General features: G+C 46.0%; 1 protein-coding gene across 1 annotated transcript; it reads left to right on the forward strand.

The window, feature by feature from the left end:
- The first annotated feature begins 21,795 nt into the window (after positions 1-21,795).
- On the forward strand, positions 21,796-59,009 carry LOC110535152 (cysteine-serine-rich nuclear protein 1b). The gene is made up of 5 exons (XM_021620013.3): positions 21,796-22,034; positions 45,224-45,428; positions 56,768-57,033; positions 57,272-57,565; positions 57,765-59,009. The coding sequence occupies exons 2-5, from the start codon at positions 45,233-45,235 to the stop codon at positions 58,842-58,844; spliced, it is 1,836 nt and encodes a 611-aa protein (XP_021475688.3). The 5' UTR covers positions 21,796-22,034; positions 45,224-45,232; the 3' UTR covers positions 58,845-59,009.
- Positions 59,010-71,214: the final 12,205 nt, after the last annotated feature.

The following is a 71,214-nucleotide window of genomic DNA, read 5'->3' on the forward strand; positions in this document are numbered from 1 at the left end:
CCGCCAGTCAGCCAGGAGCCGCCAGTGCCGCCAGTCAGCCAGGAGCCGCCAGTGCCGCCAGTCAGCCAGGAGCCGCCAGTGCCGCCAGTCAGCCAGGAGCCGCCAGTGCCGCCAGTCAGCCAGGAGCCGCCATTGCCGCCAGTCAGCCAGGAGCCGCCAGTCAGCCAGGAGCCGCCAGTGCCGCCAGTCAGCCAGGAGCCGCCAGTCAGCCAGGATCTGCCAGGACAGCCAGTCAGCCAGGATCTGCCAGGACAGCCAGTCAGCCAGGATCTGCCGGAGCCGCCATTCAGCCAGGATCCGCCATTCAGCCAGGATCCGCCATTCAGCCAGGATCCGCCAGAACTGCCAGTGAGCCAGGATCTGCCAGAACCGCCAGTCAGCCAGGATCTGTCGGAACCACCAGTCAGCCAGGATCTGCCAGAACCACCAGCCAGCCAGGATCTGCCAGATCCATCAACCTGCCTGAGCTTCCTCTCAGTCCTGAGCTTCCCCTCAGTCCTGAGCTTCCTCAGTCGTGAGGCACCCCTCAGTCCAGGTGGGCCCTTTGTTGGGGTTAGTTGGCCTGGGTCGGCGGCGAGGGTCGCCAAACAAGGGACGCGAAGGAGGTGGACAGAGACTGTTGGAATAGGTGGGGGGGTACTGTCACGCCCTGGCCTTAGTATTCTGTGTTTTCGTTAGTATTTTGGTGAGGCCAGGGTGTGACATGGGGATTTATGTGGTTTGTTTTGTCTGGGGTTGTTTGTATTTATGGGATTGTGGTTAGAGTAGTACTCTAGGTAAGTCTATGGTTGCCTAGAGTGGTTCTCAATCAGAGGCAGGTGTTTATCGTTGTCTCTGATTGGGAACCATATTTAGGCAGCCATATTCTTTAGGTCTCTTGTGGGTGATTGTTCCTGTCTTTGTGTTTGTGGCACCAGTTAGGACTGTTTCGTTTTTTTTTCACTTTCTTGTTTTGTAGATTGTAGTACTTTCATCTTCATTAAAGATGTACAAAACTAACCACGCTGCATTTTGGTCCGCCTCTCTTTCACCAGAAGAAAACCGTTACACAAGATTTCTGGCTCTCACAGACCTGAGAGGTTTGAGTTTGGAGTTTGACTGTTTGAGGTTGTGGACAGGTGTCTTTTATACTGATAACAAGTTCAAACAGGTGCCATTAATACAGGTAACGAGTGGAGGACAGAGGGGCCTCTTAAAGAAGAAGTTACAGGTCTGTGAGAGCCAGAAATCTTACTTGTTTGTAGGTGACCAAATACAGTCTGATGGCCTTGAGATAGAAACTGTTTTTCAGTCTCTCAGTCCCTGCTTTGATGCACCTGTACTGACCTCGCCTTCTGGATGATAGCAGGGTGAACAGGCAGTGGCTGGGGTTGTTGTTGTCCTTGATGATCTTTATGGCCTTCCTGTGACATCGGGTGGTATAGGTGTCCTGGAGGGCAGGTAGTTTGCCTCCGGTGATGCGTTGTGCATACATGTTTTCAGTGCTGCAGTAGTCAACTACTGATCTGGAGAAAATGATCAACTGCCTCATCTCCCAACTTGATTAATGCAATGCCCTCCTTGGTGGTCTCCTCTCAAAGACTTGATTAATGCAATGCCCTCCTTGGTGGTCTCCTCTCAAATACTTGATTAATGCAATGCCCTCTTTGGTGGTCTCCTCTCAAAGACTTGATTAATGCAATGCCCTCCTTGGTGGTCTCCTCTCAAAGACTTGATTAATGCAATGCCCTCCTTGGTGGTCTCCTCTCAAAGACTTGATTACTGCAATGCCTTCCTTGGTGGTCTCCTCTCAAAGACTTGCCCTCTATCTTTAAGTCTGAATCACTTTTTAAAACTGTCTTTCTCTTAATGTGATCTATGTTGTGTTGTCTGTTTTTGGTCTTTTACTTTAGTTTCCAGTTCTTTGTTCTGTCCTCTCAATGTCTATTATTTACTTTAGTTTCCAGTTATATTTTTGTTCTTCTTATTATTATTATTATCTGATACAGTAAAGGTTGACTGTGGACTGCGGTGGGGTATGACCTAAATACAGTATATAATCTTGCACATTGATGATGAAATGTCATCACATAATATGTTTTGATGACTAGGACAGTACTGTTGTTACTCACCATTCGGAGATGCTGTAGGGACCCCGTGGGGCTCATTTGGTAGAGTGTGGCGCTTGCAGCACCATTCCCACGGGGAACCAGTACTGGAAAAAGTACAAACATGTATCCACTCACTACTTACTGTAAGTCGCTTTGGATAAGAGCGTCTGCTAAATGACTAAAATGTCAAATGTAGATATCATGTCCAGATTCATACCACTAATGGTCTTACTCCTCTCTGAGCATGTCCAGGTGCAGCATGTCCAGGTGTAGAATGTCCAGGTGTTGGTCTAGTTGTAGAATGTCCAGGTGTTGGTCCAGGTGTAGAATGTCCAGGTGCTGGTCCAGGTGCAGCATGTCCAGGTGTTGGTCCAGGTGCAGCAGGTCCAGGTGTTGGTCCAGGTGTAGAATGTCTAGGTGTTGGTCCAGGTGCTGGTCCAGGTGTAGAATGTCCAGGTGTTGGTTTATGTGTAGAATGTCCAGGTGTTGTTCCAGGTGTAGAATATCCAGGTGTAGCATGTCCAGGTGTTGGTCCAGGTGTAGCATGTCCAGGTGTTGGTCCAGGTGCAGCAGGTCCAGGTGTTGGTCCAGGTGTAGAATGTCCAGGTGTTGGTTTAGGTGTAGAATGTCCAGGTGTTGTTCCAGGTGTAGAATATCCAGGTGTAGCATGTCCAGGTGTTGGTCCAGGTGTAGTATGTCCAGGTGTTGGTCCAGGTGTAGCATGTCCAGGTGTTGGTCCAGTTGTAGAATGTCCAGGTGTTGGTCCAGTTGTAGAATGTCCAGGTGTTGGTCCAGGTGTAGAATGTCCAGGTGTTGGTCCAGGTGTAGAATGTCTAGGTGTTGGTCCAGGTGTTGGTCCAGTTGTAGAATGTCTAGGTGTTGGTCCAGGTGCTGGTCCAGGTGCAGCATGTCCAGGTGTTGAATGTCCAGGTGTTGGTCCAGGTGCAGCAGGTCCAGGTGTTGGTCCAGGTGTAGAATGTCCAGGTGTTGGTTTAGGTGTAGAATGTCCAGGTGTTGTTCCAGGTGTAGAATATCCAGGTGTTGAATGTCCAGGTGTTGGTCCAGGTGTAGAATGTCCAGGTGTTGGTCCAGGTGTAGAATGTCCAGGTGTTGGTCCAGTTGTAGAATCTCCAGGTGTTGGTCCAGGTGTAGAATGTCCAGGTGTAGAATGTCCAGGTGTAGCATGTCTAGGTGTAGAATGTCCAGGTGTAGCATGTCAAGGTGTAGCATGTCCAGGTGTAGCATGTCCAGGTGTTGGTCCAGTTGCAGAATGTCCAGGTGTTGGTCCAGGTGCAGAATGTCCAGGTGTTGGTCCAGGTGTAGCATGTGCAGGTGTTGGTCCAGGTGTAGGATGTCCAGGTGTTGTTCCAGGTGTAGCATGCGCAGGTGTTGTTCCAGGTGTAGCATGTCCAGGTGTAGCATGTCCAGGTATAGCATGTCCAGGTGTTGGTCCAGTTGCAGAATGTCCAGGTGTTGGTCCAGGTGTAGCATGTCCAGGTGTTGGTCCAGGTGTAGCATGTGCAGGTGTTGGTCCAGGTGTTGTTCCAGGTGTAGCATGCGCAGGTGTTCCAGGTGCAGCATGTCCAGGTGTTTGTCCAGATGTAGTCTCTCTCTGTCTGTCTGTCTGTCCATCCGTCCTTCCTGAGGACAGTAATAATTAACCTCCAGACACATGTTGGACTCCAGCAGGACACAGTGCAGAACAGTGACCCTACAGAGTAATGATTCATCTGGTGTGACAACAAACACACGTAACATCACAATAGTACTGGTGCCTGTCTGCTGGTGCAGGATATGTGGTTGGTATTTTATTAGAAAACAACAGGCTCTCAGCAGTAATACTTAATGGCTTAATGGCTGTTTATTCTAGATGGACAGCACTGCTTTCAGCAGCAATACTCATTGGCTTAATGGCTACGGGACACAGACGGAAAACAAGTGTCCCCAACATGTTTATGGAAAGGTCTGCCTACCCATGTGAGAGACGTAGACTCGTTCTCAACCTTTAAGTCTTTACTGAAGACTCATCTCTTCAGTGGGTCATATGAGTGTAGACTGGCCCAGGAGTGTGAAGGTGAACGGAAAGGCTCTAGAGCAACGTACCGCCGTTGTCTCTGCCTGGCCGGTTCCCCTCTCTCCACTGGGATTCTCTGCCTCTAACCCTATTACAGGGGCTGAGTTACTGGCTAGTCACTGTAAATACCACTGCTATGTTGTAGACTAGTCTCTGTAAATACCACTGTTATGGTGTAAACTAGTCTCTGTAAATACCACTGCTATGGTGTAAACTAGTCTCTGTGTCACGTTCTTTAAAAATCGAACCCAGAAGCAGACCAGGACAAGGAGAGTAGGAAGAAGGTGAGTATTTATTTACAAGTGAATGTGAATGGGTAGATATATCCAGGTGACGTAGCGGGCAGCGTTGGTGAGTTGATGGGAGTAAATAGGTGGATCCAATGGGGTAGCGGAATCCTCCGACGACCAGGCGGGAATGGGGTAAATGATCCGGGTGAGTAACTGAAGACAGAACAAACGGAGGTAAGTTGAAGGCAAGCAATACGTAAAAAACAACAAAACAAATTCTATCCAACTTGAGGCTGATACTATGGCACAACATACTGTTCAAGGCTAACGATCCGGCAGGGAATGGATGTCAGGTCCGGGCTTATGAAGAGGAGAGATGATGATCAGGACCAGGTGTGCAGATAGCTGATGGGATACAGGTGCGGGTAATCAGAACTCCCAACTGGCTACATTGCCCGGCAACCAGACAGGGTGCGTTCCAGGACACCGGAAAAAAACACTCCAGGACAGAACACAGGCAAAAAACAGACTCAGGAAACGGGATTCGTGACACTCTGTAAATACCACTGCTATGGTGTGAACTAGTCTCTCTGTAAATACCACTGCTATGGTATAAACTAGTCTCTGTAAATACCACTGCTATGGTGTAAACTAGTCTCTCTGTAAATACCACTGCTATGGTATAAACTAGTCTCTGTAAATACCACTGCTATGGTGTAAACTAGTCTCTGTAAATACCACTGCTATGGTGTAGACTAGTCTCTGTAAATACCACTGCTATGGTGTAAACTAGTCTCTGTAAATACCACTGCTATGGTGTAAACTAGTCTCTCTGTAAATACCACTGCTATGGTATAAACTAGTCACTGTAAATACCACTGCTATGGTGTAAACTAGTCTATGTAAATACCACTGCTATGTTGTAGACTAGTCTCTGTAAATACCACTGCTATGGTGTAAACTAGTCTCTCTGTAAATACCACTGCTATGGTATAAACTAGTCACTGTAAATACCACTGCTATGGTGTAAACTAGTCACTGTAAATACCACTGCTATGTTGTAGACTAGTCTCTGTAAATACCACTGCTATGGTGTAAACTAGTCTCTCTGTAAATACCACTGCTATGGTATAAACTAGTCACTGTAAATACCACTGCTATGTTGTAGACTAGTCTCTGTAAATACCACTGCTATGGTGTAAACTAGTCTCTGTAAATACCACTGCTATGTTGTAGACTAGTCTCTGTAAATACCACTGCTATGGTGTAAACTAGTCTCTGTAAATACCACTTATGTTGTAGACCAGTCTCTCTAAATACCACTGTTATGTTGTAGACTAGTCTCTGTAAAAACCCCTGCTATTGTGTAAACTAGTCTCTGTAAATACCAGTCTGGTCTCTAAATACCACTGTTATGTTGTAGACTATTCTCTGCAAATACCACTGCTATGTTGTAGACTATTCTCTGTAAATACCACTGCTATGTTGTAGACTAGTCTCTGTAAATACCACTGCTATGTTGTAAACTAGTCTCTGTAAATACCACTACTATGGTGTAAACTAGTCTCTGTAAATACCACTGTTATGGTGTAAACTAGTCTCTGTAAACACCACTGTTAAGTTGTAGACTGGTCTCTGTAAATATCACTGCAATGTGTAAACTATTCTCTGTAAATACCTCTGCTATTGTGTAAACGAGTCTCTGTAAATACCACTGTTATGTTGTAAACTAGTGTCTGTAAATACCACTGTTATGTTGTAAACTAGTCTCTGTAAATACCACTGCTATGGTGTGAACTAGTCTCTGTAAATACCACTGCTATGTTGTAGACTAGTCTCTGTAATACCACTGTTGTAAACTAGTCTCTGTAAATACCACTGCTATGGTGTAAACTAGTCTCTGTAAATACCACTGCTATGTTGTAGACTAGTCTCTGTAAAACCACTGTTATGTTGTAAACTAGTCTCTATAAATACCACTGTTATGTCTCTCTATAACAGCTCTACATGGTAACGTGTTCTCTCTACATGGTAACGTGTTCTCTCTATAACAGCTCTGTATGGTAACGTGTTCTCTCTATAACAGCTCTCTATGGTAACGTGTTCTCTCTATAACAGCTCTACATGGTAACGTGTTCTCTCTATAACAGCTCTGTATGGTAACGTGTTCTCTCTATAACAGCTCTGTATGGTAACGTGTTCTCTCTCTAACAGCTCTGTATGGTAACGTGTTCTCTCTATAACAGCTCTGTATGGTAACGTGTTCTCTCTATAACAGCTCTGTATGGTAACGTGTTCTCTCTATAACAGCTCTGTATGGTAACGTGTTCTCTCTATGACAGCTCTGTATGGTAACGTGTTCTCTCTATAACAGCTCTGTATGGTAATGTGTCCTCTCTACATGGTAACATGTTCTGTCTATAACAGCTCAGTATGGTAACGTGTTCTCTCTATAACAGCTCTGTATGGTAACGTGTTCTCTCTATAACAGCTCTGTATGGTAACGTGTTCTCTATCTAACAGCTCTGTATGGTAACGTGTTCTCTCTACATGGTAACGTGTTCTCTATATAACAGCTCTGTATGGTAACGTGTTCTCTCTATAACAGCTCTGTATGGTAACGTGTTCTCTCTATAACAGCTTTACATGGTGAAGTGTTCTCTCTCTAACAGCTCTACATGGTGAAGTGTTCTCTCTCTAACAGCTCTACATGGTGAAGTGTTCTCTCTCTAACAGCTCTGTATGGTAACGTGTTCTCTCTACATGGTAACGTGTTCTCTCTATAACAGCTCTACATGGTAACGTGTTCTGTCTATACCAGCTCTACATGGTAACGTGTTCTCTCTATAACAGCTCTGTATGGTAACGTGTTCTCTCTATAACAGCTCTGTATGGTAATGTGTTCTCTCTATAACAGCTCTGTATGTTAACGTGTTCTCTCTATAACAGCTCTGTATGGTAACGTGTTCTCTCTATGACAGCTCTGTATGGTAACGTGTTCTCTCTATAACAGCTCTGTATGGTAACGTGTCCTCTCTACATGGTAACATGTTCTGTCTATAACAGCTCAGTATGGTAACGTGTTCTCTCTATAACAGCTCTGTATGGTAACGTGTTCTCTCTATAACAGCTCTGTATGGTAACGTGTTCTCTATCTAACAGCTCTGTATGGTAACGTGTTCTCTCTACATGGTAACGTGTTCTCTCTATAACAGCTCTGTATGGTAACGTGTTCTCTCTATAACAGCTCTGTATGGTAACGTGTTCTCTCTATAACAGCTCTGTATGGTAACGTGTTCTCTCTCTAACAGCTCTGTATGGTAACGTGTTCTCTCTACATGGTAACGTGTTCTCTCTACATGGTAACGTGTTCTCTCTATAACAGCTCTACATGGTAACGTGTTCTCTCTATACCAGCTCTACATGGTAACGTGTTCTCTCTATAACAGCTCTGTATGGTAACGTGTTCTCTCTACATGGTAACGTGTTCTCTCTACATGGTAACGTGTTCTCTCTATAACAGCTCTACATGGTAACGTGTTCTCTCTATACCAGCTCTACATGGTAACGTGTTCTCTCTATAACAGCTCTGTATGGTAACGTGTTCTCTCTATAACAGCTCTGTATGGTAACGTGTTCTCTCTCTAACAGCTCTACATGGTAACGTGTTCTCTCTACATGGTAACGTGTTCTCTCTACATGGTAACGTGTTCTCTCTATACCAGCTCTATATGGTAAAGTGTTCTCTCTATAACAGCTCTGTATGGTAAAGTGTTCTCTCTCTAACAGCTCTGTATGGTAACGTGTTCTCTCTATAACAGCTCTACATGGTAACGTGTTCTCTCTATACCAGCTCTGTATGGTAAGGGTTTTCATACTCTTCGTCTGAAGAGGCGAGGCGAGAAGGATTGGATGACCAATATGCGGGAGCGCCTGTAGGGAGGAGATAGAGAAACAGCCTGGTGCATGGGGCTGCCACAGGACCCAGCAGGCTGGGGAGACCTTCAGGAGGCTTGGTGTTAGGAAGAGGCACCTGAAGGACCGGGCTGTGGGGGAGCACTGGAGCTCTGGTGCACAGCCTTGGCTGTGTGTTATCATATTCCTAACAGATCCTATGTGTCTGTTAGAGACTGGATATTATGGACAACCTACATTTGGTGTCCCTGTCCTACTGCCATCTACACAGGGATCGTCATTCAACCACACATCAGTAAATTACCATGTTTATTACTCCCACATCACACCACTGAAGTAGAGTTATATCTCAGTCTTCTCCCTCTGAGGCTAAAGTCAATCTATCTACAGTGCACTGTTTCTACAGAGGCTCCAGTAATACACGGGGATATAGGAGTCAGTTCAACCTTGTTATCTGGCAGCACTTGAAGCAGCAGTTTGGTTAGAACAGACATCTACTGCTGACACTGGTTTCAGAGAACACAGAGAGAGGAGGAGCTGCCGGAGAGAAAGAGAGATCACCACAGTCCTTTTATACTGCCTACATATTCAACATCAACGTCCGGCTGTCATTTCTCTACAATGGAAAACTGGGTGGCTGTTTCCTGTCCCTGAGTTTATCTCTGTGGGATTAGAGACGGAGACGGGAGGGACAGGACACAACCATTCAACTGGAGACAACAGTTCTCTTTTGTGTGCGTGTGTAAGACAGAGGCAGGAGAAAGAACATTGGAGGTGTTCCAGTTCCTGTGTTGCCTAGCTGTGACATCACGTGGCTGGAGAAGAGAGGAGTCAGGATCATGAAGGATAAATGATGACTCATGTCTGAGAGAAACAGAACACACAGGAACAGAATACACAGGAACAGAATACACAGAACAGAACACGCAGGAACAGAACACACAGGAACAGAACATGCAGGAACAGAACACGCAGGAACAGAATACACAGAACAGAACACACAGGAACAGAACACACAGGAACAGAATACACAGGAACAGAACACACAGAACACACAGGAACAGAATACACAGAACAGAACACACAGGAACAGAACATACAGAACAGAACACACAGGAACAGAATACACAGAACAGAACACACAGGAACAGAACACACAGGAACAGAACACACAGGAACAGAATACACAGAACAGAACACACAGGAACAGAACACACAGGAACAGAACACACAGGAACAGAATACCCAGGAACAGAACACACAGAACACACAGGAACAGAATACACAGAACAGAACACACAGGAACAGAACATACAGAACAGAACACACAGGAACAGAACACACAGGAACAGAATACACAGAACAGAACACACAGGAACAGAACATACAGAACAGAACACACAGGAACAGAACACGCAGGAACAGAATACACAGAACAGAACACACAGGAACAGAACACACAGGAACAGAATACCCAGGAACAGAACACACAGAACACACAGGAACAGAATACACAGAACAGAACACACAGGAACAGAACATACAGAACAGAACACACAGGAACAGAATACACAGAACAGAACACACAGGAACAGAACACACAGGAACAGAATACACAGAACAGAACACACAGGAACAGAATACACAGAACAGAACACACAGGAACAGAACATACAGAACAGAACACACAGGAACAGAAAACACACAGAACACACAGGAACATAATACACAGAACAGAACACACAGGAACAGAACACACAGGAACAGAACACACAGGAACAGAATACACAGAACAGAACACACAGGAACAGAACACACAGGAACAGAACACACAGGAACAGAATACCCAGGAACAGAACACACAGAACACACAGGAACAGAATACACAGAACAGAACACACAGGAACAGAACATACAGAACAGAACACACAGGAACAGAACACACAGGAACAGAATACACAGAACAGAACACACAGGAACAGAACATACAGAACAGAACACACAGGAACAGAACACGCAGGAACAGAATACACAGAACAGAACACACAGGAACAGAACACACAGGAACAGAATACCCAGGAACAGAACACACAGAACACACAGGAACAGAATACACAGAACAGAACACACAGGAACAGAACATACAGAACAGAACACACAGGAACAGAATACACAGAACAGAACACACAGGAACAGAACACACAGGAACAGAATACACAGAACAGAACACACAGGAACAGAATACACAGAACAGAACACACAGGAACAGAACATACAGAACAGAACACACAGGAACAGAAAACACACAGAACACACAGGAACAGAAGACACAGAACAGAAGACACAGGAACAGAACACACAGGAACAGAAGACACAGAACAGAAGACACAAGAACAGAACACACAGGAACAGAAGACACAGAACAGAACACACAGGAACAGAACACACAGGAACAGAACACACACGAACAGAACACACAGGAACAGAACACACAAGAACAGAACACACAGGAACAGAAGACACAGTGTTAGTGTTAACTCAAAATGGGTTCTGAACCCTGTTCCTTTACAGTGAGAATTTATGAATAGTCACCTTCCCCCTCTACATATCTACCTCCATCACTCCAGTATCCCTGTCCCCTTCCCCCTATACATATCTACCTCCATCACTCCAGTATCCCTGTCTCCTTCCCCCTATACATATCTACCTCCATCACTCCAGTATCCCTGTACATTGTTAATATGGTACTGACCTTGTATGTAGTCACCTTCCCCCTATACATATCTACCTCCATCACTCCAGTATCCCTGTACATTGTTAATATGGTACTGACCTTGTATGTAGTCACCTTCCCCCTATACATATCTACCTCCATCACTCCAGTATCCCTGTACATTGTTAATATGGTACTGACCCTGTATAAACTGTACAGTAGCTTCTTCCTTTCTCGTCTTCTTCTTCTTATATCTTGTGTGTGTTTGTTCTACCTTGTTATCTGTAGGTCTCCATTGATATTGATTACTGCATTGTTGGGTTTGGTTCTTCAAGGAAGGCATTTCACTGTACTTATGCAGGTGACATTAAAACTCGTTGTATTTTTATCCCCCCTCAGAGTATTTCTGGTGGAAGTGTTTAATATCTCTTATTGATGTGTTGATATGATTATAAAGTGTTTATGGTTGTTCTGCAAGGGGAATCATTCATTAAAGATGTTTTAGACAAGTGTTGTCATGGTGCTGTTTTCTGTGAAAGCAGATACTGGCTGTTTCCAATGGTTCCTTTCACATCCTAACTAAGTCGTAATGTACGGGCTGCCGCTCTATGTCTGGGGATTTCCTCTAACAGACTCTCTGTGTGTGTGTGTGTGTGTGTCTGTATCCCTACCAAAAACATTTCAGTGGATCCTTCTAGATGGCAGAGAGACAAATGTGCAGCTTTAAAGTTAATGCCCTGCAATTCTTACCATTTTGCCATGACTTATGCCATATTCCTATGATATCAGAGTGAGATTATCTAACAAAATCAATGGCGGCCCCTGGAGGTCAGGTCCCCTGGACCCAGATAGTAGTTTGTCCGTGATTACTACAGGGTTTAGATAGCTGGCTAGACTAATTGATAGCTGGCTAGACGAATTGATAGCTGGCTAGACTAATTGATAGCTGGCTAAACTAATTGATAGCTGGCATGGACTAATTGATAGCTGGCATGGACTAATTGATAGCTGGCATGGACTAATTGATAGCTGGCATGGACTAATTGATAGCTGGCATGGACTAATTGATAGCTGGCTGGACTAATTAATATCTGGCTAGACTAATTGATATCTGGCTAGACTAATTGATAGCTGACAAGACTAATTGATATCTGGCTAGACTAATTGGTGTGGTTTGGCTTGGTCCGGTCTGGTCTGTTGTAGTAAAGTGTGGTCTGTTATGGTAAAGTGTGGTCTGATGTAGTAAAGTGTGCTCTCTCTCTCTTGGGGCCATTGATGACATGTTTCCTCCCCTGATGTTGGGCCATTGATGACATGTTTCCTCCAGGTCTTTTTGCTGATGTTGGGCCATTGATGACATGTTTCCTCCCCTGATGTTGGGCCATTGATGACATGTTTCCTCCCCTGATGTTGGGGCCATTGATGACATGTTTCCTCCCCTGATGTTGGGGCCATTGATGACATGTTTCCTCCCCTGATGTTGGGCCGTTGATGACATGTTTCCTCCCCTGATGTTGGGCCATTGATGACATGTTTCCTCCCCTGATGTTGGGCCATTGATGACATGTTTCCTCCCCTGATGTTGGACCATTGATGACATGTTTCCTCCCCTGATGTTGGGCCATTGATGGCATGTTTCCTCCCCTGATGTTAGGGCCATTGATGACATGTTTCCTCCCCTGATGTTGGGCCATTGATGACATGTTTCCTCCCCTGATGTTGGGCCATTGATGACATGTTTCCTCCCCTGATGTTGGGGCCATTGATGACATGTTTCCTCCCCTGATGTTGGGCCATTGATGACATGTTTCCTCCCCAGATGTTGGGGCCATTGATGACATGTTTCCTCCCCTGATGTTGGGCCATTGATGACATGTTTCCTCCCCTGATGTTGGGGCCATTGATGACATGTTTCCTCCCCTGATGTTGGGCCATTGATGACATGTTTCCTCCCCTGATGTTGGGGCCATTGGTGACATGTTTCCTCCAGGTCTTTTTGCTGATGTTGGGGCAATTGATACTAGTCAATAGGCCCTGTCATTTTCGGTAGGAGACGTTTTATGATGACCATACATTTATATGGGGCCGTGGCCACAGCCCTTTCTTGCTGCGCAGATGGAAAGCATTGAGGGACATTATTGTGCTCTTGGCCAACGGTTTGGCACACTTTTAAAGAGAATGTCTCTAATGAATTCAGGCCTGATTCAGTGGCCGTGGCACCAGAGGCTCCCCTCCCCCTGCTCCTCCTCCTCCTCCCACTGTTCCTCACCCCTCCTCCCCTCTCCAACACAGCTCCCTTTCTTGGAAGGCGAAAGAAAACATTTGTGTGCACGGCTGTTCCCCACCCCCCCTCCTCCCTCTGCTCCTCCTCCTCCGCTGTTCCCTGGATCTTTTTCTTGTTTATCTAAAGGAGGGATTCTGTGGGACTGGAGACCTAAAGGAAATAGAGTAGAGACCAGTCAGAGCTTCCGCTCTCAGCCCTCTGCCCGGCCTGTGTACTCTTTATTAGAACAACCAGTCAGAGCCTCAGCTCTCAGCTGTATATTATAATAGATATGTTATATACAATACTGTATATTAAAATATTATATATAATGTTATATATAATTCTGTATATACTATATATAATGTTATATATAATGCTATATATAATGCTGTATATAATACAGTATATTATAATGCATATAATACTATATATCATGTTATATATAATGTTATATTTAATGCTGTATATTATAATATATATATAATGTTATATATAATGCTGTATATAATACTGTATGATACTGTATATAATACTGTATATATGTTATATATAATTCTGTATATAATGTTACATATAATACTGTATATTATAATATATATAATGTTATATATAATGTTATATATAATACTGTATATTATAATATAAGAACTGTTATATAAAATGTTATATATAATGCTGTATATAATGCTGTATATCATGTTATATATAATGCTGTATATTATAATGCATATAATACTACACTGCTCAAAAAAATAATGGGAACACTTAAACAACACAATGTAACTCCAAGTCAATCACACTTCTGTGAAATCAAACTGTCCACTTAGGAAGCAACACTGATTGACAATAAATTTCACATGCTGTTGTGCAAATGGAATAGACAGCAGGTGGAAATTATAGGTAATTAGCAAGACACCCCCAATAAAGGAGTGGTTCTGCAGGTGGTGACCACAGACCACTTCTCATTTCCTATGCTTCCTGGCTGATGTTTTGGTCACTTTTGAATGCTGGCGGTGCTTTCACTCTAGTGGTAGCATGAGACGGCGAGTACAACCCACACAAGTGGCTCAGGTAGTGCAGCTATTCCAGGATGGCACATCAATGCGAGCTGTGGCAAGAAGGTTTGCTGTGTCTGTCAGCGTAGTGTCCAGAGCTGATGTACTGGCGCTACCAGGAGACAGGCCAGTACATCAGGAGACGTGGAGGAGGCCGTAAGAGGGCAACAAACCAGCAGCAGGACCGCTACCTCCGCCTTTGTGCAAGGAGGAGCAGGAGGAGCACTGCCAGAGCCTTGCAAAATTACCTCCAGCAGGCCACAAATGTGCATGTGTCTGCTCAAACGGTCAGAAACAGACTCCATGAGGGTGGTATGAGGGCCCGACGTCCACAGGTTGGGGTTGTGCTTACAGCCCAACACCGTGCAGGACGTTTGGCATTTGCTAGAGAACACCAAGATTGGCAAATTCGCCACTGGCGCTCTGTGCTCTTCACAGATTAAAGCAGGTTCACACTGAGTACATGTGACAGACGTGACAAGAGTCTGGAGATGCCGTGGAGAACGTTCTGCTGCCTGCAGTATCCTCCAGCATGACCGGTTTGGCGGTGGGTCAGTCATGGTGTGGGGGGGCATTTCTTTGGGGGGCCACACAGCCCTCCATGTGCTTGCCAGAGGTAGCCTGACTGCCATTAGGTACCGAGATGAGATCCTCAGACCCCTTGTGAGACCATATGCTGGTGAGGTTGGCCCTGGGTTCCTCCTAATGCAAGACAATGCTAGACCTCATGTGGCTGGAGTGTGTCAGCAGTTCCTGCAAGAGGAAGGCATTGATGCAATGGACTGGCCCGCCCGTTCCCCAGATCTGAATCCAATTGAGCACATCTGGGACATCATGTCTCGCTCCACCACAGACTGTCCAGGAGTTGGCGGATGCTTTAGTCCAGGTCTGGAGGAGATCTCTCAGGAGACCATCCGCCACCTCATCAGGAGCATGTCCAGGCATTGTAGGGAGGTCATACAGGCACGTGGAGGCCACACACACTACTGAGCCTCATTTTGACTTGTTTTAAGGACATTACATCAAAGTTGGATCAGCCTGTAGTGTGGTTTTCCACTTTAATCTTGAGTGTGACTCCAAATCCAGACCTCCATGGGTTGATAAATTTGATTTCCATTGATAATTTTTGTGTGATTTTGTTGTCAGCACATTCAACTATGTAAAGAAAAAAGTATTTCATAAGAATATTTCATTCATTCAGATCTAGGATGTGTTATTTTAGTGTTCCCTTTGTTTTTTTGAGCAGTGTACAGTGCCTTGCGAAAGTATTCGGCCCCCTTGAACTTTGCGACCTTTTGCCACATTTCAGGCTTCAAACATAAAGATATAAAACTGTATTTTTTTGTGAAGAATCAACAACAAGTGGGACACAATCATGAAGTGGAACAACATTTGTTGGATATTTCAAACTTTTTTAACAAATCAAAAACTGAAAAATTGGGCGTGCAAAATTATTCAGCCCCCTTAAGTTAATACTTTGTAGCGCCACCTTTTGCTGCGATTACAGCTGTAAGTCGCTTGGGGTATGTCTCTATCAGTTTTGCACATCGAGAGACTGACATTTTTCCGCATTCCTCCTTGCAAAACAGCTCGAGCTCAGTGAGGTTGGATGGAGAGCGTTTGTGAACAGCAGTTTTCAGTTCTTTCCACGGATTCTCGATTGGATTCAGGTCTGGACTTTGACTTGGCCATTCTAACACCTGGATATGTTTATTTTTGAACCATTCCATTGTAGATTTTGCTTTATGTTTTGGATCATTGTCTTGTTGGAAGACAAATCTCCGTCCCAGTCTCAGGTCTTTTGCAGACTCCATCAGGTTTTCTTCCAGAATGGTCCTGTATTTGGCTCCATCCATCTTCCCATCAATTTTAACCATCTTCCCTGTCCCTGCTGAAGAAAAGCAGGCCCAAACCATGATGCTGCCACCACCATGTTTGACAGTGGGGATGGTGTGTTCAGGGTGATGAGCTGTGTTGCTTTTACGCCAAACATAACGTTTTGCATTGTTGCCAAAAAGTTCAATTTTGGTTTCATCTGACCAGAGCACCTTCTTCCACATGTTTGGTGTGTCTCCCAGGTGGCTTGTGGCAAACTTTAAACAACACTTTTTATGGATATCTTTAAGAAATGGCTTTCTTCTTGCCACTCTTCCATAAAGGCCAGATTTGTGCAATATATGACTGATTGTTGTCCTATGGACAGAGTCTCCCACCTCAGCTGTAGATCTCTGCAGTTCATCCAGAGTGATCATGGGCCTAATGGCTGCATCTCTGATCAGTCTTCTCCTTGTATGAGCTGAAAGTTTAGAGGGACGGCCAGGTCTTGGTAGATTTGCAGTGGTCTGATACTCCTTCCATTTCAATATTATCGCTTGCACAGTGCTCCTTGGGATGTTTAAAGCTTGGGAAATCTTTTTGTATCCAAATCCGGCTTTAAACTTCTTCACAACAGTATCTCGGACCTGCCTGGTGTGTTCCTTGTTCTTCATGATGCTCGCTGCGCTTTTAACGGACCTCTGAGACTATCACAGTGCAGGTGCATTTATACGGAGACTTGATTACACACAGGTGCATTGTATTTATCATCATTAGTCATTTAGGTCAACATTGGATCATTCAGAGATCCTCACTGAACTTCTGGAGAGAGTTTGCTGCACTGAAAGTAAAGGGGCTGAATAATTTTGCACGCCCAATTTTTTTATTTTTGATTTGTTAAAAAAGTTTGAAATATCCAATAAATGTCGTTCCACTTCATGATTGTGTCCCACTTGTTGTTGATTCTTCACAAAAAAATACAGTTTTATATCTTTATGTTTGAAGCCTGAAATTTGGCAAAAGGTCGCAAAGTTCAAGGGGGCCGAATACTTTCGCAATGCACTGTATTTATTTAACTAGTCAGTTAAGAACAAATTCTTATTTTCAATGACACCCGAGGAACAGTGCCTTGTTCAGGGGCAGAACGACAGATCTTTACCATGTCAGCTTTGGGATTCGATCGAGCAACGTTTCGGTTACTATTCCAATGCTCTGACCACTAGGCTGTCGTCGTCGTCTACACTTGGAGATTGGATTAATTCTGTGGAATTGTGAACAGTATTATTACGCCCCTTTAGTGTAAGAGCTGTTTCAACATTTCAGCCTGTTTTGGTGGGATGGAGTATTTGCCTGCCTGGCTTCTACTAAGCTAACATATGGAATTGTTTTAAGAAGGTCATACCATGTATCATTTAGCTATTTGATTCTGAAGTTTAAGACCTCTTAAGGTATCCCCCAAAAATATATAAAAATTATTTGATACAAATCACCACTACCACCCTGCTTAAACCTGACAAAACAGTCATTGAGCCTCTCTGTTTAGCCTCGCATGTAAGACACTGAGTCACACGCCTCAATATATCGAAGGGTCTACTCAAAGTTTACCTAGTTACTTAAGTTAGCTTACTCACTTTGTTTACAATGGAGATTGATCTCGCTGCCTCTAATTCCAAAATGTTTTCAGACCAAGTTCCAGACTCTCCCTTCTCCATTGTCAGGGACACGCCACCTCTAACCAAATGGCTGCGGTCCGTTGTCTCGGTGCCCCGCCACCGTTGCAGGCCTCACAAAGAACCAGAATGCCGTGGCCAGGCCGATTTCTTACCTCCCTGCCCACCCGAACTCACCAGCCTCCCCTCTCCGCATACGGGGACGGCTCGTGCTCCTGTCAACCTACAGAACCTTCCCCTCTGCTCCCGCTTCCATCTTAATAACAAGGCAGAGCTGTTCCACACACGGCTTCTGCCCAGACATAGCCCGTAAACATCCTGGATGCCATGGCTCCAACCGTTACCAAGGGCCTTCCATGTCTCTGTCCTCACACCCCCCTCAACCCCTTACCTGCCTTATCGTCAGCTTTTCCCACTCTTCTTCCCTTCCTCCTTGCCCTTGTCTCCCACCTCTCATGTGCTCATCTCATCTCATCTCCACCGGAGCCTGCTCTGGCGTCCTGTATAATCTTCACAGCCTCCCCCCAGGTCTCGCTAGCCCCGTGACCACTTCTTCAGCTTAACCTCTCTATCTGCCAGTGTCAACCTTTCGCTTTCTCTCAGGTCCCGCCACCACCGCTTCTCATCTTCTCTCTCTGCCAGCAACAACCTCACACATCTCCACCTACTCAGCCAGTTACGGGCCTGCCGCCCTCCAAGCTGCGACCCTGTCCCGACTGCCTCTCAGTTCCAGTCTTCACTGCCGGCCGCAGCCCAGCCCCGCCATCCGGGCCCACCACCCTCTCTCTACGGCCACCCCAGCTCATCCTCCACCCAACGCCCCGATCTTCAATCCACCTCCAGTCTCTTCTGCTCTCTGCCAGCAGATCCTACAAGGTGCAGATGTTAAACCTACCGCTCTCCTCACTCCTTCTCCCACCCAGGCCTTACCTCATCATAGACTGTGGCCTCAACCAGGTTCCCCTGCACTCCACTAACCCTCACCACTCCAGGGTTCTCACTGTACCATAATTCTGCATGGCTTTCTCCCACTACAGAGAGGTCATCTGCATCCTTCTCACCGCCAGGAGTTGGACGACTACCGTCATGGATCTGGTTAACCGTTTTGGTGACGTGCCCTTCTACCCTCGCCGGTTCCTGCAGGGGTGCCCTCGACGTGGAGCTCTACTGTTGCATCTTCCCCGGAAAGGTGTCCCTCGCCTGCGACCTCTGTAACTGTCCATCACCACCTGCAGCCTGACTGCCCTGCCTCTGCTCGCTGTTCCGCCCTATCCTCTTCCTTCTTCTAGACAACGTTTCTTTCTTCACCTCCTCTAAAAGGAGGGACCGCCGTGGTCCTCATGCAAGCTCCTGCACATTTTGTAGTGGTGCCCATGCCCCCCACCTTCTGCCCTCAGAAACCCACTCCTTGTGCTGGCCAACCTCGCCACCCCATCGACGTCACCTCCAGGGCTGTGGACTTGGACCTTAACACTGACCACTACTTTGTCCGATATTTGCTTGACTTCATCTCTACTTCTGCGCCAACCTCTGATCTGCACTTGATGAGCCATGTGTCGTCTTCCCCCTCCTGGCCAAGGAGGTGAAGCAGGGGTTTATGATTGGCCCCCTCCATTCTCCAACTACTACATCATGGTGCGTTCAAGACAACTGGGATGTTGGAAAAAAATTAGTTCAGACTGGAAAAAATGTATTTCAACAGTCGCCCGAGTTCCTGAGTTGGATCTCTTTTTCTAGAGCTCCAACTTCTCCAACCTGAAGATCAGTGACGTCACATCAACAGAAAATATGGCAGACTTTTTCCATTATGGTATTATTATAAAACTTCATTTTAAACTTTATCACATTATATTGGGTGTTTTTCCTGCGCGACATGCATTTATATTGTTTTGGAGTGATTGTTGTTAGGTGAAGTTGTGAAATATAACAGCTATGACTGAGATCAAAATAGTTTTGCTAGCTACTCTGGCACTAGAATAGAAAGCACTAGCTAATGCTAGCTAGCAAGAGCAGATGCTGTTGAAGATAGCTAATACCTAACATTGTAAAATCTCATGACCCCAAGCTTGGGTTTCAATGTATGCAGACAAGAACATAAATTTGTTAATTTATCAGAAACAAAACGAACCCCTCAAGACGCGCCTGTACCCACCAGCTACTTCTTTGAAGAAAGAGTTCACATTCTTGGTCAGTTTAACAAATTGCTACATAATCAAGTGATTAGTCTGTTACACAGCTATTAATATCTAGCGTCGTACAATGAACTGATGAGATGTCATTTGTAGAGACAGATGCAGTATGTCGATGGAGACTGCGCAAACAAGGGAGACGGCGCAATCTCCCACTAGCAGCCAAGGGAGACGTCCAGCCTCCCACTAGCAGCCAAGAGAGACGGTCCAGCCTCCCACTAGCAGCCAAGGGAGACGGTCCAGCCTCCCACTAGCAGCCAAGGGAGACGGTCCAGCCTCCCACTAGCAGCCAAGGGAGACTTCCAGCCTCCCAACTTCTAACCCTCACCACTCCAGGGAGACGGTCCAGCCTCCCACTAGCAGCCAAGGGAGACGGTCCAGCCTCCCACTAGCAGCCAAGGGAGACGGTCCAGCCTCCCACTAGCAGCCAAGGGAGACGGTCCAGCCTCCCACTAGCAGCCAAGGGAGACGGTCCAGCCTCCCACTAGCAGCCAAGGGAGACGGTCCAGCCTCCCACTAGCAGCCAAGGGTGACGGTCCAGCCTCCCATTAGCAGCCAAGGGAGACGGTCCAGCCTCCCACTAGCAGCCAAGGGAGACGTCCAGCCTCCCACTAGCAGCCAAGGGAGACGGTCCAGCCTCCCACTAGCAGCCAAGGGAGACGGTCCAGCCTCCCACTAGCAGCCAAGGGAGACGGTCCAGCCTCCCACTAGCAGCCAAGGGAGACGGTCCAGCCTCCCACTAGCAGCCAAGGGAGACGGTCCAGCCTCCCACTAGCAGCCAAGGGTGACGGTCCAGCCTCCCACTAGCAGCCAAGGGAGACGGTCCAGCCTCCCACTAGCAGCCAAGGGAGACGGTCCAGCCTCCCACTAGCAGCCAAGGGAGACGGTCCAGCCTCCCACTAGCAGCCAAGGGAGACGGTCCCGCCTCCCACTAGCAGCCAAGGGAGACGTCCAGCCTCCCAGCTAACCAGCTGTGTGTTCAGTAAACCCTCTTTCTTATTGATCTAATGTGGCAGAATGTGGAAGCAGGTGGCTGAGGTTTGCCAAAAAGCCTTGCAGGACTGAATGCCAGGGTGAAAGCAGTCAAGAGTGAAAATAAATTACTCTGTTTGACATGGCTGCCAAGCTAACCCTACTTTGAATCATCTCAAATATAAAATATATTTTGGACACATTTTTTGGTTACATGTGTTATTTCACAGCTTTGATGTCTTCACTATTATTCTACAATGTAGAAAATAGTACAAAATGACCCTGGAATGTGTAGGTGTGTCCAAACTTTTGACTGGTACTAAAATATATACATAGTCCGACATTGCTCGTTTAAATTATTTAAAAAAAACTTTTAGATATGTGTATTGTTAGATATTACTGCACTGTTGGAGCTAGAAACACAAGCTACACCCACAATAACATCAGCTAAACATTGATATGCATCAATAAAAATGGATTTGATACTATTTCCATTGTACACTGTGGGTAGCCTACTGTTTCCATTGTACACTGTGGGTAGCATACTGTTTCCATTGAACACTGTGGGTAGCATACTGTTTCCATTGTACACTGTGGGTAGCATACTGTTTCCATTGTACACTGTGGGTAGCCTACAGTTTCCATTGTACGCATAAACATTTTTATCCTCAACACATTTCCAATATGTACTTTAAATATTGTTCTTCGACTATTTGTTTGTTTTCTACTGGAAGAATAGACAGTGCATGTAAATAGTCCAGTTGAGCCAGGCAGCTTTCTCTCTCGGTCTCTCTGTCTGTCTCTCAGGCAGGAAGCAGCGTGGGCAGCCAGCCTCCCTGTGGCACGGCTGCGTCACGGTTTTTCCAGTGACGAGGAGGCTGCGCTGCGGAGCGGTCTGTCTCAGACAAGGGGAAGGCTGCCACTGACAGTGTGCTCTGCTACAGTCGAGACAAAAGCGAGAGGTCTGTTCGAGGATAAAGTGCAATTGTGTCGCTTGGATTGTGACTATATTTTCACTAATGATGATCTGATATCTGAAGTATTGGTGAGTAGCGGCGCTGTTGGTAATTGAACACTGTTCTGTGTAATTGATGTGTAAAAGCTTCGGGGGTGGAGACGACAAATAGTTAGGATGTTCTCTTTCACCATAGCAGAAACAGCACTGGCGCTAATAATTTTGGTTATGTTCGTTTGGTTACAATGTTGCAGAAGGGAAGGTAGACATTATAGACAAAGCTATGGTATTTAAATAGGATGGTAATCGGGTAGATAATGAAGTGGTTCATTTAGTTGATGCTCGCATTTTTTATACATCTGACGTTTTATCGCAGCTGTTGATAAACTAATTGACTACTTATAAAAAGTTTGGTGTTTGGCCTTTAATAAACCATGTGATTGGACCAGGTTGAGTGCAGGACAGGTGAGGACAGAGCACGCCAGTGTTTGAACCAGGTTGAGTGCAGGACAGGTGAGGACAGAGCACGCCAGTGTTAATAAACCATGTGATTGGAGCAGGTTGAGTGCAGGACAGGTGAGGACAGAGCACGCCAGTGTTAATAAACCATGTGATTGGAGCAGGTTGAGTGCAGGACAGGGGAGGACAGAGCACGCCAGTGTTAATAAACCATGTGATTGGAGCAGGTTGAGTGCAGGACAGGTGAGGACAGAGCACGCCAGTGTTAATTAACCATGTGATTGGAGCAGGTTGAGTGCAGGACAGGTGAGTGTAACAGTACAAATTTAGACCGTCCCCTCGCCCATACCCGGGCGTGAACTAGGGACCTTCTGCACACATCAACAGTCACCCTCGAAGCATCGTTACCCATCGCTCCACAAAAGCCGCGGCCCTTGCAGAGCAAGGGGAACTACTACTTCAAGGTCTCAGAGCAAGTGACGTCACTGATTGAAACGCTATTTAGCGCCCACGCTAACTAAGCTAGCCGTTTCACATCTGTTACACTCACCCCCCTTTTGACCTTCCTCCTTTTTCCGCAGCAACCAGTAATCCGGGTCAACAGCATCAATGTAACAGTTTAACTTTAGACCGTCCCCTCGCCCATACCCGGGCGCGAACTAGGGACCTTCTGCACACATCAACAGTCACCCTCGAAGCATCGTTACCCATCGCTCCACAAAAGCCGCGGCCCTTGCAGAGCAAGGGGAACTACTACTTCAAGGTCTCAGAGCAAGTGACGTCACTGATTGAAACGCTATTTAGCACCCACGCTAACTAAGCTAGCCGTTTCACATCTGTTACATGAGGACAGAGCACGCCAGTGTTAATAAACCATGTGATTGGAGCAGGTTGAGTGCAGGACTGTTGACAGTGTTAGGCTATTATATTTAATAAAAATAACATGTTTTATTTAACTGGGCCAACCTGGACGACGCTGGGCCAATTGTGCGCCGCCCTATGGGACTCCCAATCACAGCCAGATGTGATACAGCCTGGGTTTTTGTAGCCTAGTTGATTTGGTGGTTGTAATGGGTATTTGTAATATGGTGTGTTGTCTACAGTGTATTCAGTAGGCTAAAATGATTCCCTAGTTCGCCTCCTGGCCACTACAGCTCGAGCTCTCACAGCTGATGTGTTGTCATAGCAATTATCATTAATCAGGAGGATTGATCAGGTCAACGTGGGGAGGCCGTCCACAGATAATCAGACGTGATATAATGATTGACAGATATCAGCAATTAGGCTGCACTATTCAAATTAAATGGCCCGTGTGTGTTTCTCGCCTTGTCATTGAAATAGACATTGATTCATCATTGGATTATTCGATTATATGGGAATCGGGGACATTCAAATGACACTTGGCGCAAAGGAATCCCTTTTATTGTTAAATATTTGTCTGTCAAGCTGAATCAATCACAGCTTGTTAGTTTAGAATAATATCTAAAGGATTGGTTATTCTGCATTGGACCACACACGTAATGCTTAGAGGACAAAAAACATGCGTTTTCCTGTTGTCTGGAAGGCTATTTTCCCTGTTCTCAATGTCTTCTCCACAGAACAAAGTAACAGGATGTCATTTATAACCCAACCCTAGCCTGTGGTTGACCAATTAGAATTCCTTGCAGTAAAACTGGGCCAATGGCCAAATACCAAGTATCCTGTTTCAGGGCCAATGTATAGACAATTCAGATCAGTGAGAACTTGCCACATGTAGCTATGAGTCCCGGACTGAAATGCCTCCCATGTTTCAGACCCATTCATTCCCTATTACAGAAAGACAACTATTTCCATTGATCATTAATTCCCTCTTGACGTTTAGTCCTCTGCGTTGTGTATTTTGATTATTCTCACACCAGCCAGCTAACGTTAGCTAGCTAACAGTACACTTTAACTTTAAATTAAATCAACTTTGACAAAATTAGAAACGTGTAATATCTACAAATGTAGTTAGCTAGATTCTTACCCATATACATGGATGGATGCTTCTCCCTCTCTGTCACGGATGCCACGGTTGCCCTTAGATTGTAGACGTAATTTGGAAACAGGTGTTTTATACATCAGCCTTCTGTGTGTTCCCTTTTCGTCTCTGTCTGCATATTTGCAATCAAACGCCAGAATTCCTTATCTATCATACTCTAATTCCACTGATTTCAAAACTCAGTCCTCCAGAAAGTGGAGAGCAACACTTATCCAGTTCTACTACGTGATGTCATTCAGAAAGTGGAGAGCAACACTTATGCAGTTCTACTACGTGATGTCATTCAGAAAGTGGAGAGCAACACTTATGCAGTTCTACTACGTGATGTCATTCAGAAAGTGGAGAGCAACACTTATCCAGTTCTACTACGTGATGTCATTCAGAAAGTGGAGAGCAACACTTATGCAGTTCTACTACGTGATGTCATTCAGAAAGTGGAGAGCAACACTTATGCAGTTCTACTACGTGATGTCATTCAGAAAGTGGAGAGCAACACTTATGCAGTTCTACTACGTGATGTCATTCAGAAAGGCAGCGTTAAGAAAAGATTACCCACACATACTGACCAGCTCATATTATAGACAGAAGCTTGCTACATGGCAGACCAATCCTCTCTCCTCTCTCGGCATGTCCATCCCACTCATTATCTCAGCCTAGCATGGCTAGCGGGAAGGTTGCTGCCTTTATCTGTGGCTAAACCAACTAGGCTCGTAATTTAGAAATTGTTTTTACAGATGTCATACAAGTTTGTTATTAATGCACATGAAAGTTGACATGTTCCAGAAGGCATTACTGATTAATAAAAACAAAGTTTACATTCAAATGGCTCTCCTGTGACGTAGTGACGCATGACATGCACCTTGTTTCCTGAAACGAGTCACATATTTCATATTTTTCCCATTAATTGGTCTTTTAAACCAATCAGATCTTTTCACATCAGATCTTTTTCAGTGCGGAATGTATTCAACTGAAATGTGTCTTCCTCATTTAACCCCCCTCTGAATCAGAGAGGTGTGTCTTCCTCATTTAACCCAAGCCCCCTTTGAATCAGAGAGGTGTGTCTTCCTCATTTAACCCAACCCCCCCCTTTGAATCAGAGAGGTGTGTCTTCCTCATTTAACCCAACTCCCCTCTGAAACAGAGGTGTGTCTTCCTCATTTAACCCAACCCCCCTCTGAATCAATGAGGTGTCTTCCTCATTTAACCCAACCACCCTCTGAATCAGAGAGGTGTGTCTTCCTCATTTAACCCCCCTCTGAATCAGAGAGGTGCGGGTGCTGCCATAATCGACATCCACATCTTTGGTGCCCGGTGAAGTGGGTTAACAGCCTTGCTCAGGGGCAGAACAACAGAGTTTTACCTTGTCCGCTCAGGGATTCGATCCAGCAACCTTTCGGTTACTGGCACAACGCTCTAACCACTTCATGTGCTCTGCCGCGCACGTTTCACAACCACAGGAAAGTGTTTAACTGACACACACAGAGGCTTCTGTCTCCAGGGAGTGAGCGTTTAATAAGTGTTGCTGAACAGAAGCTCAAACACAGCAGATAGCATAACTAAACTGTGAGAACTAACAGTCTTTCTCTTCTGTTTCAGTCTCCCTTAGCTTTCTCATCCCTGGGTTGAGTTTGGCTTCATGCAAATGTTTCAAAGCACAATGAAAATTAAACACTACTGCAGTTGCTATCTCAATCTATAAATATTATCATTGACTTTAAATAGACATGTAGTGAAAAAGCTTAGAGCAGCTGCTAGTATTGTCCGATTTTAGTCATCGTGGACACAGTAACATAAAGGGTTTGACTGGTCACCTCTTGGAAACATTGTTGCTCCATTGTGCTAAACAGATCCAGGTCTGATGGATCCAATGTTCCCAAGTGTTCAGTAGGCTGCACTACCTTGTCCACTACGCTACCTTGTCCACTGCACTACCTTGTCCACTGCGCTACCTTGTCCACTGCGCTACCATGTCCACTGCACTACCTTGTCCACTGCGCTACCTTGTCCACTGCGCTACCTTGTCCACCGCGCTACCTTGTCCACCGCGCTACCTTGTCCACCGCGCTACCTCGTCCACCGCGCTACCTCGTAGATGACACTACCTTGTCCACTGCGCTACCTTGTCCACTACACTACCTTGTCCACTACACTACCTTGTCCACTACACTACCTTGTCCAGTAGACGACACTACCTTGTCCACTGCGCTACCTTGTCCACTACACTACCTTGTCCAGTAGACGACACTACCTTGTCCACTGCGCTACCTTGTAGACGACGCTACCTTGTCCACTACGCTACCTTGTCCAGTACGCTACCTTGTCCACTGCGCTACCTTGTCCACTGCGCTACCTTGTCCACTGCGCTACCTTGTCCACTGCGCTACCTTGTCCACTGTGCTACCTTGTCCACTGTGCTACCTTGTCCCCTGTGCTACCTTGTCCACCGTGCTACCTTGTCCACTGTGCTACCTTGTCCAGTAGACGACACTACCTTGTCCACTGCGCTACCTTGTCCAGTAGACGACACTACCTTGTCCACTGCACTACCTTGTCCAGTAGACGACACTACCTTGTCCACTGTGCTACCTTGTCCAGTAGACGACACTACCTTGTCCACTGCGCTACCTTGTCCACTGCGCTACCTTGTCCACTGCGCTACCTTGTCCACTGCGCTACCTTATAGACAACACTACCTTGTCCAGTACGCTACCTTGTCCAGTATGCTACCTTGTCCACTGCGCTACCTTGTCCACTGCGCTACCTTGTCCAGTACGCTACCTTGTCCAGTATGCTACCTTGTCCACTGCGCTACCTTGACCAGTAGACGACACTACCTTGTCCACTGCGCTACCTTGTCCACTGCGTAACCATGTCCACTGCGCTAGCTTGTCCACTGCGCTACCTTGTCCAGTAAGCTACCTTGTCCAGTAAGCTACCTTGTCCACTGCGCTACCTTGTCCACTGCGCTACCTTGTCAACTGCGCTACCTTGTCCACTGCGCTACCTTGTCCACTGCGCTACCTTGTCCAGTAAGCTACCTTGTCCACTGCGCTACCTTGTCCACTGCGCTACCTTGTCCACTGCGCTACCTTGTCCACTGCGCTACCTTGTCCACTGCGCTACCTTGTCCACTGCGCTACCTTGTCCACTGCGCTACCTTGTCCACCGCGCTACCTTATAGACAACACTACCTTGTCCAGTACGCTACCTTGTCCAGTATGCTACCTTGTCCACTGCACTACCTTGACCAGTAGACAACACTACCTTGTCCACTGCACTACCTTGTCCAGTAGACGATGCTACCTTGTCCAGTAAGCTACCTTGTCCACTGCGCTACCTTGTCCACTGCGCTACCTTGTCCACTACGCTACCTTGTACACTGCGCTACCTTGTCCACCGCGCTACCTTGTCCACTGCGCTACCTCGTAGATGACACTACCTTGTCCACTGCGCTACCTTGTCCACTGCGCTACCTTGTCCACTACACTACCTTGTCCACTACACTACCTTGTCCACTACACTACCTTGTCCACTACACTACCTTGTCCAGTAGACGACACTACCTTGTCCACTGCGCTACCTTGTCCACTACACTACCTTGTCCAGTAGACGACACTACCTTGTCCACTGCGCTACCTTGTAGACGACGCTATCTTGTCCACTACGCTACCTTGTCCAGTACGCTACCTTGTCCACTGCGCTACCTTGTCCACTGTGCTACCTTGTCCCCTGTGCTACCTTGTCCAACGTGCTACCTTGTCCACTGTGCTACCTTGTCCAGTAGACGACACTACCTTGTCCACTGCGCTACCTTGTCCAGTAGACGACACTACCTTGTCCACTGTGCTACCTTGTCCAGTAGACGACACTACCTTGTCCACTGCGCTACCTTGTAGACGACGCTACCTTGTCCACTACGCTACCTTGTCCAGTACGCTACCTTGTCCACTGCGCTACCTTGTCCACTGCGCTACCTTGTCCACTGCGCTACCTTGTCCACTGCGCTACCTTGTCCAGTTTTCTACCTTGTCCACTGCAAGGGTAGCCTAGTGGGGTAGCCTAGTGGTTAGAGCGTTGGACTAGTAACCGGAAGGTTGGACTAGTAACCGGAAGGTTGCGAGTTCAAACCCCCGAGCTGACAAGGTACAAATCTGTCGTTCTGCCCCTGAACAGGCAGTTAACCCACTGTTCCCAGGCCGTCATTGAAAATAAGAATTTGTTCTTAACTGACTTGCCTGGTTAAATAAAGGTAAAATAAAAAAATAAAAAAAAAACTACCTTGACCAGTAGACGACACTACCTTGTCCACTGCACTACCTTGTCCAGTAGACGACACTACCTTGTCCAGTAGACGATGCTACCTTGTCCAGTAAGCTACCTTGTCCACTGCGCTACCTTGTCCACTGCGCTACCTTGTCCAGTAGACGACACTACCTTGTCCACTGCGCTACCTTGTCCAGTAGACGACACTACCTTGTCCACTGCGCTACCTTGTCCACTGCGCTACCTTGTCCAGTAGACGACACTACCTTGTCCACTGCGCTACCTTGTCCAGTAGACGACACTACCTTGTCCACTGCGCTACCTTGTCCACTGCGCTACCTTGTCCACTGCGCTACCTTGTCCAGTAAGCTACCATGTCCACTGCGCTACCTTGTCCACTACGCTACCTTGTCCACTACGCTACCTCTTAGATGACACTACCTTGTCCACTACACTACCTTGTCCACTACACTACCTTGTCCAGTAGACGACACTACCTTGTCCACTGCGCTACCTTGTAGACGACACTACCTTGTCCACCACACTACCTTGTCCAGTAGATGACACAACCTTGTCCACTGCGCTACCTTGTAGACGACGCTACCTTGTCCACTACGCTACCTTGTCCAGTACGCTACCTTGTCCACTGCGCTACCTTGTCCAGTACGCTACCTTGTCCAGTACGCTACCTTGTCCACTGCGCTACCTTGTCCACTGTGCTACCTTGTCCACTGTGCTACCTTGTCCAGTAGACGACACTACCTTGTCCACTGCGCTACCTTGTAGACAACTCTACCTTGTCCACTACGCTACCTTGTCCACTGCGCTACCTTGTTCACTGCGCTACCTTGTCCACTGCGCTACCTTGTCCACTGCGCTACCTTGACCAGTAGACGACACTACCTTGTCCACTGCGCTACCTTGTAGACAACGCTACCTTGTCCACTACGCTACCTTGTAGACAACGCTACCTTGTCCACTACGCTACCTTGTCCACTGCGCTACCTTGTCCACTGCGCTACCTTGTCCAGTAGACGACACTACCTTGTCCACTGCACTACCTTGTCCAGTAGACGACACTACCTTGTCCACCACACTACCTTGTCCAGTAGACGACACTACCTTGTCCTTGGGTTGTTTTTTAGAGCGGGTTGTCCGTTTACAAATGAACGGTGCAGTGGAGATGCCTCCAGTATTTACCTGTCTGTGTTTTAGGCCTCTCCTGACTCAGACTACAAAGTTGTGATAGTATAGACCAGGGATATTCAACTCTTACCCTTTGAGGTCCAGAGCCCAGCTGGTTTTCTGGTCTACCTGATAAATGCACACACCTTGTGTCCCAGGTCTAAATCAGACCCTATTTTGAGAGGAACAATAAAACTGAACCTATTGAAATGTTGGCGCCTCGCCTCCAGCTCCTACAAAACATTCCAGGTTTCTACTTTTTATAGTGTTTTTCAAAACATGTCTTACCCACTTTGTTTAGTGCATTACTTCATACACCTTGGTAGAGCTATTGTAATATGAATCGCTGGGTACTCACCGTCCACCCCAATTCCCGGGGACAGCGGAACAATGGTCTGGCTTCTTTGGGGAGGTGCCGGGTTACCTGGGAGTCCTACCGAAGAGTAGGAAATGAAGACAGAGGCAGACATGGTGGGGATCTTAGTGAGATTCAGACACCGGGTGACCCATCCTCCATTACTGAGCATACTACTCACCAATATTCAATAATTACAAAATAAACTTGACGAACTCAGAGCGAGGATCTGATTCTGATCTGATTCTGCTACATACTGTACATAACGTACAGGAACTTGCAAAATTCTGCTCTCCCGAGTTTGAATAATTGGTCATCAAATGTTACCCTTTTTATCTTCCGAGAGAGTTCTCAGGTATTATCGCCATGGCTGTGTAAAAATACAACCTACGCAGATCGATCAAGATGGCGAGACACAAGTGGAGGAGCAATTCAGCTGGTCGGGTATGAGGGGTATGTGGCAGGGGCTTCTAGCGATCACAGATTACAAATAGAAAGCCAGCCACGTCAGGGACACCAACTCTGCCGGATTAAATACATTTTCTTACGCTTGGAGCAAAACGACTTTGAGCTGCCGAGCCCCTGAGGACAATGAGGGCTATGTGCATATGGAGGACGTATGGAAGTCATTCAAACACGTTGACCCTTGCAAGCCTGATGGCCCAGATAACATCCTTAAGCTGCGCCCTCAGCTGGTCTGCACATGCTCTATCTGTTGTTTTTTTCCATACATTTTCAATATCTCTAGCTCAGGCCATTATCCCCACCTGCTTCAAGATGTCCACTATCATCCCCAAGAAAGGTAACGCAACTGAATCACTACTGACCCTTAGCCCTGCCTTCTGTCATCATGAAGTGCTTCGAGAGGCTAGTCAAAGACCACCTCTCCAATTGGTCTATCGCCCGATGAATCCAGCCACTGTACTGTACACTGCCCTCACCCACCTGGACAAGAGGAATTTTTATGTGCGGATGCTGTTCGACTACAGCTCAACCTTCAATACCAAAGTCCACGGCCATGGGTCTGAACTCCTCCCGGAGTTCCTGACGGGAAGGTAGACAACATGACCTCCTCCACATTGATCCTCAACGCGGGGACCCCACAAGGGTGCGTCCTCTGTTCCCTCCTGTATTCCCTCTATACCCAGGACTGTGTGGCCTCGCACCATTCCAATTCCATCATCAAGTTCGCTGATGACACGACAGTAGTAGGCTTGATTACCAACAACGGTGAGACGGCCTACAGAGAGGATGTAGGCACTCAGACGGTGTGGTGCCAGGTAAACAACCTCTGCCTCAATGTCAGCAAAACAAAGGACTTCAAGAGGAACCAGGCTGGACACGCCGGCATCCTCATCAATGGGGCCACCGTTGAGAGGGTGAAAATACTTAGTTTCTTAGTGTACACGTCTGAGGACCTGAAACGGTCATACCACACTGAAGAAGGCACAACTCTTCAACTTCAGGAGGCTGAAGAAATTTGGCTTGTCCCAGAGGGCCCTCTGTGTTCGACAGGAGCACCATCTAGAGCATACTGTCTTGCTGCATCACAGCCTCCACCACCGCTGACAGCCTAAAGCCTTCTCAGGTGTCATGGCATGGCATGCAGGAATCTGAGATTCCATCCAGCAGCTCGGCCTCATGGGAGTTGTAGTTGTTAGCTGTGAAAGAGGAGACACAGTACTACAGCACACGTGTGTTGTCTTCTGTTAGTGAGTCACCCCGCTGCCAGACGGGCATTCCTGTGGCTTCTATGACAGCACATTATTTATTTGTTTAAAAGACTCCTCTTCCTCCTCCCTATTCTCTCTCCGTTTAGGAGGGGTGTGTGTGTGTGTGTGTGTGTGTGTGTGTGTGTGTGTGCAGGACACAGCTCAAGGGTGGAGGTAGGGAGGTATGTCTTTCTGGCAGCAGGGTCTGGGTTAGGTGTGAAAACAACAGCCAGACTCTGAGAGAACAAGAGTTATCTATACTGCCCTAGCTAGTGGATTTGTTCTGTCGTCATGGTGAGATCATGTTGCTCCTGCTATGAATGAAAAATAATCCTTAGTGGTTGGGACTGTCATTAGGTCACATGTTCCTCTAATCCTTAGTGGTTGGGACTGTCATTAGGTCACGTGTTCCTCTAATCCTTAGTGGTTGGGACTGTCATTAGGTCACGTGTTCCTCTAATCCTTAGTGGTTGGGACTGTCATTAGGTCACGTGTTCCTCTAATCCTTAGTGGTTGGGACTGTCATTGGGTGTTCCTCTAATCCTTAGTGGTTGGGACTGTCATTAGGTCACGTGTTCCTCTAATCCTTAGTGGTTGGGACTGTCATTAGGTGTTCCTCTAATCCTTAGTGGTTGGGACTGTCATTAGGTGTTCCTCTAATGCTTAGTGGTTGGGACTGTCATTAGGTCACGTGTTCCTCTAATCCTTAGTGGTTGGGACTGTCATTAGGTGTTCCTCTAATCCTTAGTGGTTGGGACTGTCATTAGGTCACGTGTTCCTCTAATCCTTAGTGGTTGGGACTGTCATTAGGTCATGTGTTCCTCTCATCCTTAGTGGTTGGGACTGTCATTAGGTTACGCCAGCAGCATATCAGCCTCCATCCCACTGCTGGCTTGCCTCTGAAGCAGAGCAGGGTTGGTCCCTGGATGGGAAACCAGATACTGCTTAAAGTGGTGTTGGAGGCCCTCTGGTCCCCAAAAAATATCCCTATGCCCCAGGGCAGTGACTGGGGATGTTTCCCTGTGTTGTGTTCCGTCTTTTGGATTATTAAAAATCCCATGCCATTTATTGTAATAGTAGGGGTGTTTAACCCTGGTGTCCTGGCTAAATTCCCAATCTGGCTGTCATACCATCACGGTCACCTAATCATCTCCAACGTCAAAATGACTGATTCCTCTCCCCTGTAACTATTTCCCAGTTTGTTGCTGTAAATGAACATTTGTTCTCAGTCAATTTACCTGGTAAAATAATGGTAATAATAATTAATGTCCCCTCTCTCTGCCACTTGATAGAGCCGTGTGTGTGTGTGTGTGTGTGTGTGTGTGCCTTGAGTAGGATAACACACACTCACCATTACTGTGTTTTAGAACCCTTCACTCACTGTGTGCGTGCCGGCCTGTCAGTTTATGACTCTCAGCCCTTATCCATTTTAGTGTAGTTGTGACAGAGACACACTGCCAGCAGCGTGGCACAGCTCCAAGATATCAGCTGGATGGAGCATGTTAGTCTGTATAGACACACTCCCACACAGCCCTGGGTTATCAGTTGCCGAGGACATGCTGGACAGACCAGCAGGCAGGAGAGTGGAGGGGCAAAGTGCACTTTGACTGGGCTCGTACTACTGTTCTGTCTGTCTGACTGGGCTCATACTACTGTTCTGTCTGTCTGACTGGGCTCATACTACTGTTCTGTCTGGATGACTGGGCTCGTACAACTGTTCTGTCTGTCTGACTGGGCTCATACTACTGTTCTGTCTGTCTGACTGGGCTCATACTACTGTTCTGTCTGTGTGACTGGGCTCATACTACTGTTCTGTCTGTGTGACTGGGCTCATACTACTGTTCTGTCTGTGTGACTGGGCTCATACTACTGTTCTGTCTGTGTGACTGGGCTCATACTACTGTTCTGTCTGGATGACTGGGCTCGTACTACTGTTCTGTCTGTCTGACTGGGCTCGTACTACTGTTCTGTCTGGATGACTAGGCTCGTACAACTGTTCTGTCTGTCTGACTGGGCTCGTACAACTGTTCTGTCTGTCTGACTGGGCTCGTACTACTGTTTTGTCTGTCTGTCTCTGACTGGGCTCGTACTGCTGTTCTGTCTGTCTGACTGGGCTCGTACTACTGTTCTGTCTGTCTGACTGGGCTCGTACTACTGTTCTGTCTGTCTGACTGGGCTCGTACTACCATCACGTTCTGTCTGTGTGACCAGTGCCGCTCAGACAGTTTAGCAGACTGATAAACCTCAGATTGACTAGGAAGCAGGGATTAACCTCAGCCATTGTTTCTGCCTATAATCAGTTTGTCAGGTAGACTTACTGTAGTCAGTCAGTCTGGAGAATATGCCACACTTCTGACACCATGGTCCCCCTCCCTCCTCCCTCCTTCCTTCTGTCCCTCACTGCAACCTTTAGTTAAATAGACTTAGCTGGCTCTGCCCCCCTCCCTCCTTCTGTCCCTCACTGCAACCTTTAGTTAAATAGACTTAGCTGGCTCTGCCCCCCTCCCCCCTCCCTCCTCCCTCCTTCTGTCCCTCACTGCAACCTTTAGTTAAATAGACTTAGCTGGCTCTGCCCCCCTCCCTCCCCCCTCCCTCCTTCTGTCCCTCACTGCAACCTTTAGTTAAATAGACTGAGCTGGCTCTGCCCCCCTCCCTCCCCCTCCCTCCTTCTGTCCCTCACTGTAACCTTTAGTTAAATAGACTGAGCTGGCTCTGCCCCCCTCCCTCCCCCTCCCTCCTTCTGTCCCTCACTGTAACCTTTAGTTAAATAGACTTAGCTGGCTCTGCCCCCCTCCCTCCTCCCTCCTTCTGTCCCTCACTGCAACCTTTAGTTAAATAGACTTAGCTGGCTCTGCCCCCTACCTCCTCCCTCCCCAGGGAACGCTCACAGCTATGTTTACATTTTTAGGAATGGGATGGGAGAATGTAAAGTGAGACCATGTGTCCTGACTGGCCCTGTCCCCTGCCTCCTTGCCCTGCCTCCTAGCCCTGTCCCCTGCCTCCTAGCCCTGTCCCCTGCCTGTGATTGAAGATGCCTGGGTCCTTATTTATCAATCATAAATAAGCGGCAGGTAGCCTAGTGGTTAGAGTGTTGGACTAGTAACCGAAAGGTTGCAAGTGTAACAGTATAGACTTTACGCCCGTCCCCTCGCCCCGACCTGGGCACGAACCAGGGACACTCTGCACACGTCAACAGTCACCCTCGAAGCATCGTTACCCATCGCTCCACAAAGCAGCTGGTCTTGCAGAGCAGGGGGAACCACGACGTCAAGGTCTCAGAGCAATTGACGTCACCGATTGAAACGCCACTAGCGCGCACCACCGCTAACTAACTAGCCATTTCACATCGGCTACACAAGGTTGAATCTCCGAGCTGACAAGGTAAAAATAAAATATCTGTCGTTCTGCCCCTGAACAAGGCAGTTAACCGACTGTTCCTAGACCGTCATTGAAAATAAGAATTTGTTCTTAACCGACTTGTCTATTTAAATAAATAAAGGTAAAAAAAAAATGTATTGGCACAATCAAATCAAATGTATTTATATAGCCCTTCGTACATCAGCTGATATCTCAAAGTGCTGTACAGAAACCCAGCCTAAAACCCCAAAACAGCAAGCAATGCAGGTGTAGAAGCACGGTGGCTAGGAAAAACTCCCTAGAAAGGCCAAAACCTAGGAAGAAACCTAGAGAGGAACCAGGCTATGTGGGGTGGCCAGTCCTCTTCTGGCTGTGCCGGGTGGAGATTATAACAGAACATGGCCAAGATGTTCAAATGTTCATAAATGACCAGCATGGTCAAATAATAATAATCACAGGCAGAACAGTTGAAACTGGAGCAGCAGCACGGCCAGGTGGACTGGGGACAGCAAGGAGTCATCATGTCAGGTAGTCCTGAGGCATGATCCTAGGGCTCAGGTCCTCCGAGAGAGAGAGAGAGAGAAAGAAAGAAAGAATTAGAGAGCATACTTAAATTCACACAGGACACCGGATAGGACAGGAGAAGTACTCCAGATATAACAAACTGACCCTAGCCCCCCAACACATAAACTACTGCAGCATAAATACTGGAGGCTGAGACAGGAGGGGTCAGGAGACACTGTGGCCCCATCCGAGGACACCCCCGGACAGGGCCAAACAGGAAGGATATAACCCCACCCACTTTGCTAAACCACAGCCCCCACACCACTAGAGGGATATCTTCAACCACCAACTTCAACCACCAACTTACCATCCTGAGACAAGGCCGAGTATAGCCCACAAAGATCTCCGCCACGGCACAACCCAAAGGGGGGCGTCAACCCAGACAGGAAGATCACATCAGTGACTCAACCCACTCAAGTGACGCACCCCTAAGGGCCTCCCGGGTGGCGCAGTGGTTAAGGGTGCTGTACTGCAGCACCCTGGTTCGCGCCCAGGCTCTGTCGTAACCGGCCGCGACCGGGAGGTCCGTGGGGCGACGCACAATTTGCCTAGCGTCGTCCGGGTTAGGGAGGGCTTGGTAGGTAGGGATGTCCTTGTCTCATCGCGCACCAGCGACTCCTGTGGCGGGCTGGGCGCAGTGCGAGGTTGCCAGGTGCACGGTGTATCCTCCGACGCATTGGTGCGGCTGGCTTCCGGGTTGGAGGCGCGCTGTGTTAAGAAGCAGTGCGGCTGGTTGGGTTATGTATCGGAGGACGCATGACTTTCAACCTTCGTCTCCCCCGAGCCCGTACGGGAGTTGTAGCGATGAGACAAGATAGTAGCTACTACAACAATTGGATACCACGAAATTGGGGAGAAAAAAGGGTAAAAATTCACACAAAAAAAGTGACGCTACCCTCCTAGGGACGGTATGAAAGAGCCCTAGTAAGCCAGTGAGCCCCTGTAATAGGGTTAGAGGCAGAGAATCCCAGTGGAAAGAGGGGAACCGGCCAGGCAGAGACAGCAAGGGCGGTTCGTTGCTCCAGAGCCTTTCCGTTCACCTTCACACTCGTGGGCCAGACTACACTCAATCATATGACCCACTCCATATGACCATTCCATAAAAATGGAGCTCTGTGGGAGAAAGCCCTCCTAGAGAGGAAAGCCCTCCTTAGAAATTCTAGGGACAATTAGGAGGCCTGCGTTTTGTGACCGTAGCGTACGTGTAGGTATGTACGGCAGGACCAAATCAGAGAGCAAGCCCATGTAATGCTTTGTAGGTTAGCAGTAAATCAGCCCTTGCCTTGACAGGAAGCCAGTGTAGGGAGGCTAGCACTGGAGTAATATGATCAAATGTTTTGGTTCTAGTCAGGATTCTAGCAGCCGTATTTAGCACTAACTGAAGTTTATTTAGTGCTTTATCCGGGTAGCCGGAAAGTAGAGCATTGCAGTAGTCTAACCTAGAAGTGACAATATCATGGATTAATTTTTCTGCATTTTTGGACAGAAATTTTCTGATTTTTGCAATGTTACGTAGATGGAAAAAAGCTGTCCTTGAAACAGTCTCGATATGTTCTTCAAAAGAGAGATCAGGGTCCAGAGTAACGCCGAGGTCCTTCACAGTTTTATTTGAGACGACAGTACAACCATTAAGATGAATTGTCAGATTCAACAGAAGATCTCTTTGTTTCTTGGGACCTAGAGCAAGCGTCTATGTTTTGTCTGAGTTTAAAAGTAGAAAGTTTGCAGCCATCCACTTCCTTATGTCTGAAACACATGCTTCTAGCGAGGGCAATGTTGGGGCTTCACCATGTTTCATTGAAATGTACAGCTGTGTGTCATCTGCATAGCAGTGAAAGTTAACATTATGTTTTCGAATGACATCACCAAGAGGTAAAATATATAGTGAAAACAATAGCGGTCCTAAAACGGAACCTTGAGGAACACCGAAATGTACAGTTGATTTGACAGAGGACAAACCATTCACAGAGACAAACTGATATCTTTCTGACAGATAAGATCTAAACCAGGCCAGCACTTGTCCATGTAGACCAATTTGGGTTTCCAATCTCTCCAAAAGAATGTGGTGATCGATGGTATCAAAAGCAGCACTAAGGTCTAGGAGCACGAGGACAGATGCAGAGCCTCGGTCTGATGCCATTAAAAGGTAATTTACCACCTTCACAAGTGCAGTCTCAGTGCTATGATGGGGTCTAAAACCAGACTGAAGCATTTCGTATACATTGTTTGTCTTCAGGAAGGCAGTGAGTTGCTGCGCAACAGCCTTTTCAAAAATTTTTGAGAGGATTGGAAGATTTGATATAGGCCGATAGTTTTTTATATTCTCTGGGTCAAGGTTTGGCTTTTTCAAGAGAGACTTTATTACTGCCACTTTTAGTGAGTTTGGTACACATCCGGTGGATAGAGAGCCGTTTATTATGTTCAACATAGGAGGGCCAAGCACAGGAAACAGCTCTTTCAGTAGTTTAGTTGGAATAGGGTCCAGTATGCAGCTTGAAGGTTTAGAGGCCATGATTATTTTCATAATTGTGTCAAGAGATATAGTACTAAAACACTTGAGTGTCTCTCTTGATCCTAGGTCCTGGCAGAGTTGTGCAGACTCAGGACAACTGAGCTTTGAAGGAATACGCAGATTTAAAGAGGAGTCCGTAATTTGCTTTCTAATAATCATGATCTTTTCCTCAAAGAAGTTCATGAATTTATCACTGCTGAAGTGAAAGCCATCCTCTCTTGGGGAATGCTGCTTTTTAGTTAGCTTTGCGACAGTATAATAAAGGAATTTCGGATTGTTCTTATTTTCCTCAATTAAATTGGAAAAATAGGATGATCGAGCAGCAGTAAGGGCTCTTCGATACTGCACAGTACTGTCTTTCCAAGCTAGTCGGAAGACTTCCAGTTTGGTGTGGCGCCATTTCCGTTCCAATTGTCTGGAAGCTTGCTTCAGAGCTTGGGTATTTTCTGTGTACCAGGGAGCTAGTTTCTTAAGAGTAATGTTTTTTGTTTTTAGGGGTGCAACTGCATCTAGCGTATTGCGCAATGTTAAATTGAGTTCCTCAGTTAGGTGGTTAACTGATTTTGGTCCTCCGGCGTGTTCTGTGTTCACTATGCGTGGGATCATTTCCACGCAGTGTGAAATGTATCATTCTGAATGTTTGCCTGAGAGTGTAGAAAAATGTACACACAGCCATGACCATGCGTACGCATAGTGCCAAGTGATGGAATAACAGAAATGCTTGTCAAGCGAAGAATGTGGAAAATAAACTGAGTGTACAAAACATTAAGAACACCCCCAGGTGTTCCTTAGGAAGGGGGAGAGCGAGTGTTCCCACGTTCAGGAGACTCAGCCTCTCTCTCTGTGCTGGCCTCTCCCTCCTGGTCTCAGCTAATGGGATGTTAGTGATGAGTCTTGTTGTTCCAATACCCATACTGCATACTACATACTTAATGAGTGTGTATATACTATTAGTTCATTTTAGTATACTGTAAACGAACAGTTTCCTTTCAGTTAAGCGTACTAGCTCTTTGCCTGTCTACTGGAAGTTGATGCTGTTGCGATTCAACCTCTTGCTAGCTTGTTAGCATAACAAATTGCTAGCTAGACATTTTACATCTTCGGGTGTGTTTATTATATTTAATCTGGGGTGTGTTATTGAATTCATTCTGGAGTGCCAGAGTGCGCCCTGGGCGTTTGTAAATTCAGAGCGTTGTCAGATTTTCCTATTGTAAATTCAGAGCATTTCGCTCTCTGAGCGGTCAGAGCGCACACTGCCAGACACTGTCAGTGTGGTAGAGGGGTAGGGTAGAGGGTTAGGGTAGAGGAGTAGGGTAGAGGAGTAGAGGAGTAGGGTAGAGGGGTAGGGTAGAGGAGTAGGGTAGGGTAGAGGGGTAGAAGAGTAGGGTAGAGGGGTAGGGTAGAGGGGTAGGGTAGAGGGGTAGAGTGATAGAGGAGTGGGGTAGAGGAGTAGGGTAGAGGGGCAGAGGAGTAGGGTAGAGGAGTAGGGTAGAGGGGTAGAGGGGTAGGGTAGAGGAGTAGGTCAGTGTGGAGGCTATATACAGGGGGTACCGGTACAGAGTCAATGTGGAGGATATATACAGGGGGTACCGGTACAGAGTCAATGTGGAGGATATATACAGGGGGTACTGGTACAGAGTCCATGTGAAGGCTATATACAGGGGGTTCTGGTACAGAGTCCATGTGAAGGCTATATACAGGGGGTTCTGGTACAGAGTCAATGTGGAGGCTATATACAGGGGGTACAAGTACAGAGTCCATGTGAAGGCTATATACAGGGGGTTCTGGTACAGAGTCAATGTGGAGGCTATATACAGGGTGTTATGGTACAGAGTCAATGTGGAGGCTATATACAGGGTGTTACGGTACAGAGTCAATGTGGAGGCTATATACAGAGTGTTATGGTACAGAGTCAATGTGGAGGCTATATACAAGGGGCACCGGTACTGAGTCAGTGTGGAGGCTATATACAGGGGGTACCGGTACAGAGTCAATGTGGAGGCTATATACAGGGGGTACCGGTACAATGTGGAGGCTATATACAGGGGGTACCGGTACAGAGTCAATGTGGAGGCTATATACAGGGGGTACCGGTACAGAGTCAATGTGAAGGCTATATACAGGGGGTACAGGTACAGAGTCAATGTGATGACTATATACAGGGGGTACCGGTACAGAGTCAGTGTGGAGGCTATATACAGGGTACCGGTACAGAGTCAGTGTGGAGGCTATATACAGGGGGTTCCGGCACAGAGTCAATGTGGAGGCTATATACAGGGGTTACAGGTACAATGTGATGACTATATACAGAGGGTACCGGTACCGAGTCAGTGTACAGGGGTACAGGCTAGTTGAGGTAATCTGTACATGTAGGTGGGGGTGAAGTGGCTTTGCATAGATGATAAACTGTGAGTAGCAGCAGTGTACAGGGGGGGTCAATGAAGACTCCTGGTCTCAGCTGATGGGATGTTAGTGGTGAAGACTCCTGGTCTCAGCTGATGGGATGTTAGTGGTGAAGACTCCTGGTCTCAGCTGATGGATGTTAGTGGTGAAGACTCCTGGTCTCAGCTGATGGATGTTAGTGGTGAAGACTCCTGGTCTCAGCTGATGGGATGGTAGTGGTGAAGACTCCTGGTCTCAGCTGATGGGATGGTAGTGGTGAAGACTCCGACTGCTGGTCTCAGCTGATGGGATGCTAGTGGTGAAGACTCCTGGTCTCAGCTGATGGGATGTTAGTGGTGAAGACTCCTGGTCTCAGCTGATTGGATGTTAGTGGTGAATACTCCTGGTCTCAGCTGATGGGATGCTAGTGGTGAAGACTCCTGGTCTCAGCTGATGGGATGTTAGTGGTGAAGACTCCTGGTCTCAGCTGATGGGATGTTAGTGGTGAAGACTGACTCCTGGTCTCAGCTGATGGGATGCTAATGGTGAAGACTCCTGGTCTCAGCTAATGGGGTGCTAGTCATGAAGACTCCTGGTCTCAGCTGATGGGGTGTTAGTGTTGAAGACTCTGACTCCTGGTCTCAGCTGATGGGATGTTAGTGGTGAAGACTCCTGGTCTCAGCTGATGGGATGTTAGTGGTGAAGACTGACTCCTGGTCTCAGCTGATGGGATGCTAATGGTGAAGACTCCTGGTCTCAGCTAATGGGGTGCTAGTCATGAAGACTCCTGGTCTCAGCTGATGGGGTGTTAGTGGTGAAGACTCCTGGTCTCAGCTGATGGATGTTAGTGGTGAAGACTCCTGGTCTCAGCTGATTGGATGGTAGTGGTGAAGACTCCTGGTCTCAGCTGATGGATGTTAGTGGTGAAGACTCCTGGTCTCAGCTGATGGGATGGTAGTGGTGAAGACTCCGACTCCTGGTCTCAGCTGATGGGATGTTAGTGGTGAAGACTCCTGGTCTCAGCTGATGGGATGCTAGTGGTGAAGACTCCTGGTCTCAGCTGATGGGATGTTATTGGTGAAGACTCCTGGTCTCAGCTGATGGGATGCTAGTGGTGAAGACTCCTGGTCTCAGCTGATGGGATGCTAGTGGTGAAGACTCCTGGTCTCAGCTGATGGGATGCTAGTGGTGAAGACTCCTGGTCTCAGCTGATGGGATGCTAGTGGTGAAGACTCCTGGTCTCAGCTGATGGGATGTTAGTGGTGAAGACTCCTGGTCTCAGCTGATGGGATGTTAGTGGTGAAGACTGACTCCTGGTCTCAGCTGATGGTATGTTAGTGGTGAAGACTGACTCCTGGTCTCAGCTGATGGGATGCTAATGGTGAAGACTCCTGGTCTCAGCTAATGGGGTGCTAGTCATGAAGACTCCGGGTCTCAGCTGATGGGATGCTAGTGGTTGAAGACTCCTGGTCTCAGCTGATGGGATGTTTGTGGTGAAGACTCCTGGTCTCAGCTGATGGGATGTTGGTGGTGAAGACTCCTGGTCTCAGCTGATTGGATGTTAGTGGTGAAGACTCCTGGTCTCAGCTGATGGGATGTTAGTGGTGAAGATTCCTGGTCTCAGCTGATTGGATGTTAGTGGTGAAGACTCCTGGTCTCAGCTGATGGGATGTTAGTGGTGAAGACTCCTGGTCTCAGCTGATGTGCTGTTAGTGGTGAAGACTCTGACTCCTGGTCTCAGCTGATGGGATGTTAGTGGTAAAGACTCCGACTCCTGGTCTCAGCTGATGGGATGTTAGTGGTGAAGACTCCTGGTCTCAGCTGATGGGCTGTTAGTGGTGAAGACTCCTGGTCTCAGCTGATGGGATTTTAGTGGTGAAGACTCCTGGTCTCATCTGATGGGGTGTTAGTGGTGAAGACTCCTGGTCTCAGCTGATGGGGTGTTAGTGGTGAAGACTCCTGGTCTCAGCTGATTGGGTGTTAGTGGTGAATACTCCTGGTCTCAGCTGATGGGATGCTAGTGGTGAAGACTCCTGGTCTCAGCTGATGGGATGCTAGTGGTGAAGACTCCTGGTCTCAGCTGATGGGATGCTAGTGGTGAAGACTCCTGGTCTCAGCTGATGGGATGTTAGTGGTGAAGACTCCTGGTCTCAGCTGATGGGGTGTTAGTGGTGAAGACTCCTGGTCTCAGCTGATGGGATGGTAGTGGTGAAGACTCCTGGTCTCAGCTGAGACCTGGTCATAAAGGCTGTTCTAGTCCAGGGTGGAGTGGTGGGCCAGGTAAACATTTGGTTTTGAGACACAGTCACGGGAAATACTTACATTTACCCGCTGTATGGTAGCAGGGTGGAAGTATTTTTGTGGTAGCAGGGTGGAGATAACCAGTTGTGTGTTGGGGAAAGTAGAAGAAGCTTTTTCATTAACACCCTTTCCTGCTGTGTTCTCAGGTTGTTCTTGCCTGTGTGTATTATTCTGTGGCTGGGTGTCCCTTGTTGGTCCTCAGACAAAAGGAGACCAGAGTTTAGAGCCTGTGTGTTGTATTTATTTCCCATTGGAGTCCATAAGGAGTACAATCTGTAGCTTGTGGGTGTGGTGGGGTTGTCAGGAGGGCTATCAGGTGGGCTGATTGGGGGGGGGGGGGTGCTAGGAGGGTCTGGGGTCCGTTGGGCTTGGGGTTCTTCATTTATCTGTTCTGCTGTAGTGTTGAGACTTTGGTCAGGATTTGAGGTGGACTGTTCTGCTGGTTTCTCTGTGGGGGTTGCCAGCTCTTTAATGTGTTGTTATGTCACACATCTTTCTGACCTTCTTCTCCTTTGCTGTTCTCACCTGCTGTTCCAGCTCCGCCTTACCTCCAGCCGGGTGATTTTATCCTTCATTTCAGTAAGGGAGTAGTGCTCTGTGCTGGGAGGTTGTCTTTCCGCTTGGGGTTGCTCATCTGTGGGGTTGTTTAAGGAAGATGTCTGACTTGTTTGGGGTGGGAGAGTCTTTCTCAAGAGAGCTTCTCCTGCTGAGCTCCCTCTTTGATTCAGTGGAAGTCCAGCTGAAACTGTTCAGGTTGGCCTGTACCAGTACTGTTCAGGTTGGCCTGTACCAGTACTGTTCAGGTTGGCCTGTACCAGTACTGTTCAGGTTGGCCTGTACCAGTACTGTTCAGGTTGGCCTGTACCAGTACTGTTCAGGTTGGCCTGTACCAGTACTGTTCAGGTTGGCCTGTACCAGTACTGTTCAGGTTGGCCTGTACCAGTACTGTTCAGGTTGGCCTGTACCAGTACTGTTCAGGTTGGCCTGTACCAGTACTGTTCAGGTTGGCCTGTACCAGTACTGTTTTAGACTTGTTCAGGTTGACATGTCCTCATTGGCTAGTATCCTGAGTTTTCTACCCATCATTACACTCTCATCCCCCTTTCATCCCCCCTCTCTCATTCTCATCCCCCCTCTCATCCCCCCTCTCACCCCCCCTCGCTCTCTCGCTCTCACCCCCTCTCGCTCTCACCCCCCTCGCTCTCTCGCTCTCACCCCCCCTCGCTCTCTCGCTCTCACCCCCCCTCGCTCTCTCACTCTCACCCCCCCTCGCTCTCTCGCTCTCACCCCCCCTCGCTCTCTCGCTCTCACCCCCCCTCGCTCTCTCGCTCTCACCCCCCCTCGCTCTCTCGCTCTCACCCCCCCCGCTCTCTCGCTCTCACCCCCCCGCTCTCTCGCTCTCACCCCCCCGCTCTCTCGCTCTCACCCCCCCCGCTCTCTCGCTCTCACCCCCCTCGCTCTCTCGCTCTCACCCCCCTCTCGCTCTCACCCCCCTCTCGCTCTCACCCCCCTCTCGCTCTCACCCCCCCTCTCGCTCTCGCTCTCTCACTCTCACCCCACTCTCGCTCTCACCCCCCCCTCTCGCTCTCTCGCTCTCACCCCCATCTCGCTCTCTCGCTCTCACCCCTCTCTCGCTCTCACCCCTCTCTCGCTCTCACCCCCCCTCTCGCTCTCTCACTCTCACCCCCCCTCTCGCTCTCACCCCCCGTCACTCTCTCTGTGTCTGAGGTGTGTTCTGCAGGGCCTCACATGGCAGCACAGGGCTAGCTTGTACTCAGCAATTTCCATCGTACATTTCACTCATCTGTTTATGGTCGTAGCAAATCCAGCCTATTAGGCCTATGCTCTGATTAGAGAACATATGCCCATGAGTACCACCAGGGGTTTTCAGGCTTTATTATAGTAGGCTATGGATATTATTCATAGCAGGATAATCAGATGATATGATAATAGTTAGTTTAATTCGACTTATATTAACCCTGAGGCCTTCTTGTGTAGGACGCCTATAATCATTACCATAATCACAACCCACTGCAGTTATGACATGCTGATTATGCTAATTGTAAACATGTTAATAACCCCTCTCTCCACTCCCTGTGTTCCTCAGATCAGGCCCATGCTAGCTAGCCCCATGCTAATAACCCTGTCTCCTCTCCCTGTGTTTCTCAGATCAGCTCCATGCTAGCTAGAGCCATGAGCGGTCTACTGAAGAGGAAGTTTGAGGAGGTCTGTGATGAGGACCAGTGCTACTCCTCGTCCTCCTCCCTGTCATCCTCAGCTTACTCCGGGTGGGACTCGGAGGGCGAGAGCTGCTACTCAGACACCCTTGACTCAACACCCAGCAACCCTGGCTCTCCAGACACACACTACAACAGTGAGTATCTAATCTACTTCCTCAGGCTTCACTAACCTTCACTACGCTTTCACTAATCTCCACTAACCTCAGGAGGCTGAGAAGATTTGGCATGGGCCCTCATATCCACAAAATGTTCTACAGCTGTAACACGGAGAACGTCTTAACTGGCAGCATCACTGCCAAACGCACACCCTTGACCACAAAGCACTGCAGATGGTGGTGCGGACGGCCCAGTGCATCACTGCTTGGTATGTCAAACGCACCACCTTGACCACAAAGCACTGCAGATGGTGTGCGGACGGCCCAGTGCATCACTGAGGCAGATCTCCCTGCCATCCAGGACCTCTGTACCAGGCGGTGTCGGGAAAGGCTGAACAATGGGCTCCAGCCACCCAAGCCATAGATTGTGCTATTGTCCGGCAAATGGTACCGAAGCATCGGCGCTCGGACCGACAGGCTCCTAAACAGCTTCTCCCATAAGACTGCTAAATAGTTCATTAAATGGTTACCCGGGCTATCTGCACTGACGCCCCCCCCCCCCTCCATCTCAAATCAAAGCAAACTTTATTTGTCACATGTGCCGAATACAACAAGTGATGCTTACTTACAAGCCCTTAACTCTTCTTGAACTGCACTGTTGGTTAAGAAAATATTTACAGAGTAGACTATAATAAAAAGTAGCACAATAAGAATAACGAGGCAAAATACAGGGGGTACCGGTACAGAGTACTACACCGGCTCTGACTCTTGTCAGATGTGGCAGGGCCTGCATACCATTACAGACTACAAAGGGAAGTACAGCCGAGAGCTGCCCTGTGACACAAGCCTAACGGACGAGCTAAACCTTTCTATGCTCGCTTCGGCTCAAATAACACTGAAACATGCATGAGAGCACCAGCTGTACCGGAAGACTGTGCGATCACGCTCTCCGCAGCCGACGTGAGTAAGACCTTTAGACAGGTCAACATTCACAAGGCTGTGGGGCCAGATGGATTACCAGGACGTGTACTCCGAGCATGTGCTGACCAACTGGCAAGTGTCTTCACTGACATTTTCAACCTCTCCCTGTCCGAGTCTGTAATACCAACATGTTTTAAGGAGACCAACATAGTGCCTGTGCCCAAGAACACTAAGGTAACCTGCCTAAATGACTACAGACCCGTAGCACCCACGGCTGTAGCCATGAAGTGCTTTGAAAGGCTGGTCATGGATGAATACGTTTTTTTTTCCCCCAGGCCCATAGATTCTCTCAAAACATGAATTATGTATTAGGATAGGTTAGCGCTTATCCTACCTGCTTACAGCCCTAGGGGAAGCAGAGATACACCTCTCACTCAGACTGATAGGAAGGTAAAACTAACTGTGTGGGGTCTAGTCTCTGTCTGTCTGTCGGTCTGGCATTTAGGGGACTGTGGTCATTTTTTGGGTCTGTGGACAGAAGGGCAAACAGTTGTTAGGGTTCCCAGGATGGTGCCAGAGAGAGAGGAAGATGGCTAGACAGGGAGAACACACAGAGCCTTGTCTGGGCCCTGGGCACTCATCCAGCACAGGTGCTGCCTGCCTGCCTGGAAGAGTAGGGAGGGAGGGATGGGGGGAGAGCAATAGAGAGGGGGACTAAAGCATGTTGGAGCGATGAATAGAGGATACTTTCTGTGTTCATCTAATGGAGACAGTTTTTTTTTATTTAACCAGGATAAGCCCATTTAGACACAGTCTCTTTTTCAAGGGAGAAGACGGCAACAATCAATACATTACATCATTAAAACACACAACAAACTAATGCAGCCTAAAAGCATTTACACTCCTCTAACAGTCTCCCATCAATATTTTAAAGTCAGTCAGTGGCACCAACATATCTAGATGAATCGTGGATTGTAGACTATTCCATGCCTCTGGTGCACAAGACGAGTCTTGCCTAATACTGTGAATGTCCTGGGGGACTTAGCAAAGTAGCAACCACCTAGCAGACCGGGTATGGTAACTGCTGGTGGGGAAGGAGACCGGACCACAGAGGTAAAGAGGGAGTTTACCCAAAAGGGCTTTGTAGGTGAACACATACAAATGTATCTTTCTGTGCATATAGAGGTCCAACCTTCCATTTGGTACAAGGTGCAATGGTGGGTAAGTGACTTGACATTTGTAATAAAGCACAAGGCTGCATGATAAACAGAGTCCAGTCTCTGTAAGACAGAGGCTTGCATGCATATACAACAAGTAACCATAATCAATTACAGAGAAAACAACAGTTGCTACTGCTAACAGTCTCTGGCAGAGTTCTAGCTCTGGTAAAGGTCATGAACTAATTTATTTGTACATTCAAGACCAGTTTGAGACCATAAAGGGAGGCCTGCAGTGAATACCAAATATTTAGGAAGAGGTAGTCATTTCATGGAGTCTGAAGGAAAAAAAACACGTCATCAGAGTGTGCAGCTGGAAAACACTTGGTTTCTTATTTTTGATTGAAACAAACCACTATTCATTAAATATGAATACAGAACTTATTTTTGCATGGATTCCGTGACGCGGCTTTTAACAGCAAGGACCGCTATTTGTTGTCCCAGAATCCCACTTATCAGACGTGTTGAAGTCGACTTGACAGAGATGCTAAGCTGTTAGCCATTAAGCTAATGAAGTTAGTCCCCGATGAGTTTTCTCCTCTTTGACTGAAGAAGTAAATGAATGTTTCCAGAGCTGTAGGAGCTTCATCTACTACACTTTATTTCAGGACAAACCGGATCCCTCAGAGTTCCAATGCTGTAATTGTTTGCTTGCCGAGAATTATAGGCTTGAGGTTGAGGTCGCTTCACTGATCACGCAGGTCGCCTGTCTACTATGAAACTGAGGAAAACGCAGAGTGGAATGTTTACATTTTCTACGCCGGTGGCTTGATGGCGTTTGCGCTTGTTGGATGCATCTCCACCTTGTTACCCGACTGGCCGGTGTTGCCCGGAGCTCCCCCACCTGATAGCAGAGTCGATGGAGCACAGCAAGAGGAGCAAGACAATCAACGGAAAAATAAACTACACTATGAAACCTAGATGAATGATAGTAAAAAGCTTTGGAGCACCTTAAATTAAATTCTGGGGAAAAAGGCAAACTCGGCTCCATCATTAATTGAATCAGATGGCTCATTCATCACAAAACCAAATGATATTGCCAACTACTTTAATTACTTTTTTCCCATTGGAAAGATTAGCAAATGTAGGAGGCATAACATGCAAATGCTGACACTACACATCCAAATATAACTGACCAAATTTTGAAACATTGTAATTTTAAATTCTCTAAAGTTAGTGTGGAAGAGGTGAAAACATTGTCTATCAACAATGACAAGCCACCGAGGTCTGACAACTTGGATGGAAATATTACTGAGGATAATAGCAGACGATATTGCCACATCTTCATTTTAACCCTACTAGAAAGCGTGCGCCCTCAGGCCTGGAGGGAAGCTAAAGTCATTCCCCTACCCAAGAATAGTAAAGTCCCCTTTACTGGCTCAAATAGCTGACCAATCAGCTGGTTACCAAACCTTTAGTAAACTTTTGGAAAAATTGTTTGACCAAATACAATGCTATTTTACAGTAAACAAAATGACAAACTTTCAGCATGCTTATAGGGAAGGACAGTCAACAATCACAGCACTTACACAAATGACTCATGATTGGCTGAGAGAAATTGATGATGAAAAGATTGTAGGGACAGTTTTGTTAGACTTCATTGCAGCTTTTGACATTATCGATCATAGTCTACTGCTGGAAAAACTTGTGTTATGGCTTTACTAGCCCCCTGCTATATTGTGGATAATGAGTTACCTGTCTAACAGAACACAGTGTTCTTTAATAGAAGCCTCACCAACATAACCCTGGTAGAATCAGGAATTCCCCAAGGCAGCTGTCTAGGCCCTTTTACTTTTTTCAAAGTAATGAATTCCCACTGGCTTTGAGGAAAGCCAGTGTGTCTATGTATGTGGATGACTCAACACTATACATGTCATCTACTACAGTGACTGAAATGACTGCAACACTTAACAAAGAGCTGCAGTTAGTTTCAGAGTGGGTGGCAAGGAATAAGTTAGTCCTAAATATTTCAACAACTTAAACCATTGATTTGGGACAAATCATTCACTAAATCTTGTAATAAATCATGTGGAAATTAAGCAAGTTGAGGTGACTAAACTGCTTGGAGTAACCCTGGAATGTAAACTGTCATGGTCAAAACATATTGATACAACAGAGGCTAAGATGGGGAGAAGTCTGTCTATAATAAAGCGCTGCTCTGCCTTCTTAACAACTCTATCAACAAGACAGGTCCTACAGGCCCTAGTTTCTACCTTCTTAACAACTCTATCAACAAGACAGGTCCTACAGGCCCTAGTTTTGTTGCACCTGGACTACTGTTCAGTCGTGTGGTCAGGTGCCACAAGAAAGGATTTAGGAAAATTGCAATTGGTTCAGGACAGGGCAGCACGGCTGGCCCTTGGATGTACACAGAGAGCTAATATTAATAATATGCATGTCATGGCTCACAGTGGAGGAGAGATTGACTGAGATTGATTGAGGAAGCAGCACAAACATATCTGCAGAGAGACACACACACGATAGCATACCCGCTATACACACATGTACACATGGATTGTGTACTGTATATATGTGGTGGAGTAGGGGCCTGAGGGCACACGATCTGTGAATGTATTGTAATGTTTTAAAAATTGTATAAACTGCCTTAATCTTGCTGGACCCCAGGAAGAGTAGCTTCTGCCTTGGCAGGAACTAATGGGGATCCATAATAAACCCCAGGAAGAGTAGCTGCTGCCTTGGCAATAACTAATGGGTATCTGTAATAAACCCCAGGAAGAGTAGCTGCTGCCTTGGCAATAACTAATGGGTATCTGTAATAAACCCCAGGAAGAGTAGCTGCTGCCTTGGCAAGAACTAATGAGGATCCATAATAAACCCCAGGAAGAGTAGCTGCTGCCTTGGCAATAACTAATGGGTATCTGTAATAAACCCCAGGAAGAGTAGCTGCTGCCTTGGCAAGAACTAATGAGGATCCATAATAAACCCCCAGGAAGAGTAGCTGCTGCCTTGGCAATAACTAATGGGGATCCATAATAAACCCCCAGGAAGAGTAGCTGCTGCCTTGGCAAGAACTAATGGGTATCTGTAATAAACCCCAGGAAGAGTAGCTGCTGCCTTGGCAAGAACTAATGAGGATCCATAATAAACCCCAGGAAGAGTAGCTGCTGCCTTGATAGGAACTAATGGGGATCCATAATAAACCCCCAGGAAGAGTAGCTGCTGCCTTGGCAAGAACTAATGAGGATCCATAATAAACCCCCAGGAAGAGTAGCTGCTGCCTTGGCAAGAACTAATGAGGATCCATAATAAACCCCCAGGAAGAGTAGCTGCTGCCTTGGCAAGAACTAATGAGGATCCATAATAAACCCCAGGAAGAGTAGCTGCTGCCTTGGCAAGAACTAATGGTGATCCATAATAAACCCCAGGAAGAGTAGCTGCTGCCTTGGCAGGAACTAATGGGGATCCATAATAAACCCCAGGAAGAGTAGCTGCTGCCTTGATAGGAACTAATGGGGATCCATAATAAACCCCCAGGAAGAGTAGCTGCTGCCTTGGCAAGAACTAATGAGGATCCATAATAAACCCCAGGAAGAGTAGCTGCTGCCTTGACAGGAACTAATGAGGATCCATAATAAACCCCAGGAAGAGTAGCTGCTGCCTTGACAGGAACTAATGAGGATCCATAATAAACCCCCAGGAAGAGTAGCTGCTGCCTTGACAGGAACTAATGAGGATCCATAATAAACCCCAGGAAGAGTAGCTGCTGCCTTGACAGGAACTAATGAGGATCCATAATAAACCCCCAGGAAGAGTAGCTGCTGCCTTGACAGGAACTAATGAGGATCCATAATAAACCCCCAGGAAGAGTAGCTGCTGCCTTGGCAGGAACTAATGGGGATCCATAATAAACCCCAGGAAGAGTAGCTGCTGCCTTGGCAGGAACTAATGGGGATCCATAATAAACCCCAGGAAGAGTAGCTGCTGCCTTACCAGGAACTAATGAGGATCCATAATAAACCCCAGGAAGAGTAGCTGCTGCCTTGGCAGGAACTAATGGGGATCCATAATAAACCCCAGGAAGAGTAGCTGCTGCCTTGGCAAGAACTAATGAGAATCCATAATAAACCCCAGGAAGAGTAGCTGCTGCCTTGTCAATAACTAATGGTGATCCATAATAAACCCCAGGAAGAGTAGCTGCTGCCTTGACAGGAACTAATGAGGATCCATAATAAACCCCAGGAAGAGTAGCTGCTGCCTTGTCAATAACTAATGGTGATCCATAATAAACCCCAGGAAGAGTAGCTGCTGCCTTGACAGGAACTAATGAGGATCCATAATAAACCCCCAGGAAGAGTAGCTGCTGCCTTGACAGGAACTAATGAGGATCCATAATAAACCCCAGGAAGAGTAGCTGCTGCCTTGTCAATAACTAATGGGGATCCATAATAAACCCCAGGAAGAGTAGCTGCTGGTTCCTCCAACGTGGGGAGAAGCATATGCAGTGGAGGGCAGGCCCCAAACTTGAGTAAAAGGAAACACAGCCTTTTAATAAAAAATGCCTCAAGTAAAGGTGGATGTCACCCGGTAAAATTATACTAGTATTTGGTTTTAAATATACTTAAGTATCAAAAGTAAATGTAATTTCTAAAATATACTTATATTAAGCAAACTAGACAGAACAATTGTATTATTATTATTATTTTATATTTTTACAGCTAGCCAGGGGCACACTCCAACACTCAGACATAATTTACAAAAGAAGCATGTGTGTTTAGTGAGTCCACCAGATCGGAGGCAGTAGGGATGACCAGGGATATTCTGTTGATAAGTGTGTGAATCTAGCAGGACACCAGGTGTGTGATCTGTGATGTTGTGGCTGGCCAGAATCTAGCAGGACACCAGGTGTGTGATGACACCCAAGTACTTTTGGGTGTCAGGGAAAATGTTTGGAGTAAAAAGTACATTATTTTCTTTAGGAATGTAGTGAAGTAAAATGTGTCATATATAAAGATATAATAGATGTATTAAAAATGTGTTTAAAAAATGTTCACTTAATTTTATTTATTTTACTAGGCAAGTCAGTTAAGAACAAATTCTTATTTTCAATGACGCCCTTGTTAATGGGCAGAACGACAGATTTTTACCTTGTCAGCTCAGGGATTTGATCTTGCAACCTTTCGGTTAACAGTCCAACGCTCTAACCATTAGGCTACCTGCCACCCCAAGAACTTATGTTCGGTGGTGTAAGGAACTTATGTCTTAAATATAGAGAAAAAACATACCTGTAGGAGACATAGGTTGGACTGTCTACTGTCTGTCTGTATAGAAACATATGGTTGGACTGTCTACTGTCTGTCTGTATAGAAACATATGGTTGGACTGTCTACTGTCTGTTTAGAAATATATGGTTGGACTGTCTACTGTCTGTCTGTATAGAAACATATGGTTGGACTGTCTACTGTCTGTCTGTATAGAAACATATGGTTGGACTGTCTACTGTCTGTTTAGAAATATATGGTTGGACTGTCTACTGTCTGTCTGTATAGAAACATATGGTTGGACTGTCTACTGTCTGTATAGAAACATATGGTTGGACTGTCTACTGTCTGTCTGTTTAGAAACATATGGTTGGACTGTCTACTGTCTGTCTGTTTAGAAACATATGGTTGGACTGTCTACTGTCTGTCTGTATAGAAACATATGGTTGGACTGTCTACTGTCTGTCTGTTTAGAAACATATGGTTGGACTGTCTACTGTCTGTCTGTTTAGAAACATATGGTTGGACTGTCTACTGTCTGTCTGTATAGAAACATATGGTTGGACTGTCTACTGTCTGTCTGTATAGAAACATGGTTGGACCGTCTGTCTGTATAGAAACATATGGTTGGACTGTCTACTGTGTCTGTATAGAAACATATGGTTGGACTGTCTACTGTCTGTTTAAAAACATATGTTTGGACTGTCTACTGTCTTGTTTGTATAGAAACATATGGTTGGACTGTCTACTGTCTGCCTGTATAGAAACATATGGTTGGACTGTCTACTGTCTGTCTCTCTGTTTAGAAACATATGGTTGGACTGTCTACTGTCTGTTTGTTTGTATAGAAACATATGGTTGGACTGTCTACTGTCTGCCTGTATAGAAACATATGGTTGGACTGTCTACTGTCTGTCTGTATAGAAACATATGGTTGGACTGTCTACTGTCTGCCTGTATAGAAACATATGGTTGGACTGTCTACTGTCTGCCTGTATAGAAACATATGGTTGGACTGTCTACTGTCTGTCTGTATAGAAACATATGGTTGGACTGTCTACTGTCTGCCTGTATAGAAACATATGGTTGGACTGTCTACTGTCTGTCTGTATAGAAACATATGGTTGGACTGTCTACTGTCTGTTTAGAAACATATGGTTGGACTGTCTACTGTCTGTATAGAAACATATGGTTGGACTGTCTACTGTCTGTTTAGAAACATATGGTTGGACTGTCTACTGTCTGTATAGAAACATATGGTTGGACTGTCTACTGTCTGTTTAGAAACATATGGTTGGACTGTCTACTGTCTGTTTGTTTGTATAGAAACATGCTTACCGCCCAAATGGGGGCGGCCCGCCCACCACCTGGGGGCGGCCCGTCAGGAAGTCCAGTACCCAGTTGCACAGGGCGGGGTCGAGACCCAGGGTCTCGAGCTTGATGACGAGCTTGGAGGGTACTATGGTGTTGAATGCCGAGCTGTAGTCAATGAACAGCATTCTCACATAGGTATTCCTCTTGTCCAGATGGGTTAGGGCAGTGTGCAGTGTGGTTGAGATTGCATCGTCTGTGGACCTATTTGGGCGGTAAGCAAATTGGAGTGGGTCTAGGGTGTCAGGTAGGGTGGAGGTGATATGGTCCTTGACTAGTCTCTCAAAGCACTTCATGATGACGGATGTGAGTGCTACGGGGCGGTAGTCATTTAGCTCAGTTACCTTAGCTTTCTTGGGAACAGGAACAATGGTGGCCCTCTTGAAGCATGTGGGAACAGCAGACTGGATTGATTGAATATGTCCGTAAACACACCGGCCAGCTGGTCTGCGCATGCTCTGAGGGCGCGGCTGGGGATGCCGTCTGGGCCTGCAGCCTTGCGAGGGTTAACACGTTTAAATGTTTTACTCACCTCGGCTGCAGTGAAGGAGAGGCCGCATGTTTTCGTTGCAGGCCGTGTCAGTGGCACTTTATTGTCCTCAAAGCGGGCAAAAAAGTTATTTAGTCTGCCTGGGAGCAGGACATCCTGGTCCGTGACTGGGCTGGATTTCTTCCTGTAGTCCGTGATTGACTGTAGACCCTGCCACATGCCTCTTGTGTCTGAGCCGTTGAATTGAGATTCTACTTTGTCTCTGTACTGACGCTTAGCTTGTTTGATAGCCTTGCGGAGGGAATAGCTGCACTGTTTGTATTCGGTCATGTTACCAGACACCTTGCACTGATTTAAAAGCAGTGGTTCGCGCTTTCAGTTCCACACGAATGCTGCCATCAATCCACGGTTTCTGGTTAGGGAATGTTTTAATCGTTGCTATGGGAACGACATCTTCAACGCACGTTCTAATGAACTCGCACACCGAATCAGCGTATTCGTCAATATTGTTATCTGACGCAATACGAAACATGTCCCAGTCCACGTGATGGAAGCAGTCTTGGAGTGTGGAGTCAGCTTGGTCGGACCAGCGTTGGACAGACCTCAGCGTGGGAGCCTCTTGTTGGTTGGACTGTCTACTGTGTCTGTATAGAAACATATGGTTGGACCGTCTACGAACCCTGTCTCCCTTCCTCCGCTCCCTCCCTCACTCTCTCCTCCTAATCCCAACCTATTTCCTTTTCAAAACATTTCTTCTGTGGTGTCACTCCGTTCAACAGTCCTGATGTTTCACCAGCCTCTCCTCCATGTTATCTGATGCATGGTTCCATCTAGTGGCAGTAGAGGGGAGTGCAGTTGCTTTGTGACTTGAACTGAAGTTCCTGTTTGTTTTTTTCACCTTTATTTAACTGCTACCTGGCCAAGATAAAGCAAAGCAGTGAGACAAAAAACAACAACACAGAGTTACACATGGAATAAACAAACATACAGTCAATAACACAATAGAAAAATCTATATACATTGTGTGCAAATGAGGTAAGATTAGGGAGGTAAGGCAATAAATAGGCCGTAGTGGCGGAATAATTACAATTTAGCAATTAAACACTGTAGTGATAGATATGCAGCAGATGAATGTGCAAGTAGAGATACTGGGGTGCAAAGGAGCAAAAAAAGATATACAGTATGGGGATGAGGTAGGTAGATTGGGTGGACTATTTACAGATGGGCTATGTACAGGTGCAGTGATATGTGAGCTGCTCTGACAGCTAGTGATGGAGATATGAGTCTCCAGCTTCAGTGATTTTTGCAATTTGTTCTAGTCATTGGCAGCAGAGAACTGGAGGAAAGGTGGCCAAAGGAGGTGTTGGCTTTGGGGATGACCAGTGGGATATACCTGCTGGAGGTACGGGTGGGTGTTGCTACGGGTGGGTGTTGCTACGGGTGGGTGTTGTTATGGTGACCAGTGAGCTGAGATAAGGCGCGGCTTTACCTAGCAAAGACTAATAGATGACCTGGAGCCAGTGGGTCTGGCGACGGATATGTAGTGAGGGCCAGCCAACGAGAGCGTACAGGTCGCAGTGGTGGGTGGTATATGGGGCTTTGGTGACAAAACGGAAGGCACTGTGATAGACTGCATCCAATTTGTTGAGTAGAGTGTTGGAGGCTATTTTGTAAATGACATCGCCGAAGTTAAGGATCGGTAGGATGGTCAGTTTTACGAGGGTATGTTTGGCAGCATGAGTGAAGGATGCTTTGTTTCAAAATAGGAAGCCGATTCTAGATTTAATTTTGGATTGGAGATGTTTAATGTGAGTCTGGAAGGAGAGTTTACAGTCTAACCAGACACCTAGGTATTTGTAGTTGTTCACATATTCTAAGTCAGAACCGTCCAGAGTAGTGATGCTGGTCGGGTGGGTGGGTACGGACAGCAATCGGTTGAAGAGCATGCATTTAGTTTTACTAGCATTTAAGAGCAGTTGGAGGCCACAGAAGGAGAGTTGTATGGCATTAAAGCTTGTCTGGAGGTTAGTTAACACTGTGAATGTCTCTTGTTCTTCAAAGCTCTTGAGGAATGACCAGTGTGATAACACCAGTCTCTCCCCCTCCCTCTCTCTCTCTCCCGCTCTCTCTTTTCTTCTCTTTCTCTTCCTCTCTCTCCAGCCAAGTCCATCCTGAAGAAGGCTAAGTGTGAGCAGGGTGGGCGGGGCAACGTGACCTTTGACATGCTGACAGTGTTCCTGTTCCCGCGGTGCCAGGGCTACAGCAGCGTGCCCAGTAGGGGGGGCTGTTCTCTGGGCATGATGCAACGCCACAGCGCCCTCCGCAGGTACACCCTGGATGAGTACGCTGTGGAGCAACACACCCTCCGCCGGGAGAAACTCCTCGACCGCCTCCGAGAGGAGAAACTGGATGCTCTCAAACAGAAGGTCAGACCTGGGAGATGTATGTATTGAGGCCTTGACTGAGTACAGGGAAACGAGACACACAGTTCCCCATGTCTGGGTTAGCTAATGCAGTGATGTCTGATTGTGAAAAGGTTTTAATAGCAAGTCTGATTCTTTCAAATGAGTTGGTGTTGAACACTTTGTTTAGTTGGGAGTTGATTATAACTTCCTGAGAACATGTATACGTGTATCACAATGATCCCCCGTCTCTCCCTCGTAGCTGACTAAGGGAGGCACGGTGGAGTCAGAGGAGGCTGACCGCCTCACCGTCGAAGACATCCCAGAGGACGAGATGGACATTAGCAGCTGTAACCTAGACGACGGCTCCTTCCTCCACCCCTACCCCTCCAAGAGGAGACATGCCCTGCTGAAGGCTGCGGGGGTGAAGGTGGAGAAGGAGGAGAAGAGGCAGCTGCAGCAGCTCAGAGTGTCCAGGGAGGACTGTGGGTGTGACTGCCAGGGTTTCTGTGAGCCAGAGACCTGCGCCTGCAGCCTGGCAGGCATCAAGTGTCAGGTAAGACACTTTGCTAATGAAAACTCACATATGAACATTTATTCAACTTCAATGTTAATAGTAAACTGACCTCTCATGTTTTTAAATACTTTATATTCATAACAATATGAGCAGTGGTTATTTGTCCACTGTACTACAATATTCTGAACCCTCAGGGACAAAGCAGAACCTGATTTTTAACGTTCTCTTCTCTCCCCAGATGGACCACTCGTCATTTCCCTGCGGCTGCACTAAGGATGGCTGCGGTAACCAGGAAGGTCGTAAAGAGTTCAACTCCAGCCGGGTTCAGACCCACTACATCCACACCATCATGAAGCTAGAGCTGGAGAAGAGACTGGAGGAGACGTCTGGACCAGAGGAAGAGGACCTGGAAGAGACCGCCCCATGTCACTACTACAACCCCTTGTCCAACCTCCCCTCCGTCCCAGACCGCTCCTCCTTCCACTTCATCTCAAAGCTGGCGGCGGTCAGGGAGAACAGCTGTAGTAGCGACATGACCGACTCCTCTGCCTCCTCTGGGGGGAGTGAATACTCAGAGGAAGGGGCGGAGTTAGTGGTGGGGTTAGGGCGGCGCTCCCGGGGGGATGGCCCTCTACTAGATGATGTGGATGAGAACGGACTGAGCTGCATCCTCAGCTTCAGTGACATCGACGACTACAATGTAAACAACCGCGTTGTCAATGACAACCGCTGCTGCCCCGAGCAACGTCTACAGCAACAGCCGTGGATATTGACAGGGTTTATTACGGCAGACTTCCAAGAGGATAATAACAATCTGGAGGTGCACAGAGACAACCGGGCCATGGCCATAACACAACTGTTAGATGATAACGCTAACCAAGGCAACGCTCTGTTCCACCACAGCGGCTGCAGTGTCTCCAACATGCCCTCTTCCTCAGTAGACTGCCCCAACACCCCCTCTTCCTCAGTAGACTGCCCCAACACCCCCTCTTCCTCAGTAGACTTCCCCAACACCCCCTCTTCCTCAGTAGATGGCACCGCTGCCAGCCTGTCCTCAGAGTCTGACTTGGAGTTCTTTGATGGTTTCTGTCTGGGTACTTCCTCCCTCTACAACTCCCTAAAGGAATACCAACACATGGACAGCTTCTTTCACTTCCAGTTGCCTAGTTACCCCAGCAGCCAATCACAGGCCAGTGACCCTGGGGCCTGTCTCCTGGAGTCTCTGATTGGTCTGTCAGAATCTGTCCCAGAACCCCCTGCAACGTTCAGACAATCAACCGGACCTGAACTGCCAACTGTGTTCTGGGCTATGCAGTGAATTAGTGGGGACGGTAGGTAAACTGCTGTTGGAAGAAGCTGTGATTTCTCGCTCCCCTGACTATTGTTAATGAGATTCCGTTCTTGCCTTCCAAATCTTAGCAAAAGCAGTTGGTAATTATTGCTGTATGAAATGGCAGCGAACATTTAATTTGGAAAAAAGAAAGTGAGACTAACATAAAAGTGAACGCTCGATTGTGTAATCTGAGTCATGTATCTGTGACCATACGCTGATGCCGTGTGCTGGAGCCAAGCCTGCCCCTCCACACTAACACAACACAGAGGGTAACTGGTGTTAGTTGCTGTTCTGTTTGGGGACATGGTCAGTAGGGAATCTTTAAACGTTGCTGAATGTCAACCTCAGGGACTTTTTCTAGCTTTAGGAAGCAGACCGTTGTGGCCATTGAAACACTGTGTTGCGTTTACAGACACACACAGACACACACAGACACACCCCCACTAGAATCACAACGTCCTCATAACCCTGTTTCCCATGACGTCTCTGTGCTCCGTCCCAGTTGACCGGAGTAAGGGGGGTGGTCAACCCCTGTGTTTCATCCTAAAGCATAATGGTGCCCAAGGCTCTGGTATGGTACAGCAGTCCCTCCGTAAGCCCCTTGGTCAGCACGTCATCTGTGAAACTGATGATTGATGAACCATAACTTCCTGGTTCTCCATCTATGATTGACTTTTACTTGTAATTTGTTTTTTGTTTTTTATTTTATGATTTTAAATTTATTTTCAGATAAAAATGCCTGCTAAACGTAGGTTCAAGCAGCAGTTTGATATTTATAACCTGGAAATGCAATCTTACTTTAGGTATCAGTGACTTTGTCCCAAATGGCTCCCTATTCCCTATATATAGTGCACTACTTCAGACCAGAGCCCTATGGCTCCCTATTCCCTATATATAGTGCACTACTTCAGACCAGAGCCCTATGGCTCCCTATTCCCTATATATAGTGCACTACTTCAGACCAGAGCCCTATGGCTCCCTATTCCCTATATATAGTGCACTACTTCAGACCAGAGCCCTATGGCTGCCTATTCCCTATATATAGTGCACTACTTCAGACCAGAGCCCTATTCCCTATATATAGTGCACTACTTCAGACCAGAGCCCTATGGCTCCCTATTCCCTATATATAGTGCACTACTTCAGACCAGAGCCCTATTCCCTATATATAGTGCACTACTTCAGACCAGAGCCGTATAGAACCCTATTCCCTATATATAGTGCACTACTTCAGACCAGAGCCCTATGGCTCCCTATTCCCTATATATAGTGCACTACTTCAGACCTTAGCCCTATGGCTGCCTATTGACGGGAGCCCGGGGGCACTATTAGGAAATAGAGAGCCATTTGGGTGCATTCCCTTATCCATAATATCCCTGCTCTGCTCAGAGACATTGTTGAGATTTGGGAAAAATGGGATTATTTAAAAGCTAAATCCATTGTGAAATGACTTAACGGTCCAATGCAGCTGTTTTTATCTCAATATCAAATCATTTCTGGGTAATAATTAACTACCTTACTGGGATTGTTGTCAATTAAAATGGTCACAAAGAAGGACAAAATGCATTCTTAGCAAAGGGCAAGATTTTAGCTCTGGCTGTCTGGGAGTGGTCTGAGTGGGGAGGGGAAAACAGAACATTAGCTGTTATTGGCAGAGAGGTTTGGAACTCTTTCTTATTGGTCTATTTACTGCATGGTGACCATGGAAGGACAAAACTCAATCTCAACAAAAGAGTCTTACATTTCAGCCGGTCTTTTCAAACCGTTCTTACACTTAAAGGGCACTATCATCATTCCACAGTGTTATTCCAACCTCCTAGTGTGGAAATATAGATAAAACACAGGAAATCGTTTTTGACTGGGCCTGTATCCTTTTAATATTTTTACATATTACATTTTGGTTAAATGATTTGTAATTATTTCAGATGTCATCTAATTTATGACGTTGGGCTATAAGAGAGCGAGGGATGTTGTTCTCACTCAGTGCCTGTGTTTTTGACACATTTTCTACTAGCCCAGTCTGAAAATGTAATTTAACTTCCATCCCTGAGCACAGTGCTTCCATTTGAGCTGTGGGACTGAATACTGTGTAACCTACTTTCTAAATCAAACATTTGTACTATGGGTCTATTGATATTTCTGCCTATAATGTTACCATAGAGAATCACACTAATATTTTCTAACTCATTTATGTAGATTGAAAGAAAAAATATATAATCTGTATCACTGACAAATTAATTATTTTATTAAGAATATACAAATTGCATAATTTTTTTTGAAATATTGAAATCTTTAATATATGACTTATAGAGATGCCGATTATGAATGCTATTGCTGTATAGCATTTTGAAGTATTTTCACCAGTTAGATTGTTTTGGACTATAAAATGACGCTAAAACTAAAATGAATTAGAAAATATCCATATGATTGTACTCTAAATGGTATGGTTGTGACCAAGATCACATTCTATTGTAAATTAAATGATCAAATATCAAGGTTTTGTGGAGAAAAACAAAATGCTATATTATGCAAAAAGCCTGAGGTACATATCCCATCCTACGCTGTTCTACAGCCAGCCTATAGCGAGCCTCCTATTGGAGAGGGGTATTCAACTCTTACCCTACCAGTTCCAGAGCCTGCTGGTTTACTGTTCTACGGGATAATTGCGCACACCTCATGTCCCAGGTCTAAATCAGTCCCTGATTTAGAGGGGAACAATGAAAAAAGGCAATGCATCTGGCTTGGAGGTCCTGAGTTGAGTTTGATGGGTGTAGGAGTTGTGCATGATGCTCCCATTCATACTGTCTATATGTTTTCTGATTGTTCTATACGTTGAACAGTGAACATGTATTCTTCTGTTATCTGCCTTAATTTGCTGACTTTTATAAATCCACCTGATGGGGTTTTCAATGGGTGGAGATCACCTGATAGGGTTTTATATTGCCACCAACAGGACACCTGATGGGGTTTTATATTACCACCAATAGGACACCTGATGGGGTTTTATATTGCCACCAAGAGGACACCTGATGGGGTTTTATATTGCCACCAACAGGACACCTGATGGGGTTTTATATTGCCACCAAGAGGACACCTGATGGGGTTTTATATTGCCACCAACAGGACACCTGATGGGGTTTTATATTGCCACCAAGAGGACACCTGATGGGGTTTTATATTGCCCCCAACAGGACACCTGATAGGGTTTTATATTGCCACCAATAGGACACCTGATGGGGTTTTATATTGCCACCAATAGGACACCTGATGGGGTTTTATATTGCCACCAATAGGACACCTGATGGGGTTTTATATTGCCACCAAGAGGACACCTGATGGGGTTTTATATTGCCACCAAGAGGACACCTGATGGGGTTTTATATTGCCACCAACAGGACACCTGATAGGGTTTTATATTGCCACCAAGAGGACACCTGATGGGGTTTTATATTGCCCCCAACAGGACACCTGATGGGGTTTTATATTGCCACCAAGAGGACACCTGATGGGGTTTTATATTGCCACCAACAGGACACCTGATAGGGTTTTATATTGCCCCCAACAGGACACCTGATGGGGTTTTATATTGCCACCAACAGGACACCTGATGGAGTTTTATATTGCCACCAACAGGACACCTGATGGAGTTTTATATTGCCACCAACAGGACACCTGATGGGGTTTTATATTGCCACCAACAGGACACCTGATAGGGTTTTATATTGCCCCCAACAGGACACCTGATGGGGTTTTATATTGCCACCAACAGGACACCTGATGGAGTTTTATATTGCCACCAACAGGACACCTGATGGGGTTTTATATTGCCACCAACAGGACACCTGATAGGGTTTTATATTGCCACCAAGAGGACACCTGATGGAGTTTTATATTGCCACCAAGAGGACACCTGATGGGGTTTTATATTGCCACCAAGAGGACACCTGATGGGGTTTTATATTGCCACCAACAGGACAGCTGATAGGGTTTTATATTGCCCCCAACAGGACACCTGATGGGGTTTTATATTGCCACCAACAGGACACCTGATGGAGTTTTATATTGCCCCCAACAGGACACCTGATGGGGTTTTATATTGCCCCCAACAGGACACCTGATGGGGTTTTATATTGCCCCCGACAGGACACCTGATAGGGTTTTATATTGCCACCAACAGGACACCTGATGGGGTTTTATATTGCCACCAACAGGACACCTGATGGGGTTTTATATTGCCACCAACAGGACACCTGATAGGGTTTTATATTGCCACCAAGAGGACACCTGATGGGGTTTTATATTGCCATCAACAGAACACCTGATGGGGTTTTATATTGCCATCAACAGGACACCTGATGGGGTTTTATATTGCCCCCAACAGGACACCTGATGGGGTTTTATATTGCCCCCAACAGGACACCTGATGGGGTTTTATATTGCCACCAACAGGACACCTGATAGGGTTTTATATTGCCACCAAGAGGACACCTGATGGGGTTTTATATTGCCATCAACAGAACACCTGATGGGGTTTTATATTGCCATCAACAGGACACCTGATGGGGTTTTATATTGCCCCCAACAGGACACCTGATGGGGTTTTATATTGCCACCAACAGGACACCTGATGGAGTTTTATATTGCCACCAACAGGACACCTGATGGGGTTTTATATTGCCACCAACAGGACACCTGATGGGGTTTTATATTGGTTGAGATCACCTGATAGGGGTTTATATTGGTTGAGATCACCTGATAGGGGTTTATATTGGTTGAGATCACCTGATAGGGGTTTATAATGCCACCAACAGGACACCTGCGCTTCTCTGGTGTAAATGCATCATTATCAATGAAGACATGGCAACAATGGGTAATTATTAATGTAAAGTACCATGGCTTTTTTAATTACAATGTGTATTTTGTTGTACATATTTTCTGCTTGAATGGTACTGCAGAGCAAACCAAGCAGCTTTATTGTTTTCTCATTGTCACTCTTTAACTGAAAAGTCATTTTTTACAGTTTGTCCCTTCAAAATAAAAAAACATTTTATTTCTTAAATCCTTGACTTTATTTTATTTTATACATCTATTCCCATTTTAAGGACATTGTTATTTTTCGTTAGTGTTCAACCTTTACCAAACTTTTTGACCTCATCAGATTTCCTAAAATGACATCTAACTACCTGTAGCTCAGGACCTGAAGCAAGGATATGCATAGTCTTGGTACCATTTGAAAGGAAACACTTTGAAGTTTGTGGAAATGTAAAAGGAATGTGGGAGAATATAACACATTAGATCTGGTAAAGATAATACAAAGAAGAAACCATGTATTTTTTTTGTAACATCTTTAAAATGCAAGAGAAAGGCCATAATGTATTATTCCAGCCCAGGCGCAATTTAGATTTGAATAACTTTTCAAGATCATAATTGTGCACTCTCCACAAACAACAGCATGGTATTCTTTCACTGTAATAGCTACTGTAAATTGGACAGTGCAGTTAGATTAACAAGAATTTAAGCTTTCTGCCAATATCATGGGAATGTCCTTGTTACTTACCTAATTACCTAATTGTTACCTAATTGCATTAGCATGTGTTAGCTCAACTGTCCTGAGGGGGGGACCCACCAATCCTGTAGAGGTTAAATCCTTGACGTTTTATTTTGTACATCTATTTCCATTTTAAGGGCATTGTTATTTTTCTTTCATGTTCAAACTTTTTGACCCCATCAGATTTGTACCCATTCACCCTAGCTGGCCTTTTTCTGGGTCAGTTTATGCTTGCTTTGTTGAGTTGACTTTTACAGTCCAACAACAGTAGAAAACATCAGTGTTCAGCTCATGGTTTTAACTTTGAGTCACTAGAGTCATTTAGAGTTGGAGACATACAGTACCAGTCAAGTTTGTGTACACCTACTCATTCAAGAGTTTGTCTTTTATTTTTTTTAACAATTTTCTACATTGTAGAATAATAGTGAAGACTTCAAAACTATGAAATAACTCATGGAATCATGTAGTAACCAAAAAAAGTGTTGAAATAATATATTTTATATGTTAGATTCTTCAAAGAAGCCACCCTTTGCCTTGATGTCTTGATGACAGCTTTGCACACTCTTGGCATTCTCTCAACCAGCTTCACCTGGAATGCATTTCCAACAGTCTTTAAGAAGTTCCCACAAATGTTGAGCACTTGTTGGCTGCCTATCCTTCACTCTGCGGTCCAACTCATCCCTACCCATCTCAATTGGGTTGAGGTCAGGTGATTGTGGAGGCAAGGTCATCTGATGCAGCACTCCATCACTATCCTTGGTCAAATAGCTCTTACACAGCCTGGAGGTGTGTTCGGTCATTGTTCTGTTGAAAACAAATTATAGTCCCACTAAGTGCAAATCAGATGGGATGACGTATCACTGCAGAATGCTGTGTTAGCCATGCTGGTTAAGTATGCCTTGAATTCTAAATAAATCAGACCGTGTCACCAGCAAAGCACCATCACACCACCTTCTCCATGCTTCACGGTGGGAACCACACATGCAGAGATCATCCGTTCACCTACTCTGTGTCTCACAAAGACACAGCGGTTGGAAACAAAAATCTCTAATTTGTACTCATCAGACCAAAGGACAGATTTCCATTGGTCTAATGTCCATGTTTCTTGGCCCAAGCAAGTCTCTTCTTATTATTAGTGTCCTTTTTTAGTGGGTTCTATGCAGCAATTCCACCATGAAGGCCTGATTCACGCAGTCTCCTCTAAACTGTTGATGTTGAGATGTGTCTGTTTCTTGAACTCCCTGAAGCATTTATTTGGACTGCAATCTGAGGATGGTAACTCTAATGAACTTATCCTCTGCAGCAGAGGTAAATCTGGGTCTTCCTTTCCTGTAGCGGTCCTCATGAGAGCCAAGTTATATCATAGCGCTTGATGGTTTTTGAGACTGCATTTGAAGAAAGGCATTTGAATCTAAACATTAAAAAAATAATCTAAACCAGTTTTTTGGCAGAAAGGCCTTCTGGAACATGTGAACGTTCATGTGCCTTAATAACAAATATGTATTCAATCCATAAATACAAATCAAATTGTTAAATTACGAGCCTAGTTGGTTTAGCCATGAAAAAAGTCAGGAACTGTCGTGGAAATTTCCTCTATTTACCAAATCATGGGAGCAAACCACAACACAAGTCAGAGTTAGTTATCAAAGTCCATCTTTAATTATATCAGCTCTATCACAATCCTGTGACTCTCAGGCAATTCAGTGTCTAACCATGAATTCTCTGAGAGCCCCTTCCACATTTCAAATGAGGTCCTTTATAGCAAAGACACACACAGGATAAGACCGCATCGGCATAATTCATCGTTCAGCTTTGTCTCCTTACTCAAACCCCAGAACCATAAACCAATCCTCCATATCAACAGGCATATATCAAATTGTCATTTAGATACAACCAACTCTAAATACAACCAATCCTGGACAAACTCACGGAGAGGATAGAATGATTCCAGACACTGCCATCCTCCTTTCCCCGATGGGAAAAGTAGGGAGTGAACTGGCACACAAACACAGTGGAGCAAAAGATATGTTTACACATGATGACCCCTTGACCTCTCCCCTCTCTGCGGACCATGCAACTTAGTCTTGACATAGAACAGATACTGCAACCCTGCCACAGTATTATACAAAAATAACATTCTTGATGAGAAGTAACTTACAAACATATGATGAATATGAAACATCTTACATATGTTACCAACAAATTCTGATTATTCCACGACAGAACCTTCCCGCTATCAATGATTGGCTGAGATAATGGATGGGCCAGACATGCCGGGAGATTAGTTTTAATAGGTCTGCCATGTAGCACGCTTCTGTGTATATAACGTGAGCTGTTCACTAAATGTTGACAGTCCTTTCTACCCCGCTGTTTTTTAAAGATATAATGTTAGTCATCGAGAACTATAAAAGTTTTGCTACTTTTCTCATCAACATTGATTCCCTGAATGTAGCACGCAGCAAGTTGGAGAAAGTAATGGGCTACTTTCTGCACACGCCACGGTCAGTGTGAACCGGAGTGACTTGACAATGCTGGCCTAACAAGATGTAGCTACATCCATGTATACGAACGAGTAAGAGTCTATCTCCATTTTCAGATATAAGTTTTTAATTTAGTCAGAAAGTCATTTTTATTGCAAGTTAAAGCATACTGTTAGTTAGCTAGCAAACATTAGCTAGGAAGCCAACATGCTAACATTTACGTATATGATCTGTGTATTAATATTACTTGAATCAGAAGTCAATTTGCATTGCTAGTTATAGCCTAATCTTAGCTAGCTAACATTGAACCTAGTTTGTTAGCTTTAGCTACCTGCAGATTCACACTACAGATGACAATGTTTGTATTGGTAGTAGTATGAGTTGGGATTTTGGTTCATTGTTCAGCTAGCTAGCTACATGTCTAAACAAAAGACTCCACTTCGGCCGAATTACCACATGACCCATCAAATTAGCCAGGTGTGTCTCGGGGGAATTACAGCCATCTATTGTATTTCATGAACATGTGTACATGTCTAGACAATAGTGACCCTTCCACTTAGCTAGATGTGACTGGGGGTGGTTATTGCATTTCCTTCACATGACCCAATCAATTTAGACAAGTGTGTCAGGTAAGTGTCATCTAATATTGCTAAACTATTTTCTGGATACGTTCTGTTTTTGATATTTCTACTATGCACGTAACCACTTTACTGTGCTATTTACACCTTCTCTATCATGTGACAAATAAACCTGGATTTGATTTGATATAGCGCGTGTTTACCACATGGCCTCACGTGAATAATTAAAGAGATGGGTGGGGCTAAGGTTTGAGGAACGATGCTGAATGTGTGTAGACGAAGAGCTCTCCAGTAGGTGTAGCATCAGTGTGACAGATGTGTTGTTACCTACCCTTACCACCTGGGGGCGGCCCGTCAGGAAGTCCAGGATCTAGTTGCAGAGGGAGTGTTTAGTCCCAGCGCCCATAGCTTAGTGATGAGCTTTGTGGTCACTATGTGTCAAACGCTGAGCTGTAGTCAATGAATGGCATTCTCACATATGTGTTCCTTTTGTCCAGGTGGGAAGGGGAAGTGCTGGAGTGCAATAGAGATTTCATCATCTGCTGGGGAGGTATGCAAATTGGAGTGGGTCTAGGGTTTCTGGGATAATGGTTTTGATGTGAGCCTGACCAGCCTTTCAAAGCACTTCTTGGCTACAGACGTGAGTGCTACGGGTCGGTAGTCATTTAGGCAGGCACCTTTAGTGTTCTTGGACACAGGCACTATGGGAGTCTGCTTGAAACATTTTGGTATTATTGTTGGTATTATATTCAGGACAGGTTGAAAATGTCAGTGAAGACACTTGCCAGTTGGTCAGCACATGCTCGCAGTACACGTCCTGGTAATCCATCTGGCCCTGCGGCCTTGTGAATGTTGACCTGTTTAAAGGTCTTACTCACATCAGCTACAGAGAGCGTGATCACACAGTCATCCGGAACAGCTGATGCTCTCATGCATGCTTCAGTGTTGCGTGCCTCGAACCGAGCATAGAAGTAATTTAGCTCGTCTGGTAGGCTCGTGTGTCTGGGCAGCTCGCGGCTGTGCTTCCCTTTGTAGTCTGTAATAGTTTTCATGCCCTGCCACATTCGACGAGAGGAGCCGATGTAGTACGATTCAATCTTCGTCCTGTTTTGACGCTTTGCCTGTTTGATGGTTCGTCAGTGGGCATAGTGGGATTTTTTATAAGCTTCCGCTCCTTGAAATTGGCAGCTCTACCATTTAGCTCAGTGCAGATGCTGCCTGTAATCCATGGCTTCTGGTTGGGGTATGTACGTACAGTCACTGTGGGGACGACGTCATCGATGCACTTATTGATGAAGCCAGTGACTGACTGATGTGGTGTACTCTTCAATGCCATCGGAAGAACCGCAAAACATATTCCAGTCTGTTCTAGCAAAACAGTGCTGTTGCTTAGCGTCTGCGTCTTCTGACCACTTCTGTATTGAGCGAGTCACTGCTGCTTCCTGCTTTAGTTTTTGCTTGTAAATAGGTTTGTATGGCCGAGCAGCCACACACAAGCCTAAGATCTCCATGCGCAATGCCAAGCGCTGGCTGGAGTGGTGTAAAACTCGTCCCCATTGAATTCTGGAGCAGTGGAAACGCGTTCTCTGGAGTGATGAGTCACGCTTCACCATCTGGCAGTTCGACGGACTAATTCGGGTTTGGAGGATTTCAGAAGAATACTACCTGCCCAAATGTATAGTGCCAACTGTGAAGTTTGGTGGAGGAGGAATAATGGTTTGGGGCTGTTTTTCATGGCATCTCCATGGGCCCACCTTGGGGGGGGGTCAAAGGTCATACCGCTATGCATTTTGTGGTATACTGAGACAGGATGGGCAGTATTTAAAAAAGCTTCATTATCTCATGGTACCCTAGATGATAAATACACCAAATGTCCCACAGAACAAGGAGACTTATTTAAAAAGTTTCATAGAGTCATCAATGATTTAGTCACAGCAGCCTATTTTCAAGTTGGCCACCATTACAATGTGGAGAAACTGAATTTATTTTCAAAGCCATAAATGAATAAATAATTGTTGTAATGAGACCATAAAGACTGAAAACATGTGTAAGGTGATGCTGAATGATGGCCCAGAGATGTTATAAGTATTTAGCTAAATACTACCAGAATCATGGTAGTAATATGACAAAAATGCTGTCTGAATTGCAGAGTTTTGTAGCTGTTTCAAATACTATACATTCAGAATGTCTTCAGACCTCGTTTCCCAAAACATTTACGTTCCAGCCTTATTCTGAGTGTTTCCCCCTCATCAATCTACACATTATATACCCCATAACGACAAAGCAAAAACTTTTTTTTTTACATTTTTGCAGATTTATAAAAATAAAAAAACGGAATTATCACATTTACATAACTATTCAGACTATTTACTCAGTACTTTGTTGAAGCACCTTTGGCAGTGATTACAGCTTCAAGTCTTATTGGTTATGACACTACAAGCCAGGCACACCTGTATTTGGGGAGTTTCTCTCATTCTTCTCTGCAGATCCATGCTCTGTCATGTTGGGTTGGGAGCGTCGCTGCATAGCTATTTTCAGGTCTCTTCAGAGATGTTAGATCGTGTTCAAGTCCGTGCCACTCAAGGATAGTCAGAGACTTGTCCCCATGCCACTCCTAGGTTGTCTTGGTTGTGTTCTTGGGGTCATTGTTCTGTTGGAAGGTGAACCTTTGCCCTGGAGCTAGTTTTCATCAAGGCTCTCTCTGTACTTTGCTCCATTAATCTTTCCCTCGATCCTGACTATTATCCCAGTCTCTGCCACTGAAAAACATCCCCACAGCATGATGCTGCCACCACCATGCTTCACCGTAGGGGTGGTGCCAGGTTTCTTCCAGACGTGACGCTTGGCATTCAGGCCAAAGAGTTCAATCTCGGTTTCATCAGACCAGAGTATCATGTTTCTCTAATCAAATCAAATTGTATTGGTCACATACACATATTTAGCAGATGTTATTACGAAATGCTTGTGTTCCTAGCTCCAACAGTGCAGTAGTATCTAACAATTCACAGCAATACACACATCTAATAGTAAAACAATGGAATTAAAACATTTAAACTCAGCAACAAAAAAAAATGTCCCTTTTTCATGACCCTGTCTTTCAAAGATTATTCGTAAAAATCTAAATAACTTCATAGATCGTCATTGTAAAGGGTTTAAACACTGTTTCCCGTGCTTGTTCAATGAACCAGAAATAATGAATGAACATGCACCTAATGGAATGGTCGTTAAGACACTAACAGCTTACAGACGGTAGGCAATAAAGGTCACAGTTATGAAAACTTAGGACACTAAAGAGGCCTTTCTACTGACTCTGAAAAACACCAAAAGAAAGATGCCCAGGGTCTCTGCTCATCTGTGTGAATGTGCCTTAGGCATGCTGCAAGGAGGCATGAGGACTGCAGATGTGGCCAGGGCAATAATTTGCTATGTCCGTACTGGGAGACGCCTAAGAAAGAGCTACAGGGAGACGGGATGAACAGCTGATCGTCCTCGCAGTGGCGAGGACACTTGTTTCAACATCATTGTCAACCTAATGTGTGGAATCTACGTTGAAAACACATTTGAATTTACAAAATGTCATTAACCAGTATGGTTTGCATCTCATTTCAACCATCATTGTAAACATTGAAATTAGGGTAAAACTTCCAACTCAAACACAATAACTTAACCCGACTAACAGGTTGTTAAAGCAATCTAATGTTGAAATTGCGTTGAAAATAAGGTTTGGGTTAAGGGCCCTGCACAGCGGT

This window comes from Oncorhynchus mykiss, chromosome 11, assembly GCF_057628025.1.
Source record: "Oncorhynchus mykiss isolate SJ-2025 chromosome 11, ASM5762802v1, whole genome shotgun sequence".
Taxonomy (NCBI): Eukaryota; Metazoa; Chordata; class Actinopteri; order Salmoniformes; family Salmonidae; genus Oncorhynchus; species Oncorhynchus mykiss.

Coding starts and splice junctions, on each gene's coding strand:
- LOC110535152 (XM_021620013.3), top strand. CDS start 45,233: ATGCTAGCTAGAGCCATGAGCGGTCTACTGAAGAGGAAGTTTGAGGAG. Junction 45,429..56,767: donor TCCAGACACACACTACAACA/GTGAGTATCTAA, acceptor CTCTCTCTCCAG/CCAAGTCCATCCTGAAGAAG. Junction 57,566..57,764: donor TGGCAGGCATCAAGTGTCAG/GTAAGACACTTT, acceptor TTCTCTCCCCAG/ATGGACCACTCGTCATTTCC.